Genomic DNA, 59,228 nt, shown 5'->3' with positions numbered 1-59,228 from the left:
CCCCCCCCCTTCCTTTCAAGGCCCCAAGGATGATCATTCATGAAGGATCATCCGATGTGGGGGTTTGTTATTTGGATTTGAGTGTAAGGAACGAAAGTAAAAAGTAAAAGGAGAATTAACATAAAACATTGACCTACCATTATCATATCATGGCAAACCTCCCTGCACTCAAAGATGACCGCTATTCAACTTTTTTAAAAAAACCGGATGCAAAATTTCTATTATAATTCCGTTCTCAATGCCGGTTTATAAATTCCGAATTTCAGAAAACATAGTAAACTGACTATAAGTAACGGTAACCCATACTGGATTGGTGTAGGGTACCGTACAGTCAATCAGCAAAATCACGCTCGACTCGGGTTCTTTAGATATTTAATCTAAATTATATTATCAATATTTTTCTCATACAAATTATTATTGCCATTTATTAGCGCTTATTTATCTATATCTATATATAGGCGCCGGGCCTAGATCCGCCCTTGATCAGTGCAGTGTAACAGACGATATTTCTGATAAATTGCATGAGCGTTAAAATTGTTTCCATTGCTGGCATTGGTGATTTCAACCGATGTGCATTTTGTACGATATTAAAGACATTGGTCTTGTTTTCGTTGTAATAAAAGTGATTTTTATTTTATTTTTTATTTTGCACATAAATTTACAATGGCATTGTCAAATCTCACAATGCCCAGCGATATTTCAGGAGCCGTCATGTTTATTTATATTGGATATTGTAGTTCCGGTCAGTGTTGTATTAATACGCTAAGAATTGTGTCTCGTGATGCATGGTAATAAATTAAAGTCCCATCAACGACCCAGCTTTCAAAGAGGCTATGTAGTGACAATGCCATGCAAATGTAAATATTGTAGCATATACACGTGAACGCTTGTTCCAGACAGTGTGGCTGAGTGTAGATAAAAAAAAATCGTGATACTGGTAATGGTAGAAACCACGAGGCGATCCAATCTACAATGATATGCACCTTGTAATAAGTATTCCGAAGTTATTTTGACAAATTCTCACGCAATCTACAATACAAAAATGGAAAGAAAATAACAAATGTAGATCCAATTTGTTGTAACACTGTTGCCGTTCAACCATGCGCATAATTATTTCCCATGCGTCATTTGGATTTCCATACCAAATATATATACGGATTAGGATGCAAAGTGGGACATTGTATGCAACCGGCTTCCAAAACGTCGGAACATGTAATTCGGTTTTTCCAGATGTTTATTAGATTAGGTATGGAGTCCGTACGTTCATAGCATTGATGATAGGAAAATCTGAATTCGCAATATTTCATTAGTAGCTTTATCCTATTACTGACAACGATCTATATAAAAAAAATCATAGCTAAGTGTGAATTGATAGGCGTTGCATATGTAATATATGCGATTGTGTCAATCAAGAGTGACATTTTTTGTGTAACTTTAATAGGATGCTATATAAAAGTTGTTAGTTATAATATCAATATTACAATGTTGGTGAGTTAGGGTGACGGACAAAGTACTTATAAGTACGACATATGCTTTGTACATTTATTTGATAGTATAGATATTCAGAAAAAATTAACAACTTTATACCATGCAATGCGTTAATGTGGAAAGTGTACATTTTGGTACTTAAACAAACAGGTGTTGGTAACATGTTGGTGGAATTAGTTCAAAACAACTTCTGGGCTACACTGTTAGATAGTTTTAATTTTGATAAGTAAGTATTCATCTATGTAATCTGCTAAATCAGATAACTCAGACCCCCTACAGCGAGTTGCATGTTGCGGTCAACATCCATATCTTTCTTCGCTGCGATGTCCGTGTCCGTTTGTATACCTACAGGCTAAACTATCTCATCCAATTAATTGTCCAGCCACTGGTCTACTGAAGTACGTATGCACGGCTATTAATACCCAAACACACACCAAAGGCCGGAGGGTTGTTGTTGTGCAGATTGTTATTCTCGGACGCTACAGTAGACATTTTAAATATAGTTCATGGATGATCCAGTGTGACATATAAGTATGCACGTGTTGAGATTCCACAAAATCTATTTTAGATACAACACCCTGAGATATGGTTTCCTCCTGGGAAATATTGAAGGCACTACAGTGTGATAATCGTGACGTTTACTCATCGAAATTTAACCAGAAGCTGCGACGACAATATTAAGAACCTGGAAACAATACCTGTTGCAATTTATAAACCGTGACGAGGAAAGTTGTGATTTCTAAATTGCCTGTGTTGGAAGATCAACATGGCGTCGAGATAAAACGTGTGAAATCAGGAGGAACGAAATTCAGTTATAAGTGGTTGCTTGTTGTCGTATGTTGCAAGAAAACTATTCAATAAGCAATACTTTGAATACTTCCACGGTTTCTGCCGCTGTTTAAACGCAGAGTACATAACAGGAATTCATTGCTTACTTTGTAAGTTGTGTCGACCGTGAGTGTGTTTTCAACGAGAAGGAACCTAAATCGACTATTGTTTGAAGACTGTATGTGTTTTCAATTGAACAAAAACTTGGAAATCATTGTCGTATCTGAGGAAATATTCCCGTCAAGCCCCGACAAATTCAAGCTCTATAATGGACAGAAAATAATCCGTTCGGGAGTCAAACCTCTTACATCTGCTTACGGAGACCAACACACGAATCGCCCAGAATAAGCGAGATAATGCCTAAAATGAAGAATGTAGTAAGGCAAAGTGATTTATACTAGCTTCTATTTATCTATCATGTCCTTAACACAATCATAGCTTTAAATTGACGTAAATCAATAACAAATCAAACCAAAGCAATCCATTGATCATAATATGTGTAACCTCTGATAATCAGACAAACTACAGGTACAGTAAACAGATTTGATTTCATGTAATTTCAGTGAATAATAATTCGCGCAATTATAACTTTCAGTTCGAGATTGCTAGGTATGTCGTGTTCTTAAGTAGCAGTGTTATATGATAATATTAGGTATTTCGTGCTATAAGGGTTGAAGTGTTAATTATAAAAGTCTACAATGTAGTGTTATTGAACTTATAAGGTCCATAGAATTAGTTAAGATATGTATTGTTACCTGCAAGTATTAAGCTTAACTTGGTAGATATACTTGAACAGAGGGGATCTCTGTCGTGTTAATTATACGGTGGATTCATTTTAACTCGAAATCGCGAAAATCAGATTGCATCGAAATGGCCCTTTAAACAGTATGTTGAACATGCCAATTTCGTGATATGTGCAGATGAAGAACGTACTACAACAAGTACATGGTTTAATTTCTATAGATAAAATAACGAATCAATATTGATGGATACGTATACTTCCACGATGCTGTATTTCTCGGATATTAATTATGACGACAGTGCTGGAATCGCGGACAGTTTTGAATCCATGGATGACTACAGTATAGGAGTAATTTGGCGGGACCCAAAGTCGCACGTGCGGTTCCCTAATATATCGGACGCACTTCCGTTTGTGGACCTCTACGAAGAGCTATCCGACAATGAATTCGACACTTATGTATTACACCCGTGGGGTTGGCGAGAGGTAAAAGAGGGCGTACCCGTCTTTGTTTACCTACTTCCGGTCCTTGCCTTTATCACCCTTCTCGTAAATAGTCTTGTTGTATTTGTGTTCTTCAAGGAGAAAATAATGTCGACAACAAACGTTTTATTGATTGCAGTCGCGGTGTCTGATACGCTTTGTATCCTACCGCAAGCTTTGTTTCTTGTGAGCCTCTATGCCTTTTTGAGGTCTTCCGAAGACCCTCCTCATTTGCCGTTCAGCCTCTGTCGTGTCTGGGACTACATCATAAAGAACACTACCTCAGTTACGCATACCGCATCAATATGGCTGACTGTCTGCTTGGCTGCCCATCGTTACGTGTGCGTCTGTCGTCCGTTCGCTGCAAAGCGGTATTTCACAAGAAAGAAAACCATTTTGACGATAGTCACTATCTATATTACGTCACTCGCTTTGCACTTATGCAGGTTCATCGACACCGAATACCATCTCGTTCCAGTCGGAGCATTCAAGTCTGTCAATATATCTTTGGCAGAGGAAGAATTAAAGAACTCCAATCACACCGTGTTCACGTGCACAGCTATGCATGTAAAGTGGTTACGTGGCAATGAGATACTCTATGAGTGTATATATTACTGGATTTACATTGCCATAGTGATCATAGGACCTTGCCTGAGTATTTCTGTCCTCAGCGCCCTCATGATGCGCGGCCTCCGTCGCTCAGACGCTCAAAACATGCAATATGTCAGTGAAAGACAAGAGCATCGAGGCGTAATAGAAAAACTTCGACACAAAAACAGAATTAGACTGACCAAGTTGATAGTTTGTATCGTTTCCATAGTGACTCTAGTAGAACTTCCTTTGGGGGTGATGCTTATCTTGTGGACAGTGACAATGCTCCACGGAACAATTCACATAAGTGAGAAAACACTGGGCAATATAAGTGTCCTGCTCAACTTGGTGGTATACCATAGTTACCCAATGATATTTATTCTTTATTGTTTAATGAGCACACGATTCAAAACAGCCTTGCGTAATCTGTTCCGTTGTACGAAAATAAACAATCAGTTAACAAGTGAAACGTCTGTGGAGATGAATGCAATAAACGGGGAGGACCATTCCAGGACGATTGCCAAGTAAACTCTTTCAGACACTAACGTTAGTATTGCAGTCAGATCCCCCAGAACCACCGAAGACAAGGCAACACTTAGGTTAGGCAATGTAGTCCAGTTCAAGCCCATCAATACTACAGTTAGCCAATGCAGTCTTCTTCAGTCCCACTAAAAAAACCTCGTTTGGCAATGTAGACTGTCCGAGATAAGGGAAGGATATGTTATGGGAATTTATAGGACACTTCAGATGAGGAAATGCTATAGTGTTACTAGATTGAACACTTCAGATGAGGAAATGCTATAGTGTTACTAGATCGAACACTTCACGCGCAGGACCATGTGTTTACAGCGTAACGGGATTCATACCTTTATACAGTGTGGACCTATGCAGAAATGACAATGCCAAGCAATAAGTTCGAAATCTGAAATACTCTCTGTACAGGTGAAACTCGATTATTTATTTTGAACGGCTACAAAAGGAAATAGTATCGGAGTTAAAATACAACGTAAGCAATACATGGGTGACAATGACAAGATAGATCTTGTTGTATTTTTAGCCCTTGTCGTTTTTCCCGAAGTGTTTACATCCTCCTCGATAAACCAGGGGTTACGACCACTTTCGCTCTCTAAAAATATGTCGTAGCACACAGCTAACTATTTGATTGGTCTCAAGTGAAAAAACTGACTAACCGCTAGGCTGATACCTGTCCTTTGAACATTTCATAGGAACGACATCCAACTTTACCGTTATGCGACCGCGAAATTATTTTGTTTTAATTTTGCTATGACATGTATTCTAGGGGTACGGTGCTGAGAACGTAAGTGAGCTTAATCCCTGGTGTATCGAGAATGTAGGTACACCTGACAGCTAAGGTATGGGGTTCAATGTTTTCTATTGTCTAGAATGTGGGAATTTCTTTTCTTCCTGTGTGCCACTAAATAAATCCTATTCCTATCGGTACAACAGTCAGAATATGAGGTCACGGATATGTTCATATACAGAAAACCAATCATTATTGTTGGTACTTATTACGTCTCATTCAAAAGAGTTTGTATTCGCGACTGGATCAATAAGATTAAAATATATCTGACTAGTTTTAACGAATCAACAACTCCATAGCTTATACAAAGCATAGGGTTGAAAAAAGTGACCAGTCGATCTTGAACCGTTGCGACACGTTTAATACGTTCTAGTACATTGTTTGTGTAAAGTAAAACTTTGATATTTCACATTTCCAAACTGGTGAATCTAAAATCATATACACCTAGATTATCATAAGCAGTGCAAAAACATACAAGATCTACTGACAAACAGAATTTGGCAAGACGAAAGCCCTACAAAACATATGGAGACGGACAACGAAAGAATGCATTACTTCTTGACCCAACATAGTAAGCAAAAACACGAAATCGTGAACAACTAAGCAGTTCCTTAAACGGAATACCTGTAGCTCAAGTCCGTCAGAACGATGCTGTCCAGAGGTGTGAACGGTAAGGGTCGTTCACTAGCGTAGAGTGACTATCACGCTGGGCAGCATTGAACACTCCTCTACGTACATGAGGTTGTGTTCGGCAAGCTTTGACTCTCGTCAGTAGAAACTATCCTACGTTAGTTCTGATAATCGGTATAACGAAAGAGTGAATTGAAGAAAGAAGGGCATAATCTGTTCCATTATTTCCTGTTCCTTTGGCTGGAAAACCATCTGATTGACAAACTTCGACGGCCAAAAACTCAAATTTTAATATTACAGCCTTTGCTAGCCAAGGGTTAAGATCCGGTACGATCCGCTATTCCTACTCTTCACTATGAAGAGTAGGTAGATCGTACTGTATCGTAACCATTGGCTAGCGAAGATGAGCTGGATATAGAGATAGCTTCCTGTCATTAGTGGCGTAAGCATACTGACTAACCTCTAATAACCTAGCTGCAAACTCATGATGCAGTCGGAGAGTCGGGGACAGGTGAAGGAGAAACAAATATCCTCCATGATGCCAGTCTGGGCAACGACTAGAGCAGAAAACACAACAGTGCCTTCTGGCAAGGTTAAATCGCTCCCATGAGTAGCCCAAGTTTCCTCTAACCCCTACACTAGACATCTATCTGTCAAAATTTCAAAATTTGGTGTTCAGGGCCAGGAGAAGCTCGGGCTAACATAGGAGGGATTACGTCGTTAAACTGTTCGGTAGTACCCGGGCATGACGACGGTATAGGAGGTGGACAGACTTTCTCCCGAAGAATCCTGACAAAGTCCCTTGAAACGCACGCATGCTTTCATTGGCATCAACGTTATCGGAATCAACAGCCGACCGGACTCATTGGGAGCCGAACCATCTATATCTATTTTCCGAACATAAGTCGTCAATGAGAATTGCCCGGCGACAGATTGAACATGTATGCATGTACCTTCACGTATTATATCGTTATGGTACTGGATCTATTTACCAACGATATCATCATGGAAACGTATATCAACTATATAAGTGGATATATTTACCAATGATATCACCACGGACACGGATATCAACGATAGAAGTGGATGTATTTACCAATGATATCACCACGGACACGGATATCAACTATAGAAGTGGATATATTTACCAATGATATCACTATGGAAACGGATATCAACGATAGAAGTGGGATGTATTTACCATCACCACTGAAACGGATATATTTATCAAGTATAGTAGTGGATATATTTACCTTTACCATCATGGTAATGAATACATTTGTCAATTACCAACGATACCACCATGGTAACAGATTATTAGTCAACGTTATCACCAAGGTAATGTATACATTTTCCTGTTCTCCTTGGTAACAAATGGTCAAGAATGTACAGCATATTGTCTAAACTGATACATACATGTACATGAAGTTATTTACACCCGGGATACGGACATATCAATGACATAATTAGCTATGACATCAAACTGTTTCAATTATGAAAGCATCAAAGTATAACAAACCAACTTCTGAACATTATTTTTACCTTTAATGTGATATGCACGTACAAGTATCACCTCCACACGTAATACATGCTAGTAAAATACAATGGACAGTGTTAAAGTAGATCTGGAATAGATGGACTCCAATGATGAATCAATAATTACAGCAAAAGTGTAAAACGCTGGATCTCTCATTGAGTAAATAAATAAATATAATGTAACTATAACACACACAAACCTGACTTGAGAAAGACTTTGTGTACAAAACAAAACCATACATCTTAATTGAGATACCATAGTATCAATAGAAAAAACATTTTTTAGAAATAATTTTATTCAGGATCATAAGATTTTTCTATTTGTTCTCTTGTGAGCAGATATATATAATCTTATATTGTTTCCATATTATGCTTCTTGAAATCAAATGCCAAAAAAACAAGTGCCCTTATAAAACAAAGAACAGTTTGTACTTAACATATGCCTATGGCATTGAGCTATCACAAAGGCTAAAACGGATTGGTTTTCTTCATTTTCACTGTATTTAAATGCTTTTTGTAAACTGATAATCTAAAAAGCTTAAAGTTAATTAAACAAAATGAAATTTGAATTGGTTTTTATGAATGTTCAGAATGTATACCTCACAACACAACGTTAACTCAAACTTTGGAGTCCCATGTTGTCCCACGGTATTGTATGGCTCTCATACAGCTCCAACTACAACCCACAAGGATGGGAATTGAAAGTGTACCAAATAACACCATAATACAGTTTTGCATTATACTGTTTGTACGGTATATTTTTTTCATAAATTTTCATACAGAATAAAAAATAGCATAATAATGCTAAACACCAGTAAGAAACTTATTGATATTTGTTCGTAAATAGGTTTTTACTTAATTAACCAGTAATTTTAATCCATTAAGCTATGCATACCCTATACATAATGTAGTGTTTATGATTTATCAAGTGCAACGGGTGATGGGATGGCCATATTTAAAGCGCAAGCCACTAATACTCTTTGTTCTCACTGAAATATTGATTATTTGGCTTTGTCTACCTTAAAGCCATCCTCAATACCCCAGGGGTTACGCTCACTTACGCTCTCTACACCCCTGGAATATGTCCTAGCAAAATTGAAGGCTCGATGTGCGCCACCTTGTTGATGAGGTAGGAAGACTAGTTTGATCCTTTGTTATACAGCAAAAGAATCTCTCGGTCACCTAATGGTAAAAATTGACAGACTTTTAAGTCGGGCGTCACTCCTCTGTAATCTTTAAAGGACAAGTATCAGCCTAGCGATTGGTCAGGTTTTTTAACCTGAGACCAATCAAACAGCTATCTTCGTGCCTTCAATTTTGCTTTGACATATTCCAGGGGTGTAGAGAGCGAAAGTGAGTGTAACCCCTGGATATGAGGATGCCTTAAAGCTGGATAGGGAAATTCAAATAATAAAAAACAGTAATACACAGAGAGCAAATTGTGTAAGACTTGCCACACAATTTATTTACACACAATTTATTAATTACTGAATGACCATACATACACCAATCAAATTGTACTTGACCCAACACACCTGTAAAATCAAATCAGACTCCACCTGACACACCCTTAACATTACATACTCGAAAAAAATCAAATATGAAAGGAGGAAAAAAATAAAATATTCCCTAATATCTAGCTTTAACAAAAATGTAAAAGCAGATGTACAAATAGGTAGATCATGAAATCGGATATGATAAACATTCTGAGTATTATACATGAATAAAACTTGAATTTCTAAATTGGCTCTCTACAACATCTCCTTTTCTGTGTTCTCATTGGAGCCATATTAATATATATATATATATAAATCTTCTGTGGGCATATACATTGCATAACAAACACTGCAAAGATATGCAATACATTTGGATGAGATCCTTAATCCCAGTACTTCTTAACGATACAAACATAAAGTTAGCACTTTTACAAAAATATTTGGACTATTAAAATCAGATCTCTAAAAATATCAGCATAAAGTCAAGACTTTTACTAAAAAGTATTAAGAAATTACATGAAGCAGGATACAGTAGAACAGGTCAAAAGACATTAAGAGCACACTGGAATGACATCAGCAGTTAAATTATATCAATTATCTTAACACTGAATACTGAACATTGAACTAGAGTGGAATTTCAATATTATCCAGCCACCTTCATTCCGGGTAAATTTGGCAGTATATGAAAATGACTGGATTTGTACAGAAAAATACCAATCTGTTTGTTATGTTCTTAAGTATCCAAGTAATCAACCTGTTTCATAATCCAGCTTAATCAAACATGGCTCTATATTTACAGATGTTTAGTTCAACTGTCAAGTATATATACTCTAAAAGTATGGAAATATTCATATTTTTTGTGTGTTGAGTTTATTAATGCAAAAACATCTGTACACAAATATACTTTTATTTATAGATTAATACAGATATATAAAAAAAATCAAAACCAAAGCCAACGAAAAAATGTCCAAACCATGATTAGTTAAAAGAGTCAAAACATGACTATTCCTACAAGTGATAATTTCCAAGTTGAGCATATTTGTTGATTACAATTATGCTGGTATGATGTTTATAACCTTATCAATTACAACCACTCAAAACAGTCTTGTTTCTGTTGAAGAAAACAATATTTAATAACAGAATGTAACTATGTTTTTTTGTAAATATACTAATTATTTCATTGAATGAAAAATTGTCTTTTGAATGACATTCCTAATATTTCTAAAGCAGACTAATGTTTTAGGATATAATTAAATACAGTATATTGCTTATAAGTGGTGACCTTGTCAACTGACATGTAATTTTTTTATGACAACATAGTCAAACTACTCATAATTTTGGCAAGGAGCACTATATATGTATGTACATGTTATGTCCCTAGTCCACGTGCACCACACTCAGCAGTCACTGGCCAGCAATGCATGCAGTCCTTACACTGTAGTACCGATACATCCTCAGGCGGCCATAGACGGATACCGCCATTCCTTAGATGGGACCATTGTTTCTTTGACAGACTGGACGGACACAAATTTCAGTAGGTAGTGTGGACCGCCAGCTTTGTCGTTCGTACCTGGAATGAAAACAAGAGTTTGTATCACTCCCACAAAGTACACCAAAGTCATAATTACAGTCAGAAAATTAGCCACAGGAAAAGGGTTACGCTTAAAATTGGTTACAACGAGGTATTCACTATAAAACTTAAATTGAACAAAACTCATCCTAAATAAACAGAAACTGTTTTAGTATCGAGTGTGATGCCCATGAGCATCAATTACAGCTTCCCAACGTCTGTGCATGCCCCGAATGAGATCGCATGTCCGGTCTTAAGGTCACCTGAGCTTTAGCTCAAGTGACCTATTGCTATCCGTCTTCGTCCGTTAACATTTTACATTTTCAACTTAAGCTGAAATACTTGCAAAGGGATTTCATTAATATTTCATGGGAAGGATACTGACATCTCCCTGACCAAGTGTTGTTATGTTTCAGGTCGATCAGAAATCCAATATGGCCGACACGGTCGCCATTTTGAAAAACTATTTCAAACTTAAAGTCAAGTTCTAGTGGGCCGATTGAACTGAAACTTAATAGGAATGATCGACTCATGGTCCTGACAAAGTGTTGTTATTTCTTGGGTCGAACAGAAATCCAATATGGCCGCCACAGCAACAATTTTGAAAAACTATTTCAAACTTAAAGTAAAGTTCTGCTGGGCCGATTGAACTGAAACTTGGTAGGAATGATCGAATTATGGTCCTGAAAAAGTGTTGTTATTTTTCGGGTCAATCAGAAATCCAATATGGCTGCTACTGCTGCCATTTTGAAAAACTATTTCAAACTTAAAGTCAAGTTCTACTGGGCCGATTGAACTGAAACTTAATAGGAATGATAGACTCATGGTCCTGACAAAGTGATGTTATTTTTCGGGTCGATCAAAAATACAATTTGGCTGCCATGGCCACTATTTTGAAAAGAACTATTTTAAACTTAAAAACAAGTTCAATAGGCCGATTTAACTGAAACTTGGTCTAGGAACGATCAGCTCATGGTCCTGACAAACTTAAGTTAATGTTATACTTAACTATTTTTTACTCAAATTGTTTAAATATGGTGTGTTTATTTGATGTTTACAAAGCACATCCAGGTGAAGAGTCACATGTGAAGTATGAATGTTATGGTGAAAATCTCAAAATATTCACGAGGGTTTTATTTTTCATTTTTCACGAATTTTAAGGCATTCACAAATTTTTTAAACTAAAACTGTCGTGAATATAAGCACCTATACAGTATACAGGTTCAAGGGGAACTCCAGTGCCTACCTGACAGCCTAGCTCCTCCAAAGGGCTGTTGCCCTACCACAGACCCGGTGGACTTGTCGTTGATGTAGAAGTTACCAGCCGAGTCCTTCAGCATTTCAACCAGTTCCTGTTTTACATTCCTGCAGAAGTAACCAAGTTTATTTGACTATTTAAACATCGTCATTGTTTCTTAATGAACTTTTCTGTATCACATTATAGGTTTAATGGACCTTAACTGCAGGGGAGAAGTTTTACACTTGACGTTTTCTTTAAAGACTTGTAGGCTTAATTTTAACGAGGGGAAAAAGTAATTAATCATATATGGTATACAATTGCTTGATTTATGTACAATTATGTCACTTACTCTTCCTGTGCGTAAATGGCGCCTGTCAGCGCAAAAGGTGAAGTCTCCGTGACCATTTTTGTGACCTCTTTGTACTTGTTGTCTGGGTACACATAAACCGCCACGACAGGTCCAAAAATTTCCTGTATACAAACAATATGATTGGACAATTACTCCTCCCACTTGTCAACCCTTCACATTGTGTATTCTGTATGTAGGGTATCTCAGCCTTGGGCTCCGGCCTGAGGTTGGATTGTTTTAATTATCATGATGTAATTTAATAGGTCCTCATATCTTAAAAAAAAGGACTTCAACCTTTTCACAAAATTAGCTTTTTCCTTAGATAACAAGACCTTTATACTCAGTTATCAAGATACCTTTTGATATTTAATAAATCACATCTGCTGACGACAAGATAACCAGAGTCGATACATGTCTCTCAATGTGTTAGGATATATATTTTACATGAAAATTCATCCAGTAATATAACTCGCATTATAAGTTAACATTTTTATTCGCGATAACAGATTAATAATTTACCTCTTGCATGATTTTGTCTTTTGGATCACTTGTCTCTATAATGGTTGGCTCTACAAAATACCCTTTGCTGGAAACGGGAATTACAGATTAATGGAAAAGAATTACAAGTTAATAGGCTGGGACCACTTGTATAAAACATCCCAAAGATTAGGAAAATCTCACGGAATGTACTGTCTATGGTAATCTTAGACTTGAGGAAATCTTAAGGGTTGAGATGTTTAATACAAGTGGGGCCTGGTACAATTATGTTTAATATACCTCTACTTTATTTACTCTATATAAAAGTAATTGGTTAAATCGAATACATCCCCACTTTTGCCTGACTGTGTTTTAGTCCTGTGTGTTAGTCTGTGAACTAAAACACACCTTCACTCAGGTGTTTCCGCCGAGCCAATTAGGCGAGAGGTTGCTGAGGGAAATAGGCATGGTCAAGGGACACCAGAAACTTGCTATACCCCTCAACCCCATACTTTAACTGTATAATAAGAAAAGCTCACCTTTTATAACTTTCTCCAAATGATCAAATAAACTACATCAGTTGAAAACATGTAAAACATATGAATTTATATATTCAATACAAAAGATCAAATACTAAACAGGTCAGGGGTATTCACAAAGCTGAATTCTGTTTTTTCAAACTAATCTTAGGAATACCATGATTGAATTTAAATGGTGATCTGATCTGAAAGTATACTTGGCAGATTCAAACCTTTCAGTCAGAGCAATTAAATACATTACATCACTATTTTTTTAAATGATATTGGCAAAACCATTATCATCACTGCCTCTGTAGGTTAGTTTGTTACTTGGTTCTTAACGCCCCATTAACACAAAGGAGGTCATTAGGCCAATTAAAAATAAATCAAACATGTTAAAGGACATCTAACGAACGTAAAGGTAAAAGACAAAACGTCGACGTGAAAAGTAAAATTGGCTATATTTAGTTGCCTCAGTAGGCTTAGTCAATTACAGAAACACACCTGTCATCACAGGATCCACCAGCAACAACTTTCAGATTAGGAGATGTCTTCGCATGATCCAGATAGCCCTTGATGCGGTTGAAAGACTGAAATAAATAAGGTATTTCAGGGATAAAAAAAGGATTTCAACCTCTTATCCTAATTCTAGATTTTATTTTGAAATCATGCGAGTTCTCTAAATTTTACTTTTCGCTTAAATTAAAATAATGAAGTTAACAGCTTACATTACGGCATGTTATATGATTGTTTTGTCAAATTGTAAGTAATGTTTTGAATATTTTTGGATTTTGTGACACAAATTCTCCTTAATGAAAAAGAATTACAAAGACTAGCAAGAATGACACTACCTACATGTACAGGTGATTTGTGTTAGAGTTATCTCCCTTAACATACTTTATCATCATGAAAATTAACTCTTTCACCACTGGAGACCATAACAGACTCATCCATATTTATGCTTGATAGAGTCTACTAAAGTTACATAGTGGTGAAAGGGGGTAATTCTAAATTATCATTTATAAGACATTTTGGAGGTTGATCATTTTGGAACTCTTTTGAAAAAAGATGCATATGGTAAGCATATATCCTGTGTACCTTATCGTCAATGACAGCTGACAAAAAGGTATCGTTATCCAGCGGGGAGCCCACTTTGATCTGTTTGTGGATGTTGATCATGCCCTCTTTGATCTTGGGCCACAGGGAAGCTGGGATGTAGGCACGTGAACAAGCCGAGCACTTCTGACCACCAAACTCGAATGCTGACCGAACTGTACCATTCACTACACTGTCAACGTCTGCCGTGGGGTGGACGAAGTGGAAGTTTTTGCCTCCACATTCTGTAAAGTAACATGTATACAGATTCACATACATAAACCATGTTCGGATTGTAAAAGTGGACCCACTACTAAACTTGTGTAATTGATACTGGAACAAGAGGTCTAACAGGTCTGTATGACAATATCACTCATCTGTTTATTTTCATATTTGAATGAGACAAAACGGTTTAGATTTGTTTTCCGATAATTTGAGACCATGGTTGCCATTCCACATTTCTTTATTACCGAAACACTAACAATTCATTATAATAAGTCTGTCAGACCAATGACACAATTTTTAGTGCCACTTTTGGTAAAATTCATTTGATAAAAAGAACCTCAAACTAGTTCCAACTTTATTGGCCTTTTTTGCAAATATTAAAAGCTGTAAACATGAAATTGGAATTTGTTTTAAATCCCCTATACATAATGCAAATGAAGATAGTGTCCACAAGGAATCAAAGGGCCACTCGTTTTAAAGTGCAATATCACTGAAATATCATAACTGGTATATCATTCAACCGATAACATTATTCTTACACTAGCCTAGCTAAAAGTGCATAGGGAAATGGCACCCAAAAGATAGAGACAATAAGGTAGGAAAGAGATGGAGGTCCTAGCTGTTTCAATGGTGGCAGATCAGTTATGGTATCTGTTGTGTTTAAAGAAAAGGACATCAGCTGTGTTCCCAAGGATATAATGTAAAAGGAAACTCCTGATTATATCGAGGGTATGCTATATTAATTGCCACTAATGATCATGCAGTGAGATACGACAGGTCAATTCTTATGTAATGTCCAAGAACCTCCAAGTTATTCCAGATCATTTTCATTTTTTGTATTACATGCAATGAGAAAAATGTACAATATTTTATCACATACCTGTTAAATCTTGTAACAGTAATACAAGCAATGTTCAGACCATGAAATACAACGTTCTGTATTACACATGTGCAATACGGAATGTTGTATTTACCTACGTACTATTTTTTATGGGAATCCCCTTGTCATGGCGAACTGAAAAGTTCCCGGTTTTTGCAAAAAAATATCAAAGTTTATAAAATCTTTGAATCGATCTCTACCAGATACAGAAGGTATGTGATAAAAGTAAGACCACATACTTGTGTTTTTCTAAAGAAATCAGAAAGCACTCATTTATTGCGCGGACGTATATATTCACTCGTGCGCGGATGGTCTTGCATATACATCATACATAGCATAATCTTGGAATTAGTTGAATTTCATTCAGACTCAAGTGTTGACATGTTTCGACTCAAAGGTCAACAAGTCTGAATTAAATTCAACAAATTTTAAGATTCTGCCATGTTGGGTCCACTCCATTGGAGTAAATTTATGAGCTATTAGCGGGGACTCGGTATACTAACAGTATCCACAGCAGTATTCATCCATATATCCCTGAATGTTCTACTTAGAAGGGTCATTGTGTCTCCAACCTCCTACAGTCAGTATTACACAATTAGACAGGTGGTGTTTTATTACTGGATTATCATACCTGTACTTTACAAACTTATTTCTCTCAAAATCGTTGATTCTAGTTTTGATGATAATAAATTCTCAATCAGCCCAGAATATATGTTTGGTTATATCAATATTTCAGGTTTGAGGATATTCTTTTCTACTATTATCTCCTAGTTCTATCAATGTTTACAGCCTTGAGGACACTGTTACCTCCGATCAGTCTTGGGTATGTTCGGAAATTCTCTAGGTTCTGGCCAACCTGCTTCCACAAGTGATGGAAAGTCCTGTCAATCAATCAAAATTAAAAAACATAATCAAATATATCTTACATATTTGCACGGTCATCTGGAGAATGATTATGTTTAAATGGTGCAACTGTAAGTTTAAGCTAGAAACACAGTGAATTTGAGCTCATCTATAAAAATTGCAGTTTTCTTTCCATGCTCATTGATCAACCAATAAGAAATGTCCATAAGAATAACCTTTTTTTTCCCAAGTCTTACTCTTAAACCCTAGGAATGAGTTGCCAAATACTATTTTTCTGGATTCTAGAAAGTAAACTACCTATGAGAGATGACAGATAATGTCATTCTAATTTTAAGCATGTCATGATGTGAACACCTACTTTACACTTCCGGTGAAGTTGATTCCTGCAAGGTCATGAGAGCTTGTGATTGTATTCCCAAACACTGGGCCGTCAGCGGGAACGAAGTTGATGACTCCCGCGGGCACACCAGCCTCACGGAATATCTTGAACACGGTGTAGTTGGATAACATTGCAGTGTCCGAAGGTTTCCACTGACAAACATTACCCTGGTAAAATAGTCACACAAAGCACTGTATAGTTGCTCATTTTCATGAGTGTAAAAGTTCATGGTCAAGTGATTATTCAGTTACCGGTAGAGTTAAACATCACATTTGGTTTCAGTTTTTACACAGAACTTTTATTTTACGTCAATTGATTCATTTATGACTATTGTTACGTTACTTTATTTACGCATTACTCTTATCCACACCTTACATAAAACAACGGAAGTATTCGCCATTCAACAAAGGCCTTCATTATTAACCTTCAGCTATGGAGTTTGTTTTTTCTGATTTATCATTCTTCTTACAATGTGTGAAGTGTACTTGAATTCACAACTTGTTAAGCATTCACCAAATTTGTGAAATTAAAGCTCTTTGAAAAAATAATGACTATTTATGAATAACACAAGGAATTCTCTGATAATACTTTTCATGAAAAATTATTAAATATTAATAATATATCATATATTAATACTGATATGATTTTATATGAATTTTATTTTAATTCGACATCATTTTTTCCGTCCTAAAATAATAACTGCCTGATGGTAGGGATTCATTATCAAAAGAGAATCAGTAAATATAAAGTTGATAGTGCTGAGCTCCAGAACGGCTCTTCTTAATTGAAATATACCAAACAAGGCTAATACTATATACCGGGAAATTTCGCCTAATTAAACTTTTGCCCTTCACCCATGAAATCAATAATTGCCCAGTGTTTATTTCGCCTTTAATATTTAATTGCTATGCTTATTATGCTATTCATTTATATTTGCAGTAAGGATAACTTCACCCTCATTACGGAAGGCAAAAAATACAAAAACTAAACTGTAGCGAATATTTCCTGGTATAATGTAATTAAATAAAATATATTCCGTCTTTGCGTATTGCAGAGTTATCTGCTCTTGTGAGCAGGTACTGATTGTTACATCATTGATTTGTGTGAGAAAATTACATTGTTTTCTCAAAAATTGATGATGTTACTCTCACAAACAAATGACGTAACACTCAATACCTGCTCACAAGAGCAAATAACTCTGCAATATGCAGACGGAATACTCAGTCACATTAAATTTCTGAAAAGGATTTTTTTTACCGACTTGGGAAGATTAAGTTATAAAAGTATTTAAATCTGCAAAATTTAGAAATATGTGACAATAGAAGTCGTAAGATCACTGACCATCATGGCTGGAGCGGACGCTAAATGACCACCAATAGCTGTGAAATTGAAAGGAGTAATGGCTGCCCAGAAACCCTGCAAGTCAACAAAGAAATAACTGAAAGGACCTTGTTAGTGGAATGTCTATAAAATATTAATATACAGCAATTGAAGAGCAAAGTTTGATGCAAAATGTCTTGTTTGCTAAATGTATGTCTCTAAATTGTAGAAACACAAGAACTAAAATTAAATCATCACATTTTTAACAAAATATTATCAGCTCCACGTTATAAGTATTCTATGAAGGAGGACCACATTATGACTATTTTATACAGGACTTTTAACAATGTGGCCTTATAAAAAGCAAACAAAATTCTGCTAAATGAAAACAACACAGCATCAAGGTGATCATGAAATGATTATGATGTTATTAAAGGAAAAGACCACAAAAATTACTTGTTTTTTTTATATTTGTTGGGAAACAAAATAATGTCTTTCAATTATTTGGGATAGTTCAAATCAAGAACTTGGAATGGGGAATGTTCCTATCGAAAATAGAGGCATTGTAAAATAAACATACCAGGTCATGACCTTACACTTCACAATAGAAACAGTATTGCTTACCTCCATTCCTCGGTAGACGGTGGAATTCTTGGTGATATTTGCTGTTGGACTGAGTGGCTGGTACCTCGTGATATCCTTTACAACGAACATGTCAAAATGTGTTAATGAATTAACAAACTTATGAACAAAGGGAGGTAAGTTATTTAGTATCATCACATGAGTAAGGGAGATATATGCCTGTTCAAACATGTACAGCTTTTTCAATAGATAAGAGTTATCGTTGAAACATTTGAAAAAACTGATGGAAGATTGATCTTTATCACATAATGTACTGTTATCCAGTGAATATACCCATGTCATATTTTTTGGCGTATTAACCGATGTAATATGACCTATCAGCCCTGTGATTGGTTGTAAGTTTCAATTGGTTCAATTGTGACGTCACGCATAGGACAAGCACATAATGTCACAGACTTCCGCACTGGAATCAAAAAGGCAGCTTTTTACAGTTTCAGGTTGCAAGAAAATTGTCGTTTAACATGAGTGCCACAAATCTTGATTATGTGATAAAAAGGATCTTAGAATCGTTTTCATTTCATATAAATTGAAAAGTTCTTGGACGCGTTTTATAAATCTTAAATGAAATGGAAAGTCATGTAAGATCCTATATATATGTAACCTCCTTCTAACTTGGCAAAAATGACAATTCACACACAAACACAGTTGAAAATGTTTAAACTACCTGTATGACTGATTGATAAATTATGAATCCTACTACCTGGGCAAACTGCGCATTAAATCGAAGGAAGTCAATCAACTCAGCAGCCGCATCTATTTCTGCCTGGACAACATTCTTTGCCTGAAACAGATGAAAAACCAAGTTCCGATAAAATGAAACTATTGATTTTTTTTGGATTTTTAAGGTTTAAAACATTTTTAGCAATAGTTGATATATATAGATTTATTACGTTTTTACCAGTGAAATATCAGATTCTATCAACTTGTAATTTACACATTTGTTTTTGAGAAATTTAATGCCCAAAGTGGGGGGTGCGCAGAATACATAAGTGTAAGCAATTTGAAGGGGTTTTTTTACATGAAAAGATCGACGATTCTGGCAGACCGCCATCTTGGACACGAGATAATCTCCCTTGGTACACGGAACTCAAAGACAAACAATATTTTGTCATTTTACAATTTTTATCACAGTTTTAAACAAATATTATATTTTTATATGAACATCCCTTTGTTCCATCATGATATGCTTTGGACTGGTTGTATAATATCTATAACATCACAGTTATAACTTAATTCATAGCATGCAACATTTTGCACATCTCATTATATTTTTATTACTTTCTTAAAAATCATATACTTTAATTTTCTCTCTTTACTACAATCAGTGTTTGCCATTGTTTGGTTCAGTGTATCTATAATACTTAAGTGATGGTGGTGTACATTTTCTCTACAAACATCACATTATGAATGTATAGGTTACAAAATCCACATAAACAAATTTGTATATGAAACTGCTTGATGTCTTATCGCTTATAACTATGATTAATTGTGTTTTCGGGCTTCATTTGCAATGTTTTAAATGAACTAATTACTGGTAGAGTAAGAAGTTACTGATGTATCTTGACATAAATCGATTGATCTTTACATAAACCGATTGATTTCTTTCCATAATTATTAAAAACTGCCTATCAATTCATTCAGCTTTTTCATGTATAAAGAATGAGTATACTGATGATTTCAACATATTCATGATTTATTAGGTATAATTATGAAAAAAAACAAAAATCATTTTTTGTAAAAACACATTTGTACATTTAAACATTTGACATATTCATGATTCATTGGGCATCACTGTGTAACATTATTAACTTAAAGATAATCCATCATTCTAAGCTATGTATTCATATATCTACTGGAATTCTAATAGGAATTAACTGACCTTGAACATGAATGACTATTTCGATCACAAATCATGGCGTTAAGTAAAATCTGAGAACCTTAGCTGAACCTACACCTAATTCCTCTTTAATCATCAACTCCAAGTTAGCAAAGATGCTCATCAAAATCAATACATTTGTATTTATAGGAAAAGATATTATTACATATCAATTATCATGTGCAATATATAGGACAGGAGAAATGCAAAGGGCCAGATAGCTAATGTGCAAAGCCTATTTCCTTCTAAAAACTGCAGACAGAATCTGACAGGATTATGTTGGGTGTATAAAAACTTAAGTTGTTGGTTTCCATAGACCAGACAGTAGATTTATAGCTTATATGTAATTCAATCTACACTGTACTCAGGTTCTGGCCAAATTTTTGGAAAATGTCAAATTTTTGCTGCTGTGGCAAAAACTATAATCCTTATATATATATACACAATAGACCAGTTTCAGAAAGTTTCAGGTGTCAGAAGAGTAAATACATCCTAAGTGAAAATAAACACTGCCTTAAGATCCTTGGTATCAAATTCCTCGTGACCTTTGAACTGAGACTGGTGTCTATTACAATTTACTGGTAGATAGATACAAAAGTGTCGCATCACCTGATCACACCATACCTGTATTTTACCTGTGGAAGATTTTCAAGGTTTCTAAGTTTATAACTAAAATATTTTGCAAAGAAAATGCAGAGAGGGCCTGTATGGTGCCCATTGGATACTTCAGCAATCATGTCAAAATATTTTATTAGAAGTATTGTACTGCAAATTCCCCATTTCAGATACTGTTTCTGTAGTGTTAAGGATGTTTTACAGATATCAAGAGTACAGTATATGGTTTGGTGTTAGGTTCTCAACTGTTTCCATATAATGACTAAGGAATAAGTTACTCAGGGGTGGGGCCATATCCTGAGGCTATAATCCTGGTAGCATGTTTGTTCTTTTTATTAATGCCCAGCATGAATCTTAAGCATATATAGGTAAATGATAGGGATCTCAACCACATCTTATTTATGACCCAATGACTTAGAAAATGATTTGAACCACTGGTCTACATAATTATGACGTAGGAGTAATCTAATATTGTTTTTACTTAACATTTCTATATTGTTAAGCTACAAACAATGGTATGCTGGCCCTGATAATGCATTTATATCATACCTGTCCCATCATTGTGGTGGCTAGGAGGTCCATCCTGTACTTTCCACTCATTAGGTCTGCTGCCTTGAGGAAGATTTCTGCCCGTTCATACAGGGGGCGCCTCTCCCAGTCCCTTCGTACTCGTAGACTTGTGTCTATTCCCTTCTGTATCAAATCCTACACAAACAGAATGACACATGTCGATGCATTTTTATTTCTCTGAATATTATTTTTGAAATAATTTGAATCATGCTGCAATAAAAAAATAACATACATTTTACGCATAAATTTCTGCCCATCATAAATTAAAATGTCACATGAACAATATATACAAAATGTAGGACAAATAATTATGTTTAGTGAAACATTAAATATATTGTTCATGCAAATAAGATGAGGAAATTAAGAAACAGCTGACTGTATATATAGTATACATTTTGTTTAATTTTACAGGATGAAACTTTGCTCAACATTTTTATGAACTGGGATAAAATTTAAGGCAAACTCAAAGTATTTATAACATAACTATATATATGTTAGATATTATAAAGGGGCAAATTCACCATAACTGTATAGCTTTTATTGACAATGTTCATATAGCACCCAACAATCATGAAACATTATCTATGGGTAATTTCACAGGATGAGATGTGCTTGATCTATGTTAGATTTTCAGGAATAGCTTGCAATTGTGAATTCTTGAAAGTAAAGATGTAGTGAATGGAAAAACTTTATACAATGTTAAAAGTTAACAAACAGTATCTGTCCATAAACTGGTTCAAAACCCACTGTAGCACTTAGTCATGCCTGATCATGATCTAGATCTGATTATTATAAACTGAAAGGACAAGTCAATAAATACAGGATAATTCAGATTTTGAAGAAAACTCAGTTTTATTCTAATTTATTTTTCTATTGTTTAAATGGAGCTGTCCAGGTTTAAAAAGGAAACATTTAGCAGTCGTAAAAAGAATTGATGAAGCCCTGGTATATTGTAACTCTAGATATAGAGCTAAGGAAATTCCCTCCAGACAAATCGTAACAAGAGCTGGGGCACCCATGTGTGACAATCTTCTGGTGACATTCATAGCATTGTATTTCAACTAAACAGCAGCAGAATTTAATACAAGCTCATCTCCTTTTCCAAAACCAACAATATACACATATACAGTATACAGTGATAAAGGTTTAACGTGGCCATGAAATGGTTGAAAATAAAAATAAAACTCTCATCCAGTTAGGTATAGATACGAAATATGAGGAGGGCCTTTAGGCTGGCAGTAACCTGACCACACAGGAATACCTCTACACAAATAATTCTCCAGATAAACTAAACAGAGATCATGGCCAGGGTCTAGGGTGTCGGAATATTTTGCGCTGTATTTTACATACATGTATATTTAGCAAAACTGAGAGGAAATCTCATATCCCCCCTCCCTCCAAAAAAACCCATAAAAAAATAGCACACTCTGTGTAACATTGCTTCTGTATTTATAAAACAATGCACCTATTAGACATTTTTTCAAATCTTTCGATCATAGACATATTTTTGGCATATTCAATACACTTGTTACAATATCTGTGTCATTGAATAATGTTCAGGTTGAAAACTGAAATCCTGCTGGAACACAACTAAATTCCTGCTAAATTTTGACTTGGAATAGATTAACTGTTTATGGTACTGACAAGCATTGCAGTGAGTTGACCTCTGACCCTTGCTGTGACCTCATCCTTTAAGGGTTAGGTATTAGATTCTGTGGATGATGGGCAACAGTGTACTGTATCATACCTGGTACATGTATATATATGTACTAATAATGTCTTTTTGCAAATAAATCAGTGATTCAAATGTTTCAGCCTGGTCAAGCATTTGCAGTGATTTGACCTTTGACCTCTGCTGTAACCTTGATCTTGATGGTATGGATATATAAAATTAAAAAATGTGTGAACAGATAAATACTGCAGCCAGGATTTCAATTAGTAAAGAATCAAGCCAACATGATCAGGTTTTGACTAAATGTCCTGATTTTTTAGTCAACCTACTTGTATTCAAGCTTTTTGAGCATTAAATTTACAAGTTTAAAGTTAACTTTTCAAGCATCAAGCAATTTAACAATACCAAGTTTTGACTAAATGCTCCTGATTTTTGGGTAAATCTATTCAAGCTTTTTGAGCATTTAATAAATTACAAGTTTCAAGTTAACTTTCTAAGTTTCACCTCAACATCTTCCATGCATGGTTGAGAAAACATTGGAGTATCAAGTGAACATTTTTCAAGTTTGGGGCTAATGTATCTACGTCCTGGAAATATAGGAGTTGGCAACCAGCCAACACAGTCATACATGTACAAGTAACTTGTGAATGCTATTCAAACAGATTCAGAAGGCTTTAAATAACAGATTGATAACTAAGTTAGTGTAACAGGAAAGTATTGTGTTTCCACTGAGTATCGAACCCGCGATCCCAGACTTTCTAGTCTGATGCTCTACCACTTAGCTAAAGGGAAATTTGAAATCCCTCTAGTGGGAAGCTGGAAGGCGATTGTAATCATATGAACAATTATATATATAATTAAAACCTGCTACATTAGTATATTAAAACTCATTTATAAAGCTGCAAACTTTTATGTATGTACTTAATGATAGTGGCTGTGTCTTTCATAGTAAGGACTTGTTGTGATAAACTAATTTCTTGTAGTTTAGCAATGAAACAAGCCAAACTTTCTCATTATTTATATACATATATAACAGCAATGTAATTTATTTAAAAATAAAAAATAAAAAAAATGTGTTGTCCCCTTATAATTATTCAGACCTATATATTTATATTCATTATTGTATCACTTAAAGGTGTTGTATCTGCAAATGTTAACAGTTTCTGATAAATGTCCCGGCTGCCATCATGAATACAAAATGTATTACTTTACCATCTGTTGTAATTGTCGGAAAAAAACCTGTATAATAAAACGTGATACTCCTATCAACCCAGAGCTCATATTCAGTTGATGGTCCCTCACCATTTCCACTTACATCAATGAATCCATCACAGGTATATATTAGAAATAAACTCATTTCCAATTTTCATTATTACCTTCGATCTTTCAACTCATCATCAATGATTACAAATTATTGACAGCACATCACAGAAACAAAAAACATGGCACAACACAATTAGTCACTATCTTAAATCAAAACATTTAGATGACTGTAAATTGCATCATAAATTGATCTGATATTGGCACAAATTTATTAGCAACAGCACGAACACTTTTTGAGTTTTTCTCATACAAACTTTTTGAGGTTTTCTCATACAATCTTTTTGAGGTTTTCTCATACAATCTTTTTGTGGTTTTCTCATGTATGAGAATGTATAGGGATAGAATTATTTTTTGTTCATGTACATCGCGGCAATGAATAGAACTAGCTGATCTACATATCCTGTGGAGCGCATTAGGTGTCAAGGTCATTCATTGGAACAAACAAGATAGCCCTTCAGTGCTAAGTGTACTGATAATAGGAAAACTTTGTTTGACATGGTCCGATTCAATAACCGATTGTGAAAGTCAAAGATCGATATCGTAATTTTGTTGAAAAATGTAAAAAATATCACAGTTGTTGATTGCATTTCTTGCTTGAATAAAACAAGACTGAATCTGCTGTTCATCACTGCTTTATGTAATTTCTGCTTAAAACCATGTTGGCATTCAAGTGCTGTGAAACAAGACTCACATTACAATGTTGGTACTCAAGTGCTGTGAAACAGGAGTCACATTACAATGTTGGTATTCAAGTGCTGTGAAACAGGAGTCACATTACAATGTTGGTATTCAAGTGCTGTGAAACAGGAGTCACATTACAATGTTGGTGTTCAAGTGCAGTGAAACATGAGTCACATTACAATGTTGGTATTCAAGTGCTGTGAACCAAGACTCACATTACAATGTTGGTATTCAAGCGCTGTGAAACAAGACTCACATTACAATGTTGGCATTCAATTGCTGTGAAACAAGACTCACATTACAATGTTGGTATTCAAGCGCTGTGAAACAAGACTCACATTACAATGTTGGCATTCAAGTGCTGTGAAACAAGACTCACATTACAATGATGGTATTCAAGTGCTGTGAAACAAGACTCAATTACAATGTTGGTACTCAAGTGCTGTGAAACAGGAGTCACATTACAATGTTGGTATTCAAGTGCTGTGAACCAAGACTCACATTACAATGTTGGTATTCAAGCGCTGTGAAACAAGACTCACATTACAATGTTGGCATTCAAGTGCTGTGAAACAAGCCTCACATTACAATGTTGGTATTCAAGTGCTGTGAACCAAGACTCACATTACAATGTTGGTATTCAAGCGCTGTGAAACAAGACTCACATTACAATGTTGGTACTCAAGTGCTGTGAAACAGGAGTCACATTACAATGTTGGTGTTCAAGTGCTGTGAAACATGACTCACATTACAACGTTGGTATTCAAGTGCTGTGAAACATGACTCACCTTACAATGTTGGTATTCAAGTGCTGTGAAACAATACTCACATTACAATGTTGGCATTCAAGTGCTGTGAAACAAGACTCACATTACAGTGTTGGTATTCAAGTGCTGTGAAACATGACTCACCTTACAATGTTGGTATTCAAGTGCTGTGAAACAATACTCACATTACAATGTTGGCATTCAAGTGCTGTGAAACAAGACTCACATTCCAATGTTGGTATTCAAGTGCTGTGAAACAAGACTCAATTACAATGTTGGTATTCGAGTGCTGTGAAACAAGACTCAAATTACAATGTTGGTATTCAAGTGCTGTGAACCAAGACTCACATTACAATGTTGGTATTCAAGTGCTGTGAAACAAGACTCAATTACAATGTTGGTATTCAAGTGCTGTGAAACAAGACTCAAATTACAATGTTGGTATTCAAGTGCTGTGAAACATGAGTCACATTACAATGTTGGTATTCAAGTGCAGTGAAACATGAGTCACATTACATAATCATTGTTTGGTTTATCCAAACAATTTTTTCCAAGAAACAAAATGCTGGGATTAATGAAGTTTGTATACTGTTACAATGTACCATTGTTACTTACGGCAGATGCATATGTAAACTTTGCTATCGTCTTCTGATGATCAAATGGCTACAAAAGAAGACAGTGCAAATTTAATTTCAGCATTATCATATTTATTCATAATTCAAATATATCATGATTACTTCAATAAACCCTTTTTTCATACTTGTAAGGTCTTTGATCCCCTCAATCATATGGTCACCTCACAAAGCTGAACAAAGTTAATAAATGTGAGTGTGAAGTTTAAAGGTTGAAACAAGTAGATATACAGATATAATTTAGGACCTTTGGCATTGGAGTGAAGGTCAAGATGACCTAAATACAGTGTAGTGCACTTCTCTTGAGGGTGATGACACTCACTACAAGTTTCAGCAAAACATCTTTAACCTGGACAAGATTTCAATAAAACTATATTTTCTTATTTGACCTTTGACTTTTGACCTTGTGGTGAGGGTCATGGTGATCTAATCATGCTGCTCTGCACATCCTCTGTGGGTGATGCAGGTGAACTTAAAAGTTTCATCACACCTTTTATTGTCCAAAAGAAGTGTTTAAAGAAAAGACATTTTTCTACTTATTTGACCATTCACCTATACATTTTTTTAAATAGAAGTCAATGTAACCTAAAGACAACACACTGAAAATATTCTGTGGGTGAATGCAGGTACCACTTATTGTTTCATTAAGATATCTTTAATGCTGGTTTACAATTTAGTCTGGATACTGGTTAAGTTTTTCCTTAGAAGTAGAATGATAAAAAGCAGGCCTATTGGCTTCACCTGAACTTGCAGAGGTGTTACAAAGACCAAGACATGTGAAATACTTACAGCAACCTGGTGGTGAACCTGGTTTGTTCTGATTTCCTCGTCACCGATAACAATGGGAATATCCTCCACATGGTTCTGATATTTTGCGAGGCATGCGTCTAGTTCCTTCTTTTCTTTGCTGCCTGGCGCATACTCAGGCATAGGCTCATTGACAGCCACATATGGTTCGGGGTAGGATGACAGACAGCGACACGAAGTAGCACTATAAAAAAATTATCAACTGTATCAAATTTCTTTTTTATAAAGGATGAAGTTGCAATTGCAAATTGAGATTTAAAGCTAAAAAAAAATCAAACACTCTATATAAAGGTTTTTATGGAATAAGCATTGGGCATCGTAAAACAAAAACAAGAGGCCAATTCAATAGGGCCTAAACAAAATTTGTCATAACAATGAATACAACCATGCAACTAGGATTGGTCTTAGAACCTATGCTAATCCCTATGCATTTTTTCCTTCCAATGTTCAACTTAAATGTCCCGTTCCCATGTCCATTATTTTTTGCATCAAGTTAACAATTGAAATTCTCCAGCAAATATTGTTAACTTGTCAACTGTTCGAGGAAGTGTCCAGGCTTCACTGACTATATGAAGCTTTATAATGCTTAGTTTAGTTTGGTTAATTAGTATTGTTCAACGTCCTATCAACAGCTATGGTCATTTAAGGATGGCCTCCCCTGTGTGCAATGTGCATGCGTCTAGTGTATGTGTGTGTGTTCTGGGAGGCTGCGATATGTTCGTGTTTGTCTCCTTGTGATAGCGCAGAACTGATGGTAACTTTATAGTGCTACCTCATTGAAACATACTGCCGAAGACACCCAGGAGGACACATTATACTGACAAGGGGGAACCAGTCGTCCCACTCCTAAATTGCTGAGCCTTAAGCAGGAGTGGAAACTACCATTTTTACAGACTCTTGTATGTCTCAGCCAGAGGACAGAACCCAAAGCCTTCCTCACAGGGGCGAATTAATGCTCAACTAAAGACCAAAAGTGAGGCATTGTCAAGGGAGACATTAGGAAGAAGAAAGTTGATTAGAAAGAAGAGAAAATGCACACTAAAGCTTTCCTGTAATATATGAAGAAACAACATCTAACTTTTCATAAACGTTTGTCTTCCAATTAAGGAATAAGGACCCTCCCCCTGGTTATGGCGAATATATGTGCCGCCGCCCAGTGCCCATAGTACATGAAGTTTCAAGCAGTCTACTGTGTGCAATTAAGCATGAGTTTACACTACATACTACTATTACATAAGAGGCTGCTGTTCTGCCTTTTTTCTATCCGATATGATTTTGCCGACTGCAACATTAATCTGCGTTATTAATTTGATCGTCAGCATAGGGAAAATCAGCTATGGGCAGTCAATGGTTACACGGTGCCTCTAACCTCTAACACTGTTGGAGTAGATAGAGTTTAATTACACATGTTAAGTCCAGTGCACTCGATCCTCCAAGCAATTTGTTTTCATCATTCCTAGTGGTGGCAGAAAAGTGGAAAGATTTCTGATTAAGGGTTAGTTATATATATATATTGATCCCTTCAATGTTGTTAAATTACAGTCTGTACACAATGTTAAGTTAAGATTATAGTTTTCTCGAACATCCAGCATTGTAAATGTATATCTTTAAAACATTAACTGCATGCATATATATGTGTGTCAAAGATGTGCATTGATTAGGTTGCCTTACAAGCATCAGCTGTAGGGGATTTCCCTTTAGCTCAGTGGTGGAGCATTATTGAGCTGGAGAGCCATATATATGAACAAATTGTGGGTTCGAGTCTCAGCGACGACACTATCTTTATCACTATTCCTCGTCCTACTTAACATGTGTATCTTGCATCAATTAGACTTTTATAGATTCATAAACAGTTCACACAATTTTGTTTTGCAGGTATTAAGGTTCTTCATGATTGAGATTAGCAGGTGCCCCATAGAACAGCTAAAACATGCATTTGACGCAAGCATATTTAATGCCAGTTATCAGCTGTCGAACATATGTATTTTATGTCAGACTAAAAGCGCATATAATATGACATTGTTGGACGCATTTTTCATTGGCACATCGTATGGCATGTCGATATGCATGAAAACTGGGCCTTAGTTAGTCTAAGTTATGCCATGACATCAACAGAGGCCTGAAAGGTCAAGATCATGCACCGATAAATGTGTGCTTACACCATGGCAGTTATCAAATTAGGTTGATCCCAATGCAAAAATATATCATGAATAAATACTCACCATCGCGGGAAAATCCTTGCAAATCTTGAAACGGAATGCATTACTACAGTTCGTGATGTTAAGCAATACACTGTTGTGTGCCTACTGTGGTAGCCAAAATTTAACACATGTATGTGTTTGGCATTGGGTCAACGTGTGCAAATCCGCTGTAAAAACAAGTCCCTTTATTAAAATGGATGTATTAACAGAATGGAGTAAATAATTTACGGTAATTACCATAATATGAACATTTAATTATAATGCATGAACTTTCTTGGTTACAAATAATGTAAATTTGTATTTTTAATAACATATGGGCATATTTACTTTAAAATATATCTACGCACCATTTAGGAGGTGTGTAATCTATTAGCCAATCAAAATAGTGATTACATCCTAACTTGAACCCAATCAAATGTAGTATAACAATCAACTTTCACTTTGATTGAGGCACTGGATACGAAACACAGGGCTTAAAATTTAATGATAAGAAGATCGATTAGTTAGCCGTATGACGTTACAACAACAACATTTAACATGTAAGCCAATGTGAATACATGCCAACGTCATTATCAGAAGGGGAGAAATGTTGTGACTGTGTAGGTATTAGTATCAACGCTTCATATTGACGATGCAGTAACGTTATTCCAAAGTAACTGTCAAAACAGTACTACTAGTACTGTAGTCCAACTGTTGAGTTTACTAGAACAAATGGTATCTACTATATCAGTCACAAACAAAACAATAACATTTTTCATAGCCAAATGTCCTTTGTTCTGTTTGATTGGTTTCAGAATGAAATACTGTTTCAGTAGGTACTAGCTTATATCCTCGTCTGTCGATACACATACAGTGTATAATATAATGTGTATTGACAGACGAGGCTAGTACCCGTGATTATATGATACCCATAATGTTTATATAGGTTAGTACATGATCATATAATTGAGATCAGCCGTGAAGTGATAGGTGCTTTTTTAAAACAGGTAAACATGCATATAACCCTAGCTTTACTTCAGGTTATCAATCATCTCTTGCAATCATCTCTAAAAGCAACATTTATCTACATCTATATAATATCTTACTTCAGAAAAACTAAACGAATTTGATATGGTACACAACAAGTTAATGTAGATACATATAGATGTAGGTTCATCTGTCAAATACATGTACACTATACATAAAGTCTATTGCCTTTGTACTACTTAAAGATCTGAGATTTGTCTATTTATCATTGAATCTTACTGTTCGCACTGTTCTTCCATCGTTGTAAGTCTTCGACTTGTGAGACTGTCCTATATCTTGTTGTCATCAATACTTTATGGTATGCGCATATTTGTTGGTGACAAGTTTTAAGAGTTAAAAGTTCGTTCACACTAACTTAGTGTGTTTATTATATTTTTTGTACAGTTAAAATTCCTGATATATATGCAGACGTGTTTGGTAGCGAAACAATTTCACTAACCTGCTGTCAGCAACATTAACTGCTGATAAGCACGTGACTTTAATGTTCATTTTTCCAAGGTTAAGGCTGTTGAAGATAGCAAATAATGTTACTACCCTTCCATTGTCCGTTTCTATCCACTATGTACACTAGGGTAAGCGACACCTTCTGGAATTCAAGAAGTCTCCACGCTCTATTTGAATTTGAATGCGGTTTGATCATACTCGTCTCTTACTTCTCTATGGGTATTTAAGCCGGTTCTCTAAACACTACAATTATTGATTTGTGGAATATTCATAACTTCATTATGCCGGTTAAGTTTCATTAATACCCCCAATAACTATTATTGTTGCATTTGTTAAAATTAGCGATACAGTATCACTAAATTATAACGTATGCTTACCTATGAGTTATTTATCTTTCTGGAGCTAATAACAATCAGGTGTGAATTTAATAGGCAGGTTTCTCCAGTGGTCATTCAGTCTGGATTTAAAAATGTTCAGACTTCCTGCAGTCACTACCAAGCTTGTCAGGTTATTCCAATCATTCACAATTCTGTTGGAGAAGCATTTTTTCCTACAGTTTATCCTACTCCTTACTTTTTTCAGCTTCCACTGAAGTGATGCTCATATGTTTCATAATTTCTACTTACCTGAAAAAGATACAGATAAGCTTATTACCAGGCATGTTTTTTTTGGCCAGATATAGCAAAATTTAATATGCTTTCACCTTTGAATTAAGCTGAATCCCCTATTCAGCTTAATTCAAAGGTGAAAGCAGGTTGATTATAGCAGGAGTCTCCATCATCCAACATATTGAGGTTTTGCATGTAATTCAAAAAAAAAAATATCTTGTTTGTTTCAGAATTTTTACAGAACCAGAAATGTTTAAAAAAAAATGTATATGACTTTATTTTCAGAATGAGTGCTTATCTACAGCTGGATATCTAAAATGTTCAGCAGTGCTCGTGCGACACCTGAAATTGGGACTAGGAGACTGCTCAAAGGTGGCAGTACAAAGTTTCTGTTGCCTGAAACATCAGACAAACTGCAATTCAAGAAAAATGTTTTGATTGGTTATAGCGATGTGTCAGTGGCTGGAAGGTAAACAATTTGTACAGATTGAATGAAGACATTTTTATCATAGAGCAGATATGAACAGTTTCAGCCTTTTACATATTTTCACGTGTTTTTTTTTAAGAATTTATAATCATAAAGTGTTATGCAAACTATTAATTTGTAAAAAAAAAAGGAACAAAACAATTTTCAGTTTGTTTGCCTGTGAGTTCAATTTCATCCCTGATAAATCAATCATCATTGTCTTTGGGCATCATATCCAGCAGTAGAGAATTTAACTTATTCAAAGGGTTGTTGTTCGACTCTGCCATTCATGCATCTTTGAAACTCCAGGGGTTACGCTCACTTTCACTCTCTGCACCCCTGGAACGCATCATTTTTAAAGCAAAATTGAAAACATGCAGCTAGCTACATGTAATTGATTGATCGCAGGTTATAAAAACTTGGCAAATCACTACAGGATAATTCCTGTCCTTTGAAAATTACAGAGAAGCGACACCTTATACTATGACCACAGGTGCAGAGAGTGAAAGTGAATGCTACCCATGGAGAATAGAGGATCCATTACAGAAATATTCAGTCTCTGGCACACTATTGCTGCGATATCGCCGCATGTTCAGATTTCATATTCAAATTAGGTCTCTGGTGATGTTGTGGCATACTCATTCCAATACTCTAAAAGCCTCACTAGGTTCTGGTGCGTTTGCGCCGTTATCGGCAGAATGTCACCAGAATGTCCTGGTGCCTTTGTGGCGAAATCACCAGAATGTCACCAGAATGTTCTGGTGCACTTGTGGTGATATAGCTGGAATGTTCCAGTGCACTTACGGTGATATCGCCACAGGCTAGGGTTCTGGTGATATTGTGACTCACCCACTCTGCATGTGTTGGCAAGCAAGATTGGGATTCCCACAAATAAATATATGACAATATTGCAACAGGGTTGTGGAGTACATATAGTTTAGATAATAATTAATTCATAGCTTATATTGATCAGAGATTGGTTACAAAGTTCAACACATATATATGGATTATTTCACAATGTGATATTCATTAATAGTAGTTATCAATATATGTCATTTATGTTGTATCCTTGACTTATCTCCCTTTAACAGTCGAGCCCTGCTTGGCCTCAATATGCGAGTAGAATATGAAGTTCTTCCCGTTCCACAGATGAGTGGTTGTACCCCCTTGTGTGAGAGGTCAGAAGCCCCTGGGGTTAAGGAGCAGCACTTTCAGCCCCTACAGGTTCTACAGTGCAAATATGAGGAGGTAAATTTCTGTACATTTTCTTCAGGTTGGTAAGTATGGATTATGAAAAGTTCTTTTTACACAACCAATACAATTTTCTATGTGACGTTTGAATGACTAGTTCGATATGTACACTGACACCTTCATCAGACAAATGACCAGTGAAACGTATGCACACAAAGGTGTTAAATGTGTACGAGTTGTCCACAAAATTGATGTCGATTTCAGCTGCGCTGTAAGTATATATACAGTCAGTGTCAGTGTACATATCGTACTAGTCATCAAAATGTCACAAAGAAAATTTTATTGGTTGTGTAAAAAGAACTTTTTATAATGAGGAGGTAAATCATGTTTATAATGCAAATTTATATTAGCTGTGGTTATGAAAGAATATTTTATGCAACTACAACTTAATTAAGAAAATGTTTTCTGATGAAGTGTTAGAAGAAGATCCATAAAGCCTTAAAAATGCCATGAATTTGAAGGGTTCACCTAAAAGTGACTCAAATTGACAGTTTTAGCACTGAAAACCCTAAATTTTATGACGCATATCAGAAAAGCACTAAATTATAAAAAAAGTGTCCAAAAAATACTGAAGAGAAATCTGTAATATCAAAGTTTTACTTTATACACAAACAATGTATGTATCAAAGGTGTCACAATGTTTCAAGACCGACTGGTCCCTTTGTCAAGCTATGTTGCGACAAAAAGTACAACTTTGATGTTACAGATTTGCAAACTGATGAACCGTTTTTGAAAATGTCAGAAATCTGTGTTAATGAACCCTATATCAATTTCTCTGGAAAAGAGTTGAAGAAATATTGTTGGATGGGGTGGGGTAGGTGGTGTTCCAAAGAATATTTGATAAAAACTTCAGAATAGATATTTTAAAACTATGTTATACTGAGATCCATGAGAAAAGAAGAGATGCATTAACTCATTCACCCCTGGAGACACATTTGAACTCTTCCAATTCAACGGTTGGGATATTTCATTATGAAACTTCAGGGGTGAATGAGTTAATCAAATATGGAAATGTTTAACTGTTACACAAAATAGTCTGTAAAACCCTTTTCCTTTGTTTTTAGATCCTTGTTCGAGTTTAACGAAGCTTTAGATATTTTACAGCTGAATGTTTTATAATACACATCAGGGGTTTCAATGAAATTTCAGTTTGTGTGTATTCAACACAAAGTAGGCGGCTAGTAACAGTAAACTTCATAAAACCTCCTTACCATTCTTCTAAATTTTACATGAAAGTGTCTGGTGAATTATCTCTGGTAGGATGGAGGGTATTTTGACCAGCTACAAATGAAACCTCTGACACATGTAACGTCAACCAACAGACACTGTACAGTATGTTCGTTAGATAATTTATCAGTTTTGTCATGATAATATTGATCATTTAATCTCATGTTAAAAAATTTGTAGCATCTCTACTTTCGGATTTAGGACCTCTTGTCTAAAATAGCAACACTTTCTTGCAGTAGTTTAATAAATGATGGAATTAACACAAAATTATTGGACTTATTAATCGATCATGTATAGGTTGGGTCTTTTAGAAGGAAACTGGTACAGAATAGTACAAATAAATAATCTTCTGTCATATGTTTATAGTTTCATTGGATGTTTCACTTTTTGAATGAGGTTAGAAAATTAGGTTAGATAGAACTCTCTAGATCATGGCATTAATTTCCACATAAAATATAGGTAGTTATTAGAATATGTATGTAATGTAAGTGCTTAATATCATGTAGGTAACTCTTTATTAGGTATACTATTTTTAGTTAAATGCTTTTTCCCATTCGTGTATACATTAATGTATATGCACTACCTGTTCCTATGGTGATTGATGCTTGAAGTTTTCACTCATGGACCAATATTCTACAGTATTTTTTTCTCCACTTTCTGTTTATGTTGAGTTAATAAAAATTTATGAGTATGTGATTAAAACTTTTTACCAGGAAAACATATAATCTTAGATAAATGATGAATGCCATGTATGCTAAAAATAAAGACTTTTAGTACGCCCGTCGAAAGAAGGGATGTATAATCTTATCACGTGAGTGAGCAGGTAGATGTGTGCACACTGTCTACATGATATCTCAAGTAATTTTCAACAGATTAACATCAACCTTCATAAGACGTTTAATTACTGTGAGAGCTCTGACAAATTCGTTAACCACCATAATCGGACTGTAGGTGAGTTATGCCCCTTTAATCAATTGCTGAAACCGTGTCTGCTCGATATCTCGAGGAATGTTCAACAGATTAATTTTTAACTTCATGGGAAGGTACATGAAAGCTTGGAGGTGTTTGATAACCACTGTTATTTGACAGTAATTTACGGAGTTGTGTGGAAACAAACCCTTGACATATTCGTGAGAGACAAATGCCATATCCACTGCACCACAAACCATCCTATATTAATAATATAAAATAAATTTACAGAGATAATTTTCAAAATATTTTCCAGTAGTAAATTTGATGTTTTGAAAAATACCTTTATTTACACCAAGACAGAATTGACCAAAAGCAGTGTATTGAAACTTAGTATGCTACTTTAATTCTGAAAATTGGTCCATGTGTAGTCTAAAAACATGCCAAAAATAGCAGCATTAGGAATTTCTGTAAGAGTACAGTTAAGTATGCAGATGTTGTATTTGAGAGTAGTGCAGCGCTTTGTTTTAACATTGTATACAACCAATATGTCTCCACCTTACACAGGCTGTCGAGCAGAACAGGTAAGATCTAAGCATTCTTTATGATTGTTAATAAGTTAATAATCTCTCTGCTGCTTATCTGTTTAAAATTAATCACAAATATTTGTTCTGTGGTGAAAATTTTGCCGGTGAACGCAACCACTAAGTGTGTAAATTGTTTTCAACAAACTGTTTCTATCTGGATTCTAGCTACTGGGTTTTAGATATTATGCATTTCACATGATGGGAGCAAGTGCTTTGTGGTTTTGTTGTCACTATACCCAAGTTGACAATGTGAGAACATGACACTACTTGGATCGACTTAGATTTACATGGTGTCATTGATGAAGTAGAAGACGCTTACCCTTCTGGAACACCTGGTCTTATTTATCTTTTACTTTTTCAAGTTTGAGTTCAAATTATGGTTTTGTTGACCCTTTGGTTATTGTTTTTTCCAGTAAACAATGATTATCTGAAATCTGTTACTAAGAAACACTGGTGTGCAGTCCCGTCTGTATGTCTGATAAGCACATGCAAGTCAGCAGGTCTCCCTTAAATGACAGATGTGAAATTTCAGCCTTTTCTATCCATTTACTAATTTTTCACTTTGACGAAGCTGGCTCACTACTGATTTACCATCATACAGGAAAGCAACATGTCCTCCAAATGTAACATGTGAAAACCAAATCACATGACTTTTGTCCCAGAAACATTTATCTTGGAAACAACATATTAAAAATTTACTTGGATTTTGAATTGTTGGTTTCTTACAAAATTGTGCAATTAAGTATCTACAAACAAAAAAATATATTAAATGAAATTAAGATTAAATTAAACAGAAGCAGTTTAGAGAGGGAATTCTGATGCATGCTTATATACACATGCATAGCTGCGGAAACCATGTAGCTCTATAGTCTGACATTTTATTTTTATTTTGAAATTATAAATATTTCATTTTGAAATGGTCATGGTTCGATAATGTAAATTTTCAAAATGAAATATCTTAAATTTCTAAATAAACTGTAAAATCAATTTGATCAGTTGCCTAGAGCTATACAGTTCCCGCATCTAGCTTATACATAGGTATGTTTGCTTGGGTGATCAGTTAGATGTTTGGTGATGGTGACAAGAAATTGTAGGATTCTTGTATTGCATGGCTTTATTGAGCTATCATTATGTAATATAATCTGTCACTTAGTTCCTGACATCAGTATGAACCATAAGTACTGTATAACTCAAAATTTTCTGTGGAGTTATCTCCCTTACATGACATTAAATTCAATATTCACAAGTTTTCTTGAGACTATTTTAAACTTTGCTTTTTAACATTAGTCTAATAGTCTTAAACTTATGAGTACTTATCCAAGTTCAATGACTTTGAAAGTTAGTATCTATCAAAGAGTTTGTAAATGTGAAAAAGGCAAGAAAGAAGTTATATGCATCTACAAATGTTTTGAGTTATACAGTGTACATAGCATGCATGTAAAATTGCTTGGTGCATGATTATGAAACTGTCCTATTTGCTTACAACAATGCTTTGGTAGAGGATCTAATGTCATTAAACCATTAATACTCTGCATGCTATAAAGGAGCTTCTGTATAATTAACACTAATTAAAGTAATTTGCAAATTCATGTTAAAAACACGAAATTTATATGAAAAATTTAAACCCAAATTGTAATGTCCAGGCTACTGTCCAAAATATCAAGCATAATTATTTATACTATTTGTACATTCAAGGTATATCTGAGACATCGTTGACTGTAGGGTGGACTAGCTTCCAGACCCTAATTTTTTATGAGGAATATATTCCCAGCTGCATTTTACTACTAGCTTATCTCCCCCTTGTTTGAGAATTTTAAGATTCAGACAGCACAGTGATCAAAATCATTAGAGTTTATTTTAAAAAAAATGATACAATAGAGACGAGGGCCAGTCTAACTAGGTTTTAATGTCTGGTTTTGTTTTGTGATGGATAAGTAACTTGACTTTCCTTGGACCAATTTAACTCCAAATTTGTACAATATTTCTGTACTGGAAGGGGCTTGCTTGGAATTGCTTTTCAGGTCCAAAGATCATGAAAAGGTCAAACCTTCAATAAAAACGAAACCAATTTTGTTTCTGTGGGCTGATTGAGCTCAAACTTTATTCACTGCTTCTATGCTAAAAGTGCTAACTTGTGATTGCTTTCAAGATTGAAGGTCAGATTATGTTACCACAAATAAAAAAAATCACTTAAATATTACTGTATATGCATGATTTACACATTAATATTTGAATATCGTCAAACTATTCATGTACATAATTTGTAAACTGAATGTAAAATGGTACCCATTTGAATGACGACAAGGTGATCATGACGTCACGGAGAAGCACCAGGAAATGGCAACAATTATTTGGAAGACATTCAAGTTTAACATCTGATTAACAGTGTCGAGGAGAATTAAAAATCATGGTCTTTCATTGTTTGACAATAATATTTCTTATATTTATTTCAGATATAAAGGATTTTTATTAATTTCCAGCGTTGAAGAAGTTCTGAACTTTTCCAGAAACACCATCAATTTAGTTTAGCAACTATCACTTGTCTGACTTTTTCTGTGATAGCGCATTTAATTTATTTATGCAGAGATAAAAATTATGGTTATGTACATGTCGAGGCAAGGTAAATCCTGAAACACAATCATTTGGAAGTAGATCAATTTTCTACCACACAAAGAATTTACCACTTGGTGCTGGTTAACTCTGTTCATCGGTTAGGGATTTTATCAAACCTATTAGAATGGAATTATTTGTTTATATATCATACAGTTCTTATGATAACAATGCTTTTTAAATTAACAGTAACTAATCTTTAATTTAAACCTTATAATGAAGTTGAATTATATAGCTAGGGATGGCGCCGTCTTCCAGCAACCTATAGTTTTAAGATCTTTAAAATTTCAAATGTATTAAATATATTAAGAGTAAATCAAATAATGTGTTTATGCCACCTGTATTTACAGCAGATAGAGATACATTCGTTGTAATTTGACAATTTAAAAAAGAACAATGTTTTGATATACAGGCGAACTTCAATGTTTCGATCTTTGCGGAACCATCAAGAAAAATTTGAAACATGATTAACTCATGAATGTTTAACTTCGAACATCTTTGAGATCCTATATATACTGCATCAAATCAAATGCGATTCACCGATTGTTAAGTGTCAGTATACACAGCAAGAAGTTTAATTTGAAATCTGTAAACACTGGCCGATTAAATGTAATTAGAAAAATATGTTCAATGTGTAAATTTACACTGTAGTTTGCATGTTATGATGTTAAAATGACCCCTAGTATTTTACCAGGGTGACATGTGTTGTTATTACAGCAATACAGAGTTGTGATATTTATATTTAATATGAGCTTGTGACCTTGTTTAAATTAGTGTAGCTGTACTGTGTTATCTCCCTTGCAGTATTCCTGTGTGATTATAAACACCATTGTGCCGGCAGACAAGTGCCAACATGTGGCCAACAAAATCATAGATCTGTGTATCGAAAGGTGAGCTCTGATTTTCATCAATCTTTTTATCTCCATGTTCAATATCTTCATATTGAACTTCCATCACCTAAAGTCCCTACCAGATTTTGGTATATTAATAGACCTGCAGATTCAAGCACAAATCTGATCATTGAGGAAGCAAATGATATTGCATCCCCTAAAGAACTGGAGTTTCCTTCAGAGTAAATGAACTGTTCAGAAACACAACAAGCGTCATTTTCCGTTGCTGTCATTCAATATATGATACATCTACTTGGCAATATCTTTCTATATTTTAAGGCTAAAAAATAAAATGTGTTCATCACAATGTGGTATTAAAATATTGTTGTAGCCCTAATAATTATTGTATTAATTACGATTTATCTATTTGTCATTTCTCTATAACAGCAAGGTGAAGAAGGTGATTTTGTTGACGACTCTGAAACTTGATAAGATACCAGACCACCAGCTGAAACCTTTGTATGAAAGTACCTTCAACACGAAACCAGGTATAAACTTTTCACATTTCCTATGGTCCTTGACCAAAATATAAATCCTGAAGATCTCTGCTTCAATCAATATACAGAGCTGTACAAATCATTGAGATAGTCTAGCTTTGTTCTCCTAATATAGCCAATTTCCCCCTATACGATTTTAAAATACGGAAAATTGGAATAATGCCATTTTAATTTCTGAGTTTTACATTGCCAAGTTGTATATCATTATCAACTGATGTGAAAAACAAGAAAAGGTGTTGATTTTTAGAGTTCAATGTTCATCAAAATCTGTACATGATTAATTAGCATATTGCATTTTGATTGGTTAATGCATAATCATTTACTTCTATTAATTTAACCATTTAAAGACTTATCACGATTTAGAAAAATAAATTGCTGAAAATAAGAACAGTAGGACTTGACTTTCCAATATTAGCAGTCATCCCATCAAAGTCATAAATAATTATTGTACAAATAATAATAAATTACCAATTGATGAATCGATGACCAATGCTTAGCTTTAATTGCTAAAGGACTCCCACAACTAATTTACTATATGTTATTACATTTGTGCTAATAGCTTTAATATTTGAAGTTGAACACTATAGTGACAACTGTCTAAATTCATTGATACATATATATCTGACAAAGGCTTCAAAAGGATTTTTTCAGGTTAAATGATATTTTAGAGCGCTACAGGTTGCTACTTTTGACAACTGCAAGTTTACAAGCCAAACCGGTGAAGCGGAATGGGAACACCTCCTACCTTTTGACCCCGTATCAATCTGCCATCACATATTCAGATCTACTAAAACCACCTTTTTCGAAAGTTGGATATCTGTAGATTTCATTAAAGGAAAAATCTGTCAAAAAGTACATATTTAAATAACACAGAGACATTGTGTTTAACCAATTTTTGTTTAAGATAGGGATTACAATCGTATGAAACACTTGCTGATTGGCTGATTTACTAGTGTGAGGCCTGAATGATTCCTCGCCAGTAACAGGTAGTTTCATGTTTTTCAGTCACATCCAAACCAGCCCTACCACCAGATACCAAGATTTGTGATCCCCTGTTAAGCACCCTTATCCAGATGATACAGGTATAATTCCTTATTTATACTACAACAAGCCCAAGTTGCCAATTAACAAGTTATTTCCGACTCATTGAAGGGAGGTTTCCTTATTACAAGACAATGAAATGACTTTAGTTTGTATTTCTGCTGAGATTCAATGGATATGAATGAGCTTATTTCTGGATAAGTACGTTAACTGGTGTAATGATCTATTTTCATCAGCTTATGCCCAATGACTGAAGTCAATTGGTATATGTATATACTTATATTAAATTTTTGACTTTTTTGAAATTTATACATTTCTATCAATCTCGATGAATCAGACCTTGATCTTTGGAAAAAATGCAAAGGTCAGATATTTTTCAAGAAATTTGTTCAAATCATTTTGGTTCTTACGTTAAGGTAGTTGAATTAGTCCCTCACCAGTTACCAGGGGGAACTATAGGTTTGCACTCTGTCCGTCCTTCTGTCCAGAACATATCTTCTATATACGGTTTCACCTTGAGTGACCAGATTTGGTGTACAAGGACATCTTGGGATGGCAGAGTGCAAGAAGAAGATATAAACTATGACCTTTGAATTGACTTTTGACCTTTACTTTTGAAAAAGTTTGTCTGGGGCATATCTTCTATACTATTTCACCTGGAGTAACCAGATTTGGTGTACAAGGACATCTTGGGATGGTTGAGTGCTAGCAGTAGGCCACTATGACCTCACTGTGACCCATGCTTTGACCTTACCTTTAACAAAACAATTATGTCTTGAATGTTGTAAATATGTATCAGGATACTTTCCTATCAGTGGGTACATCCTGACATAAGTGTACTGTTTGTTAAATATACAAATTATTACTGGTGGGGGACTATGGATTGCCTCGTTATTTCATCATTGTTTTATCTTTTTTTTGTGTGTGAAAAAAAACCTTGTCCAGCTCAATTTATGCAACACACATATTTTCTTCAATTAAGAAAAGGTGAAACTTTGAAACCTGGCTTCCTTCTCAATGTAGCACTTTGTTTTTCAGATAGAGGCAATCCCCTGTAACTGTCTTACTGTACCAGGCCACAGAGCAATGGCGGGGAAAGCCAATATATATGATGAGTCACAACAGGTACATTTCATATGGCTTCAAAATTGCAATTTCTTTATGCAATCTTATTCTGATAAAATTCTTCATTACATTTATCTGTGATGCACTCCTCCGTAGGATATGGTACCTCAGAATCATGGGTTGTCTTCTGGTGAACTGAATGTCAGAATGTGACCAAGGTGCAGTATTTCCAGGTCCTACAGTAGACTAACACATAGAAACAGAGCAAAGGATTTAATTTAATTCAAATCAGATTGATTGATGCAAAAATATGAAATCGATATTAATAAACAATAATCTGTCTAACCTTAAAATTATATTTCTAATTCATTTGAGATGTAACAAGACATTTACTTGGTCAACCTAAATAATTTGCAACACTATAACAATGATATACCATCTGCCTCAAAATTTCTTATTTACATATGAAAACGGAATGGCAATTGTTAATGATGTCAGTGACCGTGAAACATCATGAAATTAATTATTAATAATGACACGAATAAAAGGGTGACCCCAAAAGGTCAATGTGATTTGATCTGCCTGACTTTGAATATTCACAACGTCACCAATCAACGGCAGAGAAATGTTGAAGGAAACACTCAAAAATATCTTAAAATCATTGTTTCCTTCGTTGGTTTTACCTGATATGAATTAAAATGGGGATAACTAAACTGTATTACGAAATTTGCGTCAGTATATCATGATTTTACTGTCACCAATTTCCACTTTACCAGTCCGATATGACTGGACAGTAAAACTCAATCCGCAACAATATAATCATGGATGATTGTAGCATGTCCACATAGAATAAATTGTGTATATTTGTGCACAAGTTACCTGCCCTTCTCGAAAACAAATCCATGATGGGTCAATAGCAAACCCTGCATGTGATGTTCTTGAGGGATATGCTGGCTCATACTTTTACAGTACTGAAATATGATTTGCAGTATACAGCAAGATTTAAAAGAAATGGACAGATGTTTGTTCATATTGAATAACTGTAAACCGGTTCTTTCTAGCTAGATCTGTTGCCAGTGGTTTGAACTGCAACATTTTACGAGTTGCTGTGGGTTACGGTCGTGTCGAGGTCAAATGTAAGTGGAGTCTGATCTGCGTTGCCATTGGAATGATCAATGTTGTGTTGCTCTCGTAGTTTCATGATGAAGTTCTGGAACTTGTTCAGTTTATCTTCAAAATCATCTGGCTGTCGCTGGGCCATGCTGGTCCCTCGTCTGACACCGAGTTGATGTCGTTTCATGAACAGGTAACACCAGTTCAATGACGCCTTGAATGTTGTGGATGGGTATTTCGTTTGTAGCAGGCAAGATGCTCAGAGTCTAATTTCTGTGCTGCTCACACCAAGTCCCTATTCTCTACTGTCGCAAATCCACTGGTATAAGTCGTGCTCCATCTCAGGGGGCCTTTCTTGTCTCTCTCGGTTGGCTCTCTTCTTATAGCTGGCATTAATACTAGCTGGTTTGTCTGCTTTCGCCAATTCCAGAGGTTGATTCGTCGATATTTAAACTGATGTCCCACAGCTTTGTTACCAAACCTCTCTGCATATTCGATAACTTCCAGCTTTTCTTGTGCTGTCCAGGAGCTGTACTTCTTTCCCATCCTATAGATTGGTAGTCGAGCTGTGGTAGTGGAGGTAGTGGAGGTAGTCAGTAGTGGAGGCAGAGAAAAAGTGTCTTGTGTCAGTTGGTAATGATATTTAAATAAACAAAGGACACTTAGCTCAGTGACCTCAATATTTGGCTAGCCAATCAGAATGCACAAGGTGACATTTGATTGGTCGGTGTTGTGAACTGTGGTAAGTGATGACACCCAAGCCGCCGTGATGAACCCTTAACCTCTCAATGATTGTTATTATGGTCATTAAAAGGTGTCTAATTATTTCTTTCATCAGGAGATATATATGCACCAACTGTTGCTACACATCAAATTACTTTAACATGTTTTTGTAAGCAAGTAAATGTTTTATGTAAATATAGCTAAAATAAATTTATGTATGCCGATATGCGCACACGCGTGTGTGATCAGATATTTCAAAGAAAACACGCGTGTGCTGTGCGATCAGATATTTCAAAGAAAACACGCGTGTGCTGTGCGATAAGATATTTCAAAGAATTAAAAGACGTGTGAGTGCTGTGCGATCAGATATTTCAAAGAAAAGAAACAACACAATACACATTTTTCGCAGTTTCTTCTTGGTTTTTAATATCATTGTTCTTAACAAGAAATATGAACTCGCTGATAATGAACAAATTAATAAAATACTACTAAATATATTTAAAAAATGATATCAAGCAGTTTGTCTTTCATTTTCAAAGATCCATTTTCGGCGCATTACTGGTCATAGTTTTTTTTCATATTTTTTGTTGCGCCAAATATAGGAGTAAAAGCTTCAATTTTCAAATTTTCAGCCTCAAAAAGTACATGAGTAAATAACATAGGTGCCCAAATTAAACAAGTTATTACGTACATGTCAAACAGATGAAATACATGTATATAGAAGAAAAATGCACATACCTGCTAAGAGACATTTGTTGTGAAAATAGCTCCATACATGTAGTTACCTGAAATAGAATATTTCAACATTTTCAGAGAGAAAAAGGAAAGAGTTACAGAGATGTTTTATCATATATTACAGGCAATTTTGACATTCCACAAAGTCTTGAAGAAATGGTCACATCTAGACTTCAGTGATGATATAAGCCTGTCTTTAGTAAGTATTTGGTATAGACTCATGTCATGCAAAGTCTATCACTCCTGTAGAATCACAGGCATTCTTCTTCCTCTGCATAATTGTAAGATTTTACTGTACTTATCTGGCAGTTAGCCCATGTCTGTTAATAAGCCCACCCGTGTGTATATATTGCAGTTCAGTAGGGATGTTAACATGTGCTGTTTTAAATTGTCCTGCTGTAATAAGCCAATCTCCCTCCTATAAGATTCAGATTATATTATTATTATGTATCCCCTTCGAATGAAGGGAGACATATTGTATTAGTACTGGTTCTTCTTTTTCTTCTTCTTCTTTTTCTTATTCTTATTCTTAATCAGACTTGAAGTATACCTGCATCACCCACAGAAGGTGTGCAGTGCACTGGAACTAGGTCTCGTGCCCCACTCACTAAATACAGAGTTATGACCCTTTGTTTAATTTTAATACCGAAGTTTATCCAGAGCATAAATTCTATGTTATTTCACCTACGTTGACCATACTTACCATATTGATGTATCATAGGAAGGTGGAATTTCTCGCACTAAAATCAGATTTTATGCCCCACTATATACAGAGTTATGGCCCTTTGTTTATTTTTAATACCGAAGTTTGTCCATGGCATATGTTCTAAACCATTAAAGATATCTTAATCAAACTTGAAGTATACCTGCATCGCTTACAGAAGGTGTGCAGTGCACTGGAATTAGGTCGTGCGTCACTATATACAGGTTATGGCCCTTTGTTTATTTTTAGTACCGAAGTTTGTCCACCGCATAACTTCAATGTTATTAGGGCCCCGCATCGAAGTTGCGGGTGCCCTATACTAATTCATCCGTCCGTCCGTCACAATCAAACAAGGTATCAACTGACCAAAGGTCAAGGTAACTGGGTCAAAGGTCAAGGTCAAATTTTGTATCTTTTCCCTGATGAACATTTTGTTATGACATTATGAAGCAAAGTTGGTTGGAATTTAATAAAGAGTCAACTGACTTAAGGTCAAGGTCACATGGTCAAAGGTAAAGGTCAAACTCAGTATCTTTTCACTGGGGAACATTTTGTTATGACACTTTGAAGCAAAGTTGGTCAGAATTAAACAAGGAGTTGGTTAACCAGAGGTCAAGGTCACTGGGTCAAAGGTGAAGGTTACTTTTTGTATCTTTTCACTGGTGAACATTTCGTTTTGACACTTTGAAGCAAAGTTGGTCAGAATTAAACAAGGAGTCATTTGACCAAAGGTCAAAGGTCACTTGGTCAAAGGTCGAGGTCAAATTTTGTACCTTTTCAGTGATGAACATTTTGTTATGACACTTTGAAGCAATGTTGGTCAGAATTAAACAAGGAGTCATTTGACCAAAGGTTAAGGTCACTTGTTTAAAGGTTAAGGTCAAATTCAGTATCTTTTCACTGGGGAACATTTTATTATGCCACTTTGAAGCAATGTTGGTCAGAATTAAACAAGGAGTCATTTGGTCAAGATCACTTGGTCAGAGGTCAAGGTCATTTATTTTTATTTTTTCACTGATAAACATTTTGTTATGACATTATGAAGCAAACTTGGTTGGAATTTAACAAGGAGTCAACTGACTTAAGGTCAAGGTCACTGCATCAATTTCAAGGTCAGATATTGTATCTTTTTACTGATGAACATTTTTTATATGTTATTATGAAGCAAAGTTGTTCAGAACTTAACACTGAGTCAACTGACCAAAGGTCAATGTTACGGGCTCCAAAGTTCAAGGTCAAGGTCAAGTTTTTTATTTCTCACTGATGAACATTTTGTTGTGATATAATGAAGCAAAGTTGGTCGGAATTGAAGAATGAGTCAACTGACTAAAGATCAGGGTCACTGGGTTAAAGGTCAAGGTCATTTGGGTCCAATGGTCAAAGACAAAGTGGATCTCTTACTTTGACCGTGGCTCTTGATGGAGGAGGTATTTAAGGTGAAATAAAACAAATCAAAGCTAACAAATGAGTATTGCACCGGTATTTACATTTCTGTTAGCCCAGCAAATATGGAAGTGGAAGGAAACAAGACTCACATCATAGTACATGTAAAATGTATATTTTGCTTCCTTGCGATTTTTTTTTTAAGTCCAAATGTCAAACGTCAATCTCAGCTATAGGGGCAGATTGCTTTTTGATGATTATGGGGGATATATTGCCACAAGACAAGCCCTTACTGACCTGTCAGTGTTCTCGTTTCACCTACGTTGACCAAACTTGCTAAAGTTTTAATGTATCTTGGTAAGTAGGAGTGTCAAATTATAAAATCGGGTCTTGTGCCCCACTATAAAAAGCGATATGGCCCCTTGTTAATTTTTTATACCGGAGTTTTTCTATTGGCTAAAAAGGGGAGACATATGTTTTTGTTCGCAAAACAAAATTCTAGTTTAAAAATGGCTAAGCTATATCCAACTGTATAGTTGTTTAAGTTGACTAATACGGGAACCTCAGCAGAATAGAGATTTTGTTCTGTGTCTCTTTTGGTGTAGACATAAAAAAAAGACCCGAACTGATCTACTTAACTCATTGCAATTCTTCAGGCTCTTAATGTTTTGGCAGCGTTTTTTTAGGCACGTGGATGACTGGCCATTTGTGATGCCATTCTGTGAGCTAGGGGTTGGAATGTATGAAAAACATTAAACTTTTAATTATTTTACAGCAGTTATAAAACAACTAATTTTAACATATATTAATCACTCATGTTGGCCTCGATGCTAGCGTGAAGGCAGTCTTAATGTGGGAGAAAAAACGAGAGTACCTTGAAAAAAATCAACATGATCGGGAAAGTTACCACATAACATTTTAGCGTACAATTGGGGAATCTATTCCTGGCCATTTTCCTGAAAGTGCGTTATCCACTGTGGCACCTGACCACCCTTGGTTTGAAATGTCATGCTGTACCATGTCCTTGTTTTGATGTATGAAATAGTTATTGAGTGGACCCACCATCTGTAGACACTGTGTTGTCCTAAATAAATTATAATAATGATCCTCAAACTCCGTATAGAATCTTCTGAAACTGATTTCTGATTGAATATTCTCACAAAAGCCAAGATTATATGAAAATGAGTGCCTGGGGATACACCCCCGAAAAGAAACAGAAAGGAAATGAGAAAAGAAGAACAAATATTGATCCAGAGTGCAGGAGGTATTCACATAAGTCGCCTCGTATGCCTATTCTTCCCCTAAACCTGTTGCTGTCAAAACGTCAGCTGATATTTATAATGAAATGATGCTCTCTTTAACAGGTATACAACAGTTTAGAAGTAGAAGACCAGTCAGCAATGTCAACACTCATGTACGGTTGATTCAAGATTGGAAAGCTTAATATTTAATTGCAGATAACTTGGATCATCATAAATTAAACTCACTTCAAATTACTCTGTCTTTCAAAAAGATTGATAATTTAGTTCCTAATTTAATGTCATTGATTATGGAACCTTTAACTTATGGTTCAGATGTGTCACATTTTTCAATGCATTAGTTTTTTATTACGCTGTCGTCCATCTGTCATCTTTTCAGTTAAAATAACTACTTGTCCAGAACTGCTGATTGAATTTTGACAAAATTTGTTCTGGGGACCAATTCAAGTTATGTATCAGGTTTCATCTTAGTTTAATAATGTTTTTAAAGTGAAATTTTGAAATAAAGTAAGTTAGAAAAACAGTTGTTGGTATCATTTCATAGAAATTGTTTTCAAGACAAATCTTTTAAATGTCAAGAACACAAAGGTTTTAATTGCAATTTTAGTTATAATAATAAGGAATATTTAAGAAATATATATTAGCGTTCACATTTTACCTTTAAAAATTATTTGGCTAATGGTGCTTCTTAAAAGTAGGGTTCGTTTGTTTACTTGTTTGTTTGGGGTTCAACATCCTCGCACCAGCTATGGTCATATTAGGAGAGATAAAACAGGAAAGAAAAATTACATTAGAAAGAATGTAGATAGGAAACGATAAAGATATCAGGTGTTGTAATGGGGACAGCAGATACGTTTTGGTCTCTTCAATGTCCTCTTCGAACTGTTGGCCAATATCCTTTAGAAGTCGATGGCCCTCTTAAGTCTATGCTTCTTATATAATACAATGTTCTAATATACATGTACGTTTGTACATATTTTAGTATTTTGGGTTTGCCTGGGATGTTGAATACGCATAGCAAGCAGTATTGAAGATGTTGCACAATACATATCAAAATCAGTTTGTTTATTGCTTCACGGCCCATAACGATGAAGTCATAACGGGCCTGACAACAATGATACGGATTCGGTTTTATTTTGTTTAACGTCCTATTAACAGCTTAGGTCATCTAAGGATATACCTTCATGTTTGTTATGTATGTTGTATCGAATCAAATCGAACCCGGGCCGCCTTGGTAGAAGGCAAGTGCGCTATCCACTGTGGCACCCGAGCACCCTTGGGTTGAAATGTCATGCTGTACCATGTCCTTAAGTAATTGTTTTGATGCGTGTTTGTGTGTATGTGTGCTGAGGACAGGGAATGGTGATGTATTTCAATAATAACGGACAATTACCAAAATCAAAAAGAATGGTAAGAGGTTTAAAACTGTTCACATATTATTGAAGAATTTTCAAAATTTCACCTCACCCAAATTATATGGTATAAATCAATTTCACACAGATATTCAAACATCTTTTAAAATTTATTGTGTGGCAATGCATTCACATCAGCCACATCATACTATTGGGCTGAATCTGTCTACATTCGTCACATTTGATAACTATGTGAGGCATAGTCATATGTTCGTTGTATAAATTGCAAAATGGCTGATCTTCTCGCAGAAGCAAGTACGCATGCGTATTATATGCATATCATGTGCTATGTCGTGAAAGGACGTCCTCCTCTCAACGGTCTTTCCTGAAAGGGATTTTGGAACCCATAGCAGGTTGACTTACAAAAAGAGTTTATTGTTGATATTATCTGACCATCTTTGTTGCTAGTTACATTGATGAAACAGGTAATAAAAGGTTTAAAATCAGGGTAAGGTATTGTTTGGTAAGTTGGTTGCAGGCTAAGTGCTGCTTTTGCACTTTTGTCGACCTCATCACTCGCGTATATACATTGCACACATGGAGACATGTAACCCCTGCAGTGGTTTGCTTTATTGTTCTCTACATGGGGACACAAAAGTGACCAAAATAAATCTGCTGCACCCATTGCAGTATTTGGTATCTTTATATTTCTTTCTACTTCTAACTACCTTTTATTTCATAGCGCATTGCATCCCAACATCTCACTTTTGGCTTTAATGGGGCACTTTGCCCAAGTGAGATAGGCGATGGGTTCTGTCCCCAGGCCAGGATATACCAAAGTCCTTTAAAATGGTAGTTGCTATTCCCTGCTTAACATTCAGCATTTAGGGGAATGACAACAACTGGTATGCCTGTTGTCAGTATAATGTGACATTGGGGAATGCTGTGCCGGGGGCATGGTATTTCAGTAAGACAGCACTATAAAGTCGGCATAAGATCGGCACTATCATAAGGAGGCAAATACACCGACATAACTGACTCCTGCACACCCACACACACAACACACATGAAGGCTCGTCATTAAATGACCTTAGCTGTTGATAGGACTTTAAATAAATAGAGAAACTGAGCGAGCTCTCAAAGATATATAACCGCTCGCGCCAACAATGTTTCTTGAGCAGATATTAAATTTTCAAGGGCCACATCTCCTGGCCTAATATTTGAAACTATAAATTCCTTTATTCACGCACATCTTCATACGATGTAATTTAACTGTATCAAGTTACATAAAAATCCAACAAACTGTTAAGGAGTTGCGCTTACAAGGTTTCTGGAGCAAAAATATTTAATGGCCACGAAAAAAAAGTTTGATAATCAAACTTTATTATGATGCACCCGTCAACCGGTTCAGATTCAAATCCCGAACAAGAGGCCCAGATGGCCTGTATCGCTCACCTGAATATCTAAGCAATCATGGCAAAATATTCTCCAAATGAGATCCAAGGGAATATGCCAGACCCCAATGCCAATTCTTGTAGTATGTATGTATTAGATTTTTCATGTCCAGCAATGTAATGCATGGTTATGGGGTGGGGATCTCAACTGTTTCTCAGAAACTAAATCCCTAGGGTTGTAGCCAGACCCCAGGGTCTATTCTAATATCATGACTGCATTTGTCTCTTTTTGCCCAGCACTATAAAGTCGGCATCAGTTCCGCGCTATTACAAGAAGACAAACACGAACATATCGCAGCCTCCCAAAATACACACACATACACTACACGCATGCATCTTGCACACAGGGGAGGCCGTCCTTAAATGACCTTAGCTGTTAATAGGACGTTAAACAAATCAAACAAACCCAGCATTTGTGTATATAGTTTTGGGGTGGGGATCTCAACCGTTTCAAAGTTATGACCAAGGGTTAAGTCTGCAAGGGTGGGGCAGACCCTGGGTTCAATTTTAATATCATGACTGCGTTCGTCTCTTTATGCCCAACAATTGTATATATAGTTTTGGGGTAGGGATCTTAACCATTTCGAAGTTATGACCCAGGGGGGTTAAGTCTCCAAGGGTGGGACTGTCCCCAGGCCATCCTGGAAGCATATGTGCATTCATCTCTTTATACTCAGCAATTGTATATATGGTTATAGGGTGGGGATCTCAACTGTTTCCAAGCTGTGACTAAGAATCTAGGTCCCTAGGGGTTCGGTCAGACCCCAGGGTCTATTCTAATATCATTACTGCATTCGTCTCTTTATGCCCAGCATTTGTATATACAGTTTTGGTGTGGGGATCTCAATCGGTTTAAAGTTATGGCCCAGGACTATGTCTCCAAGGGTGGGGCCAGACCCTAGGGTCAATTCTAATATCATGACTGCGTTCGTCTCTTTATGTCCAACAATTGTATATATAGTTTTGGGGTGGGGATCTTAACCATTTCGAAGTTATGACCCAGGGGTTAAGTCTCCAAGGGTGGGTTATAGGGTGGGGATCTCAACTGTTTCCAAGCACGGTTTATACAAAATTGGTTCCCCTTTACCCAAGGATGCTTCAGACTAAATATGGAACAAATCCTTTCATTCCTACAGAAGAAGAAGGATTTTAAAGTATTTGCTATGTTTCCCCTACTGGGCCCCGCCGCTCAGTCCCCTATGGCGCCAGGTTTATACAGAATTGGTTCCCCTTTACCCAAGGATGCTTCGGACCAAATATGGAACAAATCCTTTCATTCCTACAGAAGAAGAAGGATTTTAAAGAATTTGCTATGTTTCCCCTACTGGGCCCGCCGCTCAGGCCCCTCAGGGGCCAGACCCACGGTTTATACAAAATTGGTTCCCCTTTACCCAAGGATGCTCCAGACTAAATATGGAACAAATCCTTCCATTCCTACAGAAGAAGAAGGATTTCAAAGAATTTGCTATGTTTCCCCTACTAGGCCCCGCCGCTCAGGCCCCTCTGGGGCCATACCCCCGGTTTATACAAAATTGGTTCCGCTTTAACAAAGGATGCTTCACACCAAATATGGAACAAATCCTTTCATTCCTACAGAAGAAGGATTTTAAAGAATTTTCTATATTTCCCCTATTGGGCGCCGCCCCTCAGGCCCCTCAGGGGCCAGACCCCCTGTTTATACAAAATTGGTTCCCCTTCACCCAAGGATGCTTCAGACTAAATATGGAACAAATCCTTTCATTCCTACAGAAGAAGAAGGATTTTAAAGAATTTGCTATGTTTCCCCTATTGGGCCCCGCCCCTCAGGCCCCTCAGGGGCCAGACACCCTGTTTATACAAAATTGGTTCCGCTTTACCCAAGGATGCTTCACACCAAATATGGAACAAATCCTTTCATTCCTCAGAAGAAGAAGGATTTTAAAGAATTTGCTATGTTTCCCCTACTGTTCCCCGCCGCTCAGGCCCCTCAGGGGCCAGACCCACGGTTTATACAAAATTGGTTCCGCTTTAACAAAGGATGCTTCAGACCAAATATGGAACAAATCCTTTAATTCCTACAGAAGAAGAAGGATTTTAAAGAATTTACTATGTTTCCCCTACTGGGCCCCGCCCCTCAGGCTTCTCAGGGGCCAGACCCCCGGTTTATACAAAATTGGTTCCGCTTTAACAAAGGATGCTTCAGACAAAATATGGAACAAATCCTTTCATTCCTACAGAAGAAGAAGGATTTTAAAGAATTTGCCATGTTTCCCCTACTGGGCCCCGCCGCTCAGGCCCCTCAGGGGCCACACCCCCGGTTTATACAAAATTGGTTCCGCTTTAACAAAGGATGCTTCACACCAAATATGGAACAAATCCTTTCATTCCTACAGAAGAAGAAGGATTTTAAAGAATTTGCCATGTTTCCCCTACTGGGCCCCGCCGCTCAGCCCCCTCAGGGGCCAGACCCACGGTTTATACATATTGCTTCCCCTTTACCCAAGGATGCTTCAGACTAAAAATGGAACAAATCCTTTCATTCCTACAGAGGAAGAAGAATTTTAAAGAATTTGCTATGTTTCCCCTACTGGGCCCCGCCGCTCAGGCCCCTGGCGGGCCAGACCCCCGGTTTATACAAAATTGGTTCCGCTTTAACAAAGGATGCTTCACACCAAATATGGAACAAATCCTTTCATTCCTACAGAGGAAGAAGAATTTTAAAGAATTTGCTATGTTTCCCCTACTGGGCCCCGCCGCTCAGCCCCCTCAGGGGCCAGACCCACGGTTTATACAAAATTGGTTCCCCTTTACCCAAGGATGCTTCAGACCAAATATGGAACAAATCCTTTCATTCCTCAGAAAAAGAAGGATTTTAAAGTATTTGCTATGTTTCACCTACTGGGCCCCGCCGCTCAGGCCCCTCAGGGGCCAGACCCACGGTTAATACAAAATTGTTCCCCTTTACCCAAGGATGCTTCAGACCAAATATGGAACAAATCCTTTCATTCCTACAGAAGAAGAAGGATTTTAAAGTATTTGCTATGTTTTCCCTACTGGGCCCCGCCGCTCAGGCCCCTATGGGGCCAGACCCACTGTTTATACAAAATTGGTTACCCTTTACCCAAGGATGCTTCAGACTAAATATGGAACAAATCCTTTCATTCCTACAGAAGTAGAAGGATTTTAAAGAATTTGCTATGTTTCCCCTATTGTGCCCCGCCCCTCAGACCCCCTGTTTATACAAAATTTGTTCCCCTTTACCAAAGGATGCTCCAGACTTAATATGGAACAAATCCTTTTATTCCTACAGAAGAAGGATTTTAAAGAATTTACTATGTGTTCCCTATTTGGCCCCACCCCTCAGGCCCCTCAGGGGCCCGACCCACGGTTTATACAAAATTGGTTCCCCTTTACCCAAGGATGCTCCAGACTAAATATGGAACAAATCCTTTCATTCCTACAGAAGAAGAAGGATTTTAAAGTATTTGTTATGTTTCCCCTACTGGGTTCGGCCGCTCAGGCCCCTATGGGGCCAGACCCACGATTTATACAAAATTTATTCCCCTTTACCCAAGGATGCTTCAGACCAAATATGGGAAAATTCCTTTCATTCCTACAGAAGTAGAAGGATTTTAAAGAATTTGCTATCTTTCCCCTACTGGGCCCCGCCGCTCAGCCCCCTCAGGGGCCAGACTCACGGTTTATACAAAATTGGTCCCCCTTTACCCAAGGATGCTTCAGACTAAATATGGAACAAATCCTTTCATTCCTACATAAGAAGAAGAAGGATTTTAAAGAATTTGCTATGTTTCCCCTACTGGGCCCCGCCGCTCAGGCCCCTCAGGGGCAAGACCCCCGGTTTAAACAAAATTGGTTCCGCTTTAACAAAGGATGCTTCAGATCAAATATGGAACAAGTCCTTTCATTCCTACAGAAGAAGAAGGATTTTAAAGAATTTGCTATGTTTCCCCGACTGGGCCCCGCCGCTCAGGCCCCTCAGGGGCAAGACCCCCGGTTTAAACAAAATTGGTTCCGCTTTAACAAAGTATGCTTCAGATCAAATATGGAACAAGTCCTTTCATTCCTACAGAAGAAGAAGGATTTTAAAGAATTTGCTATGTTTCCCCGACTGGGCCCCGCCGCTCAGGCCCCTCAGGGGCAAGACCCCCGGTTTAAACAAAATTGGTTCCGCTTTAACAAAGTATGCTTCAGATCAAATATGGAACAAGTCCTTTCATTCCTACAGAAGAAGAAGGATTTTAAAGTATTTGCTATGTTTCCCCTACTGGGCCCCGCCACTAAGGCCCCTCAGGGGCTAGACTCCAGGTTTATACAAAATTGGTTCCCCTTTACCCAAGGATGCTTCTGACTAAATATGGAACAAATCCTTTCCTTCCTACAGAAGTAGAAGGATTTGCCATGTTTTCCCTACTGGGACCCGCCCCTCAGGCCCCTCAGGGGCCAGACCCCCTGTTTATACAAAATTGGTTCCCCTTTACCCAAGGATGCTTCAGACCAAATATGGAACAAATCCTTTTATTCCTACAGAAGAAGGATTTTAAAGGATTTGCTATGTTTCCCCTACTGGGAAGGATTTTAAAGAATTTGCCATGTTTCCCCTACTGGGCTCGGCCGCTCGGCCCCCTATGGGGGCCAGACCCACGGGTTATACAAAATTGGTTTCCCTTCATCCAAGGATGCTTCAGACCAAATATGGAAGAAATCCTTTCATTCCTACAGAGGAAGAAGGATTTTAAAGGATTTGCTATGTTTCCCCTATTGGGCCCCGCCCCTCAGGGGCCAGACTCCAGGTTTATACAAAATTGGTTACCCTTTACCCAAGGATGCTTCTGACTAAATATGGAACAAATCCTTTCACTTGTATAGTAAGAGAAAAAAATCCTCTATTTCCCCTAGTTTCACCTACTGGGCCCCGCCGCTAAGGCCCCTCAGGGGCTAGACTCCAGGTTTATACAAAATTGGTTTCCCTTCATCCAAGGATGCTTCAGACCAAATGTGGGACAAATCCTTTCATTCCTACAGAAGTAGAAGGAGTTGCCATGTTTTCCCTACTGGCACCCGCCCCTCAGGCCCCTCAGGGGCAAGACCCCCGGTTTAAACAAAATTGGTTCCGCTTTAACAAAGGATGCTTCACACCAAATATGGAACAAATCCTTTTATTCCTACAGAAGAAGGATTTTAAAGAATTTGCCATGTTTCCCCTACTGGGCCCTGCCACTAAGGCCCCTCAGGGGCCAGACCGGGTCCCGGTTATACAAAATTGGTTTCTCTTCGCCCAAGGATGCTTCAGACTAAATATGGAACAAATCCTTTCACTTGTATAGTAAGAGAAAAAAATCCTCTATTTCCCCTAGTTTCACCTACTGGGCCCCGCCGCTAAGGCCCCTCAGGGGCCAGACCGGGTCCCGGTTATACAAAATTGGTTTCCCTTCATCCAAGGATGCTTCAGACCAAATGTGGGACAAATCCTTTCATTCCTACAGAAGTAGAAGGATTTGCCATGTTTCCCCTACTGGGCTCGGCCGCTCGGCCCCCTATGGGGGCCAGACCCACGGTTTATTTCGGCCGCTCAGGCCCCTATGGGGCCAGGCCCACGGTTTATACAAAATTGGTTACCCTTTACCCAAGGATGCTTCAGACCAAATGTGGGACAAATCCTTTCATTCCTGCAGAAGAAGAAGTATTTTAAAGTATTTGCTATGTTTCCCCTACTGGGCCCCGCCACTAAGGCCCCTCAGGGGCCAGACTCCAGGTTTATACAAAATTGGTTCCCCTTTACCCAAGGATGCTTCTGACTAAATATGGAACAAATCCTTTCCGTCCTACAGAAGTAGAAGGATTTGCCATGTTTTCCCTACTGGGACCCGCCCCTCAGGGGCCAGACCCCCTGTTTATACAAAATTGGTTCCCTTTAATCAAGGATGCTTCGGACTAAATATGGAACACAATATGGAACAAATCCTTTCCGTCCTACAGAAGTAGAAGGATTAGCCATGTTTTCCCTACTGGGATCCGCCCCTCAGGGGCCAGACCAGGTCCCGGTTATACAAAATTGGTTCATACAAAATTGGTTACCCTCTACCCAAGGATGCTTCTGACTAAATATGGAACACAATATGGAACAAATCTTTTTATTCCTACAGAAGAAGAAGGATTTTAAAGAATTTACTATGTGTTCCCTATTTGGCCCCGCCCCTCAGGCCCCTCAGGGGCCAGACCGGGTCCCGGTTATACAAAATTGGTTCCCCTTTACCCAAGGATGCTTCAGACTAAATATGGAACAAATCCTTTCATTCCTACAGAAGAAGACCCGCCATTCATACAAAATTTGTTCCCCTTCCCCTTCGGGCAGGTGAGCTAAAAAATATGTACGAAGTATACTTTTCACGCTTATGAGAAGAGACGACGTACGCAAAACCCACCCATATATTAATCATCACGTGATAATATCTAACGTAGTAATCAAGCATTAATGTAAAATGCTGTATATAACACATTTCTACCAATGTGGTCTAGATTTTATGAACGGCCTATCCGTTTGAACTTATTTAAACAAATTGTTTATGAATAATTCTGTTTGTGCGGGTAATTGCCTGGAGTCATTCCGTACAGGGAGATAAAATAAAAAGTACTCTTTCATCAAACCTTAACAGGTTATAATTGCGTTCCAAGTGATCTGCTGTACACTTGGGACTTTTTCACCCACATCGTCTAACATTTATAACAACGTTTACGTGTTGTCCTTGCAAAGGTTTGTTTATTTCACTTTGAACTAAAAGAGCTATGGCGGGTTGCTATGCCCATTTCCCCAACGCTATGATCCGCTATAGTGCGCGCTTCCAACCGTGCACTGTTGTGACGCGTCATCAGGTATTCCCGTGTCTAAGAATAGATTATTGTAAACAGACGAATTCAAGGCCATGGCTACTAATACATACGTTTCACGATAAAGACTCAACAAAATGCGTTTTTCGCGTTGTGCTGTATAAAACACAAGATCGTACAATCATTACCAACAGTTTGAAAGCATTTAGTTTTCATTACTACTGCCTACGTCATGCCGTTACATGTTTTCTTAAAAATTTACCTTGGAATGATAAAAATACATATAGTTTTCGAATAGCATGTCTTACACGTGTATAGCGCTCCTAACTTTGTGCTGCAGTCTTCCTGCATTTAAAACAAATGAGACTGGCCTCGGCGATGACTTTTCCCGCATGTTCATAATATCTTTGCGATAATAACACTTCATTTTTTTGGTTTGCCTTTTTTTATTTTAACTCCCAAATATTTTGTATTTCGCCATCGTTTGTTTGCGTTAAGATAATAAATAAAAATACTAGTGCCAATTGGAGGGTAAAACAATTCATAAATATTTAAAACGATGTCTCAACTAAAAAGCGTAGCTGTAATGTACATTCAATATTGAAGATAAATCAATTGGTATGTTATTACACTATCAATAAAATGTTCTATTGATTTGAAAAATATTTATCACTTAATAAGGAAAATGATCACATGCCTAAATATTTAAAAAAAAATAGATATATAGTGTATCTGAATGTGGATTCGAACCTTTACTGTTCACATTTTCTGGTTACAAGCTAACTGCGTTACACATTAGGCTGCATCGGATATAAACAAAATGGAAATACAAACTGCTTTAACCCAATAACATCTGTTTTAAAAACTTGATCAACCCAGTTTTTTATTATTTTGAGCACTTTCCCAAAGGAGGACCACTTTTCCGTCATACGATTTGTTTTTGCATATTACATCATGGAATCAAAATTTTTATTAAAAAGTTGGTCCTCGGATGGGAAAGTATTGAAAGTTTTTTTGAAGTCGGGGAAACCTCTTCACTTTCATAGATATAGGGAATATGGCTATATTTGCAGTATTATATTAACAATACCGAATATCTCAACAGTTCAAAAATTCATATTCAATTGGTTTTATATCTATTCCAAGCATTTTTGCTACTAAAGATTATTTACTCATCAATATTTTTTTCCGTTTTCAAAAATGCCGACTTAGGGAAATACGGGCAGTTTTCCGCCATAGCTCTTT

At 36.4% G+C, this 59,228-nt stretch overlaps 3 protein-coding genes across 6 annotated transcripts in view; 1 reads left to right on the top strand and 2 right to left on the bottom strand.

The window, feature by feature from the left end:
• The window catches only part of LOC110440527 (L-azetidine-2-carboxylic acid acetyltransferase-like), a 23,403-nt gene extending 23,198 nt beyond the window's left edge, over positions 1-205 (bottom strand). Inside the window, exon 1 of one of the 2 annotated variants that reach the window (XM_021483665.1) lies at positions 138-205. In XM_021483665.1, coding sequence (XP_021339340.1) covers positions 138-146 — 9 coding nt within the window. In that variant the 5' untranslated portion in view covers positions 147-205. The remainder of the gene's footprint in view (positions 1-137) is intronic. The other variant, XM_021483664.1, reaches the window with a different exon arrangement.
• An 8,837-nt stretch (positions 206-9,042) lies between these two features.
• Positions 9,043-29,981, bottom strand: LOC110440488 (delta-1-pyrroline-5-carboxylate dehydrogenase, mitochondrial-like). Its single transcript, XM_021483598.1, has 15 exons — positions 29,837-29,981; positions 27,597-27,798; positions 26,791-26,838; positions 21,712-21,867; positions 19,372-19,452; positions 18,654-18,728; positions 18,051-18,125; positions 16,689-16,876; positions 16,274-16,347; positions 14,365-14,606; positions 13,771-13,856; positions 12,791-12,857; positions 12,272-12,393; positions 11,929-12,047; positions 9,043-10,682 (listed from the first exon to the last, which is right to left on the bottom strand). The coding sequence occupies exons 1-15, from the start codon at positions 29,875-29,877 to the stop codon at positions 10,567-10,569; spliced, it is 1,692 nt and encodes a 563-aa protein (XP_021339273.1). The 5' UTR covers positions 29,878-29,981; the 3' UTR covers positions 9,043-10,566.
• Positions 29,982-30,253: 272 nt separating this feature from the next.
• On the top strand, positions 30,254-48,862 carry LOC110440489. 3 transcript variants are annotated; one of them, XM_021483600.1, is made up of 9 exons: positions 30,254-30,354; positions 32,179-32,362; positions 33,451-33,607; positions 39,748-39,833; positions 40,221-40,321; positions 41,336-41,412; positions 42,410-42,496; positions 45,132-45,206; positions 48,458-48,862. In XM_021483600.1, exons 2-9 carry the CDS (start codon positions 32,211-32,213, stop codon positions 48,515-48,517), a joined length of 795 nt encoding a protein of 264 aa, XP_021339275.1. In that variant the 5' UTR covers positions 30,254-30,354; positions 32,179-32,210; the 3' UTR covers positions 48,518-48,862. The 3 variants fall into 3 exon arrangements, with proteins under 3 accessions (XP_021339275.1, XP_021339274.1, XP_021339276.1); XM_021483599.1 differs by having other exon boundaries at positions 30,254-30,414; XM_021483601.1 differs by lacking the exon at positions 30,254-30,354 and having other exon boundaries at positions 32,275-32,362; positions 33,509-33,607.
• Positions 48,863-59,228: the final 10,366 nt, after the last annotated feature.

The sequence above is a fragment of the Mizuhopecten yessoensis genome, unplaced genomic scaffold (genome assembly GCF_002113885.1).
Source record: "Mizuhopecten yessoensis strain PY_sf001 unplaced genomic scaffold, ASM211388v2 scaffold11183, whole genome shotgun sequence".
In the NCBI taxonomy this organism is placed as follows: Eukaryota; Metazoa; Mollusca; class Bivalvia; order Pectinida; family Pectinidae; genus Mizuhopecten; species Mizuhopecten yessoensis.
Note: the sequence above shows the minus strand (reverse complement) of the source record. Positions and strands in the feature narration are given on the sequence as shown.

What these genes read in the sequence shown, in the direction of transcription:
- LOC110440488 (XM_021483598.1), bottom strand. Translation starts at nt 29,877, where the DNA reads ATGCATTCCGTTTCAAGATTTGCAAGGATTTTCCCGCGATG. An exon ending in AGTTTACATATGCATCTGCC is followed by an intron (nt 21,868 to 26,790) that starts GTAAGTAACAAT and finishes CTGTTTGTGTAG; the next exon opens with GATTTGATACAGAAGGGAAT. An exon ending in CCACCACAATGATGGGACAG is followed by an intron (nt 19,453 to 21,711) that starts GTATGATATAAA and finishes CATCTGTTTCAG; the next exon opens with GCAAAGAATGTTGTCCAGGC.
- LOC110440489 (XM_021483600.1), top strand. Translation starts at nt 32,211, where the DNA reads ATGTTCAGCAGTGCTCGTGCGACACCTGAAATTGGGACTAGGAGACTG. An exon ending in GATGTGTCAGTGGCTGGAAG is followed by an intron (nt 32,363 to 33,450) that starts GTAAACAATTTG and finishes TCCCTTTAACAG; the next exon opens with TCGAGCCCTGCTTGGCCTCA. An exon ending in ATGATATAAGCCTGTCTTTA is followed by an intron (nt 45,207 to 48,457) that starts GTAAGTATTTGG and finishes TCTCTTTAACAG; the next exon opens with GTATACAACAGTTTAGAAGT.